The 71698-nt window shown below is 45.4% G+C and overlaps 1 protein-coding gene and 1 long non-coding RNA gene across 5 annotated transcripts; one reads left to right on the forward strand and one right to left on the reverse strand.

Moving 5' to 3' along the window:
* Positions 1–3436: 3436 nt before the first annotated feature.
* On the reverse strand, positions 3437–30229 carry LOC122464329. The gene is made up of 3 exons (XR_006288271.1): positions 29884–30229; positions 28461–28510; positions 3437–3633 (listed from the first exon to the last, which is right to left on the reverse strand). It is a non-coding gene; the product is annotated as an uncharacterized LOC122464329 (long non-coding RNA).
* Positions 30230–30575: 346 nt separating this feature from the next.
* On the forward strand, positions 30576–38892 carry EOMES (eomesodermin). Of its 4 annotated transcripts, none has more exons than XM_037890397.2 (6): positions 30576–30600; positions 34742–34896; positions 35442–35563; positions 36008–36166; positions 36262–36323; positions 37041–38892. In XM_037890397.2, exons 2-6 carry the CDS (start codon positions 34746–34748, stop codon positions 37774–37776), a joined length of 1230 nt encoding a protein of 409 aa, XP_037746325.1. In that variant the 5' UTR covers positions 30576–30600; positions 34742–34745; the 3' UTR covers positions 37777–38892. The 4 variants fall into 4 exon arrangements, with proteins under 4 accessions (XP_037746325.1, XP_043396837.1, XP_037746323.1 ...); XM_043540902.1 differs by lacking the exon at positions 30576–30600 and adding an exon at positions 32554–32573; XM_037890395.2 differs by lacking the exon at positions 30576–30600 and adding an exon at positions 32619–33457.
* The last annotated feature ends 32806 nt before the right edge of the window (positions 38893–71698 follow it).

The following is a 71698-nucleotide window of genomic DNA, read 5'->3' on the forward strand; positions in this document are numbered from 1 at the left end:
ATCCGTCGCCCATATGCTGCACATCATCCTCCAACTTGACCTCCTCCTACACAACTTCATCCTCAGTGTTGAGTCCACTGTCCGACGCTTCCAGCCCCACTGAGGCTGCATTGGTGGAGGTGGGTTGCCTCCAAGGATGGTGTCCAGCTTCTTATACAAGTGGCAGGTCTTCAGCGCAGCACCAGAGCAACGGTTTGAGTCCCTTGCCTTCTGGTACACCTGCCTCAGCAACTTGATCTTCACATGGCACTGCTATGTGTCCCATTCATAGCCCTTATCCAACAAGCCACAAGAAATTTGCCATAGATATCGAAGTTCCTACAGCCGAGTCATTGGCTGAGGGAATTGGCTGATGAGATTGCAGAGCCATTGGCCATTTTCTTTGAAAACTCGTGGCAATTGGGGGAGGTCCCGGATGATTGGAAAAGGCAAATATTGTGGCCATCTTTTAAAAAGGGAAGAAGGAGAACCCGGGGAACTACAAACCAGTCAGCCTCACCTCAGTCCCTGGAAAAATCATGGAGCAGGTCCTCAAGGAAACCATTTTGAAGCACTCGGAGGAGAGGAAGGTGATCAGGAACAATCAACATGGATTCACCAAGGGCAAGTCATGCCTGACCAACCTGATTGCCTTCTATGATGAGATAACTGGCTCTATGGATATGGGGAAAGCAGAGGACATGATATATCTTGACTTTAGCAAAGCTTTTGATATGGTCTTCCACAGTATTCTTGCCAGCAAGTTAAAAAAGTATGGATTGGATGAATGGACTATAAGGTGGATAGAAAGCTGGCTAGATTGTCGGGCTCAACGGGTAGTGATCAACGGCTCGATGTCTAGTTGGCAGCTGGTATCAAGTGGAGTGCCCCAGGGATTGGTCCTGGGGCCGGTTTTGTTCAACATCTTTATTAATGATCTGGATGATGGGATGCATTGCACCCTCAGCAAGTTCACAGATGACCCTGGGGGACAGGTAGATACACTGGAGGGTAGGGATAGGGTCCAGAGTGATCTAGACAAATTGGAGGATTGGGGCAAAAGAAATCTGATGAGGTTTAACAAGGACAAGTGCAGAGTCCTGCACTTTGAAAGGAAGAATTCCATGCACCGCTACAGGCTGGGGACCAAATGGCTAAGCAGCAGTTCTGCAGAAAAGGACCTGGGGATTACAGTGGATGAGAAGCTGGATATGAGTCAGCAGTGTGCCCTTGTTGCCGAGAAGGCCAATGGCATTTTGGGCTGCATTAATAGGAGCATTGCCAGCAGATCGAGGGAAGTGATTTTTCCCCTTTATTCGGCACTGGTGAGACCACAGCTGGAGTATTGCGTCCAGTTTTGGGCCCCCCACTACAGAAAAGATGTGGACAAATTGGAGAGAGTCCAGCGGAGGGCAATAAAAATGATCAAGGAGCTGCGGCACATGACTTAGAGGAGAGGCTGAGGGAACTGAGCTTGTTTAGTCTGCAGAAGAGAAGAGTGAGGGGGGATTTGATAGCAGCATTCAACTACCTGAAGGGGGGTTCCAAAGAGGAAGGAGCTTGGCTGTTCTCAGTGGTATCAGATGAAAGAACAAGGAGCAATGGTTTCAAGTTGCAGAGGGGGAGGTCTAAGTTGGATATTAGGAAATAGTATTTCACTAGGAGGGTGGTGAAGCACTGGAATGGGTTACCTAAGGAGGTGATGGACTCTCCATCCTTAGAGTTTTTTAAGGCCTGGCTTGACAAGTGCATCTCGTCCTGGCTGGGATGATTTAGTTGGGGTTGGTCCTGCTTTGAGCAGGGGGTTGAACTAGATGACCTTCTGAGGTCTCTTCCAACCCTAATCTTTGATGATTCTGTGAAGCAGACCTGGGACTGCACAGCCTCCTCTCCCCACAGTGCCAGCATATCCAGCAAGTCAGGTGTGCTCCAAGCGGGAGAGTGTTTGCTGCGTGGAGCCACCATGTACAGTTGGAGAGATACGATGTGAGCTCTCCACACTGAGCAAACAGGAAGTGGAATTTCAAAAAATCTCGGGCCTTTAAATGGGGAGGAGTAGATGCCATGTACCTGGGTACAGGACAGTGGAGTTTAAACTGCTGACCAGAGCAGTCAGGATTGGGACACCTTCTGGAGGCCATTTACAGCGACATAACCAAGCGTAGTGTCTACACTGACACTTTGTCAGTATAACCTTGCTGCAAAAAAGCTCTACGTTCCTCGTCGAGGTGGTTTTATTTTGTTACCGAATCAGGGCAGAAGAAGCATTGCAGTTTTGTTGGCAGAAGAAGCATTGCAGTTTTGTCGATGACAGCTGACTTTCATGGAGAAAACTGTGTAGTGTAGACAAGGCCTTCGCAAGAGGCGTAGCGCTTAAGTGAATGTAGTTACATCGACGCAGCGTCAGTGTAGACTCTGCATTCGATGTAAGTAGACACTGCGTTCTTTACATCGACTGTTGCTGCCTTTCAGAGGCCATCCCACAATGCCCAATGCTGGCAGTTAAATTGGTGCAAGCGCCCCTGCTGAGGACAGACACCACTGACACAAGGAGCATAGTGTGGACATGTAAAACCAATTCAGTTACTGCGGTGGCTGTATGTCGAAGTAACTTAAGTCAGCTTCATTTTGTGGTGTAGACTTGCCCACAAAGTTTTCCTGCACCTCCCACTAGAATCACGAGATTACACTGTACTAACCACACAGGTGAAGCAGATTACTTTCCCCCCTTTCTTTTGCATGTGTGTGTGTGTGTGTGTGTGTGTGTGTGTGTGTACAAAGAGCATGAGCAAATATAATGGTGCGGTTTCACAGTGAGGCATGAGCGGCTGGTATCAGACTGGGGGAAGCTGAGCTTCCCCAAACAGCCCTGTGTGGCCCTGCCCATGCTCTGCCCCCAGGTCCCCTCCTGCTTCCTGCCACGTTCTGCTTCATCTCTTCTCCCGTGGCCGGGACTGGGGCTCCTGTGGGCCAGCCTGCGGCCAGGGACTCCAGTTAGCTGGATCTGGTGCTCATGCCACCCTCCCACCTGGTGCTCCAAGCCTGGGAGCCATGCCACCCATCCACCCGGCACTCTGGGGCTGAAGGGGGGGCTGTGCCGCCTGCCCACCCAGCACTCCTTGGCTGAGGGGGGCCACGCCTCCTGCCTGGGACTCCGGGGCTGTGGGAGGGGGACACGCCACCCACCCAGCAGCCTGGCACTCCAGGACTGGGGTGGGGGCCACCCACCCAGTGCTCTGGGCCTGGGGTGGGGGCCACACCGTCCACCCGCCCAGCACTCTGGGGTGGGAGGGGGGGCTGGTGACCACAGTGAGGAGGCTCTCACAGGGGTAGGGGGGTGGGAGGGGCGGAGCCTTGGACAGAAGGGATGGGACAGAATGGTTAGTCTCCCTGAGACCGCAGTTCACCCATCACCCATGTAGTGAGGCCTGAGACTTTATTGCAGCTTATGGCCAGATGACGTTTAAAAGAATAGTCGTAAATTAATACTGCAAGACTTGTTCAGTTTGGGGAACATGCATTCTTGTCTTGAGGGCTGTTGGGAGTTTTCTTTCAAGCTGTTCCAATTCGCTTCTGTGACTTGTCTTCAACCAAACAACATAAAATGAGCTGCATTCGATATTTCCAGGTGCTGGATGCTTCCTTCTACTTGTGCTGGCAGAAAAGAGCAAGAATGAAAAGGATTGGTGTTAGGAGCATGGAAAAGGGGGAACAGTAAACTCCATGGCCTGTTTGCGCCCACCCCCCGCTTTCCTGAGCCTGAAAAGCCTCTCCAAAGGCAAACCCAGGGTGAAGACTTTGGTGTGTTTGCAGATGTAGAAAGGAGACAAAGCTGGAGAACAGCTGCTGTCTGTGGCTGGCTTCCCTAGTGGATTTCTGACAGGAAATCTGTGTGGGAGTTAATGCAACTCGTAGAGCAGAATTTCCTCTACACTTTCTGTCCTGTTGCAGGGGGATGGGGAATGGAAACAGTGTGGAGAAAATCCAGTGGAGAAGGTAGGGTCAAGAGATCAAAGTGGCTCTACCTACTGACACCAAGGTTTTTGGACTTACAGCCATATGTTCTCTAACCACTGTGAGTATGTGTACACAATGATCAAAGGGAGCCTAGGCTACAACACAACCAGCTAGCATGATTGTAAACATATTAAATTGTGTCTACACTGGAGTTGGGGCGAGGGGGAGTTCCACTTGTGTTAAGCTAACTTTGCTGAAAAAAGTACTTTTTGGTTGTTGTGTAGAGAGGGCCAGCATGACAGTATCACCAAGCTACAACCAATACAGTTGTGTCCACATAGTATGGTTTTTCTACAACCGTCTGTCAGCTGTGTTTGTTTCTTCTCCTCTACCATCCTGCCTCATTGTGTTTGGGTCATTGCATTTGAGAAAACGTGGGCAGCTATCCCATACCACCTCACCAGAGAAGAGAGTGCCCAAGAACATGCATGCAAAGCTGTACCTGCAGCTTATGATGCAATGGACTCTGAGATGTCCTAACACACAGAGATCGGATAGGAGGAAGGACCGGCTGAACTGATTACAACAAAGGCATAGTTAGTTGGTCATAGATTCATAGATCATAATAGAGAAGGGACCACTGTGATCATCTTTTCTGACCTTCTGTGTAACTCAGGCCATGGGGTAATTTCTATACAAAAAATAGGGTTTCAGCCTGGTTACAGCTGCCTGCAAAGGTGACATATAGTTAGCTGCCACACTTACTAACAAAGTATTTACACACAACATGGCTGACACAAACTAAATTAAGGGTATGTTTACACTGCCCACGTTACAGTGTGGCCGCAGCAGTGCTGCGACATGGGCAGTGTAAACACGTTTTTTCGCTCAGGGAGAGGTCTCCTGGCGATAAAAAAAAAACACCCCAAACGAGCGGTGGTAGCTTTATTGCCGGGAGATCCATCAGCTTCAGCCAGGTCTGTAATTTTCTATAAGTCAAAGAATTGGTTGATGGCAGCAATTAACACCTGCCAGCATAACAACATCTCCCATCTCAGCTCTGCCCTTCCTACCAGTGGAGCTTAAAATGTTGAAACTCAAAATGACTTAGCTTCCAGAGAGAAAGAAAGGAAATAAAAAGGGCTTTTGAAAAATGGGTAGGCTAATGCCTGGTATATATTTAAAACTCAGGTTATGACTACACTACAAATTACTTCGGTATAACGTATGTCGCTTAGGGGTGTGAATACTATAAGTTATATCAATCTAAGCGCCGGTGTGGACAGCACTATGTTGGTGGGAGAGCTTCTCCTGATGACATAGCTACCGCCTCTCGCGGAGACAGGCATTAGTAAGCCACCAGGAGAGCTCTTTCCCATCGGCTTAGAGCATTTTCATCAGAAGCGCTCCAATGGTGCAGCTGCACCGCTTCAGCTGCTGTAGTGTAGACGAAGCCTTAGACCGACATAGCTACAGCACTCAGGAGTGGGAAAAACCCGCACTCCTGAGCAACATAGTTTAACCTCTAGTTTAGACACAGCGAGGTTGACAGAAGAATGTTCCCATTGACCTAGCTACTGTCACTCAGGGAGTGATATACCTACAGCAACAGAAAAACCCCTTCCGTCAATACAGGCTGTGACAAGTAGGGGTTAGCTATGGCACTGTAGCTATGCCGCTGTAGTCCCCGTATTATAGGTATTGCCTAAGACAGGAGCAGTCACAATGGAAAGGAGGGACACAGCGCCCTTAGCATGTGGTGGAGGGGCAGTTGGGGAGGGGGACCCAGGGACTTCATGATACCAGTTAGCAGAGGGCACAGAGAGCACATAAGATTTTACAGGGATCCCCTGGGATGGATGTGTGCATAATAATTCATTACAGGGTGGCATGTGAGGTCTCTACTGAGAGCCAGTAGCCCACTGGTCATCATATTCATTGTGACTTGTATGTACAGATCATAATATACATTTAAGGAGTTGAGTGTCTATACTGAAAATTATGCTCATAAGGCAGGTGACCAGGAGGTGACATATCTCAGACAGGTTCTTTTCACCCTGTGGGGGTCACAGACACTTATCTCCCTGTCTGGTCATTGTATATTGTGTGCCTCACAATGTATGCCTATTTGCACACTCAGACAGATGCTGATTAACAGATAGTGAAATCAGCAGGCAGGACAGAAAAGGTGGGGGAGTAGCACTGTATGTAAGGGAGCAGTATGAATGCTCAGAGCTCCGGTACAAAACTGCAGAAAAACCTTAGTGTCTATGGATTAACTTTAGAAGTGTGAGCAACAAGAGTGATGTCGTGGTGGGAGTCTGCTATAGACCACCGGACCAGGGGGATGAGGTGGATGAGGCTGTCTTCCGGCAACTCGCAGAAGCTACTAGATCGCATGCTCTGGTTCTCATGGGTGACTTTAATTTTCCTGATATCTGCTGGGAGAGCAATACAGCGGTGCATAGACAATCCAGGAAGTTTTTGGAAAGCATAGGGGACAATTTCCTGGTGCAAGTGCTAGAGGAGCCAACTAGGGGGGGAGCTTTTCTTGACCTGCTGCTCACAAACCAGGAAGAATTAGTGGGGGAAGCAAAAGTGGATGGGAATCTGGGGGGCAGTGACCATGAGTTGGTTGAGTTCAGGATCCTGACGCAGGGAAGAAAGGTAAGCAGCAGGATACGGACCCTGGTCTTCAGGAAAGCAGATTTCGACTCCCTCAGGGAACGGATGGGCAGGATCCCCTGGGGGACTAACATGAAGGGGAAAGGAGTCCAGGAGAGCTGGCTGTATTTCAGGGAATCCCTGTTGAGGTTACAGGGACAAACCATCCCGATGAGTCGAAAGAATAGTAAATATGGCAGGTGACCAGCTTGGCTTAACGGTGAAATCCTAGCGGATCTTAAACATAAAAAAGAAGCTTACAAGAAGTGGAAGGTTGGACATATGACCAGGGATGAGTATAAAAATATTGCTCGGGCATGTAGGAATGAAATCAGGAGGGCCAAATCGCACCTGGAGCTGCAGCTAGCAAGAGATGTCAAGAGTAACAAGAAGGGTTTCTTCAGGTATGTTGGCAACAAGAAGAAAGCCAAGGAAAGTGTGGGCCCCTTACTGAATGAGGGAGGCAACCTAGTGACAGAGGATGTGGAAAAAGCTAATGTACTCAATGCTTTTTTTGCCTCTGTCTTCACGAACAAGGTCAGCTCCCAGACTGCTGCGCTGGGCATCACAGCATGGGGAGTAGATGGCCAGCCCTCAGTGGAGAAAGAGGTGGTTAGGGACTATTAGAAAAGCTGGATGTGCACAAGTCCATGGGGCCGGACAAGTTGCATCCGAGAGTGCTAAAGGAATTGGCGGCTGTGACTGCAGAGCCATTGGCCATTATCTTTGAAAACTCGTGGAGAATGGGGGAAGTGCCGGATGACTGGAAAAAGGATAATGTGGAGCCAATCTTTAAAAAAGGGAAGAAGGAGGATCCTGGGAACTACAGGCCAGTCAGCCTCACCTCAGTCCCCGGAAAAATCATGGAGCAGGTCCTCAAAGAATCAATCCTGAAGCACTTACATGAGAGGAAAATGATCAGGAACAGTCAGCATGGATTCACCAAGGGAAGGTCATGCCTGACTAATCTAATCGCCTTCTATGATGAGATTACTGGTTCTGTGGATGAAGGGAAAGCAGTGGATGTATTGTTTCTTGACTTTAGCAAAGCTTTTGACACAGTCTCCCACAGTATTCTTGTCAGCAAGTTAAAGAAATATGGGCTGGATGAATGCACTATAAGATGGGTAGAAAGTTGGCTAGATTGTCGGGCTCAACGGGTAGTGATCAATGGCTCCATGTCTAGTTGGCAGCCGGTGTCAAGTGGAGTGCCCCAGGGGTCGGTCCTGGGGCCGGTTTTGTTCAATATCTTCATAAATGATCTGGAGGATGGTGTGGATTGCACCCTCAGCAAATTTGCGGATGATACTAAACTAGGAGGAGTGGTAGATACGCTGGAGGGCAGGGATAGGATACAGAGGGACCTAGACAAATTGGAGGATTGGGCCAAAAGAAATCTGATGAGGTTCAATAAGGATAAGTGCAGGATCCTGCACTTAGGACGGAAGAACCCAATGCACCGCTACAGACTAGGGACCGAATGGCTAGGCAGCAGTTCTGCGGAAAAGGACCTAGGGGTGACAGTGGACGAGAAGCTGGATATGAGTCAGCAGTGTGCCCTTGTTGCCAAGAAGGCCAATGGCATTTTGGGATGTATAAGTAGGGGCATAGAGAGCAGATTGAGGGACGTGATCGTTCCCCTCTATTCGACATTTGTGAGGCCTCATCTGGAGTACTGTGTCCAGTTTTGGGCCCCACACTACAAGAAGGATGTGGATAAATTGGAGAGAGTCCAGCGAAGGGCAACAAAAATGATTAGGGGTCTGGAACACATGACTTATGAGGAGAGGCTGAGGGAACTGGGATTGTTTAGTCTGCAGAAGAGAAGAATGAGGGGGCATTTGATAGCTACTTTCAACTACCTAAGAGGTGGTTCCAGAGAGGATGGTTCTAGCCTATTCTCAGTGGTAGAAGAGGACAAGACAAGGAGTAATGGTCTTAAGTTGCAGTGGGGGAGGTTTAGGTTGGATATTAGGAAAAACTTTTTCACCAAGAGGGTGGTGAAACACTGGAATGCGTTACCTAGGGAGATGGTGGAATCTCCTTCCTTAGAAGTTTTTAAGGTCAGGCTTGACAAAGCCCTGGCTGGGATGATTTAATTGGGGATTGGTCCTGCTTTGAGCAGGGGGTTGGACTAGATAACCTCCTGAGGTCCCTTCCAACCCTGATATTCTATGATTCTGTGATTCTAAATCTACAAGAAAGGAGTATACAGGAAAAAACAATCAGCGGGGGGGCATCCTGCTTATGAATACGGACAATGGATTGTTCTGAGATATCTGGGAGTGTAGACTGGGATCTTTCATCAAGGAGACAAGTTGACTGCATGATGCATATGGAAGATCACAGCCAAGCGTGGCTGTAAAACACGGGAAGAACTTTGGGTGAACACTGCTCTCTACGGCTATGTCTACACTGCACTTTCATCGGTAAAACTTTTGTTGGTTGGAGTATGAAAAAACACACCCCTGCCAGGCAAAAGTTTTACTGACGGAAAGCACCGGTGTGGACAGCACTTTGTTGGTGGGAGACGGTCTCCTGCCCACAAAAGCTATCACCCCTCATTGGGGGTGGTTTTATTTTGTCGGCAGGAGAGTTCTCTCCTGCTGACAAAGAGTGGCTACACTGCATACCTTAGAGTGGCAAGGCTGTAGTGGCACAGCTGTGCCACTGTAAGGTGCGCAGTGTAGACATAGCAAAAGACAAGAAAGTATCTAAGTAAGTCTAGGTTCTAGAATGTGTGCTATGATTTTATTTTATATGTAACCATTTGTTTCCAATACTTTGACTTGCTATCACTTGAATATCTATTCTTTGTTAAATAAATTTATATTTGATTTCTCTATAAAAATGTCTAATTGCTGTGGGTTAAGCGGAGCAGTGATCTGAGGTGGAACTGGACAGCTGGGGCATACTTTTTCTTTGGAAGCAACGGATCTGTGAATACTGTGAGTGTCCAGGGGACCGGGGCTGGACACTCTCTGGAGACCCTCAGAGCAAAGGGGTTGGAGTGTGCCAATCACTAACCTGCAGAGTTACAGCGGGGCCTGGTTTGGAGGTCAGAGAGAATGGAAAGATGCAGGGAACCCATGTGTGGGAAACATGCTTGGACTACGGAAGCAATAAAGTGTGTGACCCTCTATTTCTAGAATACGTGGGCCAAATTCCATTTTTGATGTGACTCCATTGGCGTTAGACCAGGGATTAATTTGACTCACTGTTATTGACCATATTACTGAGTTTATAAAAACTTGTTATAAAAGCCACCAAAATAAAACTTTAGTCATTGGTTTATTTTCCTGTGAATGATAGTAACAGTTCAGCCTGCAAAAGCTGATGTGATTGTCAACTATTTTTTTCAGCTGTCAGAGTTCAAATGCCCTTTGCATTTATGTTCTGTATAACATTGCTTTAACAGCTTTAATTCTCTAACATACTTTGTTTATTATTTAGGGTATGTATTTAATCTTCCTCTATCTTGATTTTTTAAGAATGATATTATATTAATGAGACAGTCTCCAAGATTGTTGGCACAAACTTTCTTTTATCTTTTCATATCTGATGTGTATTTGCAAAACCTATATAGTTATATTTCGCAAAAGAAAAGAACTATTAAAAACGTAAGTATTCTATGAAATGTTCACACTTCAGTGGCTGTAACTCTGTTCTCTCTTGCCTTTTGCTGTTTTTCACTTGTACCTTTGAGGGACTGTCTATATTAATTACACCAATTCACATTTTCCCTAATGAAAACAGGTCAATTCAGGTTTTCAGTATAGAGACCTGGCCCTGCCCAGAGGGTGGACTGAACCCATATGCAGCGAAATGGTTGATCATTATGGAGGCCACAGCAATTTCTGTAAAATTAGAACTCTCTTTAAAAATAAGAAATGTTTAGGTTTCATGTTTGCAAAGAAAGGCTTTAGAATATGGAACAAGTTTAAACTTATACTGTGCTCTCTGACTGAGCCTTTAATTAGTCAGACAACTGCATTAAGCTTGATTTGCCACAATGATTGCACAAGGCGCAAGGCAGTAGATAATCAGGCTCAGAGGCGCTCAGAGGCTCTCAGAGGTGAATTGCCTTACTGTTTACTCTGAAACCTAATGGTGGCAACTGGCAATCAAACTTTATTAACTTTTTACTGCTGATCATTTTAGCACAAATATCCAGCAACCCTGGACATTTGAATAGAGTTCAAATAGAGTACCATCACTTAATTTGTTCCTGTTCGAGCTCTGTTGACAGCACCATATACATTTACAACATTATGGGCCTGATTCTCAAGGGTGATAAGCAAGCAACTGCAAATCTCATTTTAGTCAGGCCCTGAGAAAACAGATATCACATCAAGCATGGCAGTGCTCAAAAAGCACCTGATTCTGCAGTCCTCATGAAGACAAACCGCTCTGTGTAATCCAGGGAGGTATTTATTTCTATGCATATCGCTGGGGTATATGAGCATCTTACACATTTTAAAAAATATATACAGAAGGGTCTCTGTGTATCTCTCGCTCCTTTCTCCTATGGGAAAGGATTTTATTGGCTTCAGTGAGAAATTGCATTAACGCGCACATAGATTTCTTGCATGCAAATCCAGAGGCTGAGAAAGAGACAGTGTGATGAATATGCTAAGCATAGAAAAAGTGGTTTATCCTTTGGAGTTACGTTAGAGTGTGTTTAAAAAAGAGGAAAAAAAGATCAAATACAAGTATTATACGGTTACAACATTTAAGCAACAAGAGATAGGAGAACAAAAATGGGAGGCAGCAGGGTTTTTAAATGCCACTGAAAATAACCCATTGTAGCTTGGTCTGTATTTTACAAGCGGTCACATAGTCCCTGGTTCGGAGGACGAGAGGTTTGATGGGAGGGTCGGGGTGAATTCAAAATAAAAATGTCGGAAAGGTCAGGAAATTGTCATCCTGGTGAGATCCAGTCAGCTGGAATATTGTCTCAAAGGAACTGATGAAAAACCAGCTAAGCCACTTGAACCAGGCTGAACAAAACGCTAGGGCATATGCTATAGCCAGGCTCTCAACATGGGGGTCACAAACAGCTGTCAAGAAGTGGCAGCAATTCCCATATTACTAACTTGGAAGTGTGTCTGAGCTTAATTCTGGCTAGATAGAAGGGAGAAGCTGTGCTTGGAAAAGGTTAAAAACGATTGTACTACAGTGACCAATCCTGCACTGGCTGGAGATGGACTAGAAGGCCTCTGCCAACTATAACTTCTATTCTATCCAGCCACACGGGACAAACCCATTTCTGCTAAAATGATCTGCAGTGAAAGAGATATCAACATGGATATTTAAATTATCCTTTCTTCAGGATTAACTCACCACTGAGATAAATTGTGAAGTTCACCTCTCCGAGCACTATTATTTCCAGGCTGATTGTCTATTTACAGAATAAGTACAGTAAAGACCTGATCCAGTGCCCATTGAAGTCAATGGAGATACTGCCATGGTCATTGGATCAAGCCCTTTAGGTTACATCTACACTGCAGCTGGGAGTGTGCCTCCCAGCCCAGGCAGACGGACTTGCACTAGCTTCGCTTGAGCTAGTGTTCCAACAATAGCAGTGTGGACATTGCAGCATGGGCGGCGGTTCAGGCTAGCTGACCAACTCCAAGCACATCTAACCCACTGAGTCCACACCTGGGCAGCTAGCCCAAGCTGCCTTCCATATCGCAATGACCATGCTGCTAGTCATAGCGCATTACCTCGAGCTAACCTAGTGCGAGTCTCGCTACCCAGGCTGGGAGGTGTGCTCCCAGCTGCAATATAGACATGCCCTGAAGGGCCTGAAGACTCGTTTTAACTGCAATAGACTTTGATTCGGGCCCTAATTGCACAGCACTGGTTCTTGTCTGGAAGGGTCTATTTGCAACTGGAGACCTTGTCTTCAGTAGGACCTAGGACATTTGTAACTACGTTTCCCACCATTGCTACTCCTAATAGGAGCATTCATAGAGACAGGGCCCACTGGCACTTGCATTTTAGGTAAACCCGCTTTGAGCAGGGCTAGATCACACAGTGCTTTAAAGCGCTTGTTGCTTCCTGGAGCACTGTCTACAACAGCGCACCCACTGTTGCTTCTTCCATTGGAGCTGATCCATTAATAGCAACAGTGGAAAATTTTAACCCAAATTCCCTAAATGTCACTGTAGCCACAAAACTTGTTTTCTAATCAATGCTTAAATTTTTACAGAAACTGAGGAGGCCACTAAGGAAGTGCAGGGACAGTGATTTGGACCATGCCAACTCACTGCAACCCCAGTCTGTATTGTTTTTCTTCCAGTTCCTTCCCTTCCTCCTCTAACACTTGCTTTTTTTCTTCTCCTAGCTTTTCAGTGATGCCACTGGAAAATGGAAATGAAGCTATTTTTAAAAGATCACACCAAGGAATGCAGCTTCTTTTTTAAGCATTCTTTGACATCAGTTGACTAACAGCTGGAGAGTAGCTCTTCAGGGCACAGATTGTGTTCTCTGTCAAGGGACACTCGTCTGCTTTCTCACATGAGTCCTGTCTATTTTGTAACTTTTTTTAAATTGTATTGTTAATTAAAAACACAATGAACTCAAATTAAACTAATAAAAAGAACTGTCCATCTCTCCCCTCACTGTATGGTTTTCAAAAAGAGATGAATTACGGACAGGCTATTTAATTAAAAAAAGACATTTCCTTTCTCTTTTCAGTTTAATCCCTAAACATTATTTACAGATATTTTTTTCTTTAGATTGTTTGTCTATGGATTGAATAATGAAATCAAGCAGTTCTTATTTAGGGCCCGATCTAAAGCACATTGAAATCAATGGGCTGTGGACTAGGCCCTTACAATAGGATTTTTGCCTGAGTAAGGGCTAAAAGATTTTGCCCATATTGTATTGAAGGAGATACAATATTTATGAATGAATATATTTTGTCCATGAACATACATACTTTTCTTGGCTCTCCCCTAACCCTTGTGCAATTGGGAGCTGAGATGTGGATATTCAGTGTGCTTACTAGCTCATCTTTAATGAAGAGGTGTTTCCTCTCGCTCAGCTGTCATTCGTGGCCACATCACAGATTCTTTCAGACAGAAAAATAATTGGCCATTTTCTTTGAGCTTAGAAGCAGGAAAGCCATAGGGAATTGTGCAGTGTGTACAAATCTGGGACGATTATTATAGTGGCACCCACGAGCATCTCCTCAGACGTAGGGATTCAACTTTCCATTAGCCTCCTGTATCTCCCAGGCCTTGTCACTCAGCTGTAAGCACTTGCATGATGTTTGGCATACATTTTCATGAAATTTAACATACAAGGTCCAAATCCTCAAAGGAAAAACATATCCCTTTCTGAGCTGTTAAACGATGGGACAGACATGCCAGTCTCTCCCACCCCTCAATCTTCTTTAACTGAATTATTTCGGGATATCTGTCCAGACTTTGAATTGGCTTCTTTTGCTGTTTCCTTTAAAGAAGGATTTTTAGACCTACTGGGCTGTTTTACTTAGGAGTGCCTGCACATTGTGCAACAGCCACCTTCATCAAATATCGCACAGGGCTATTCACGATGCAAAAATATTCAGCATGTGTAAAATGCACCCCTTGCTAGCTCCTAAACACCCAAGCACATGTGATGTAGCTATGTTGGCAGTCTCCATAGTATAGATATACCCAAGGATGGTAGCTCAAGCCAGCCTCTCAGGTACATACCCAGGGAGTCTGGGAGGGTTTGTGCTCAGACAGCTAACCCCAGCCGGCATCCTTGCTTCCCCCAGCTACACTGCTATTTTTAGTGCACTAGTTCCAGCAGAGCTAGCACCTATCTGTCCTCCCAGGCTGGGAAGCATGCTCCCAGCTGAAGTGTAGACATTCCAGCGTGACTGTGCAGCTGTATGACCGGTGCCCAAGTTGGAGATGTATTCTGTTCTGCTCCTCGGCCCCCTTCCCCTTTATCCTATCCTCAACTTTATGTGGTCTGGACTTAATATTTTGGAAGCCATACCCTTTACCGGTCCCTTTAGGGGAGCAGTCAATTAAAACTCCATCATATGAATTTAGTTAAATATTCTGGGCCGTTTTGATGGGTTTTACAAAGGGACAGTATGAGATGGATATTTTTAATAACCAAAAAAGTCTAGGTTAAGTTGACACATAAAGGAAAAACCTTGTCTTTTTTCGCTTCTTTAGAATGTAAAACAAAGTCTTGAAAGGTTGTTGCTGTCTCTCCCTCACTGTCTTTGTTTTTATATTAGATTAGAAATATCAGATCTTTCTCTACTCTGCTGTTGCTGGAGGACAGCTGGAAAACTAGTGAGATTATAATGTCTTAAGAGACTGAAACCTGAATAGGCGAGATGGGAAGGAACATTTAATCAGACTATTTACAACCATTTTTTGGTGGGTTTTGTTTTGTATCCTCTATATAATTCAGACTCCTTCAGGGGGACAGAGTTCCCACTCCAGTTATCTAGCCCTTTGAAGTTATCCAGTAACATAAAGGAAGACAAAACTTAATATTTCCAAGTTAGAAAACAAGCAGAAATAAACTTACTGTGTGGGGAGCAGAAGGACCCTTTCAGACATTCTTTCCATGTCATGGAGGAGTGAAAAATGGCACCAGCATAACAATTGTTCCTTTGTAGGTCACATTTAAAGCCACCACTTTCTTCATAATGTAGCTCACTTCATTGTACTAGGATATTGTACCCTATATACTGCATCTACATGGGGAAAAATCAGATGTGTATTTCTTCATTGGCGGTCGCAATAACAGAAACCATAGTATTGACAGGGCTCAGGTGTTTTATCACTGTGTTGCCTAATGTCTGAGGGCTTGTCTACTCTACCAGCTAGATCGATGGGCAACGATAGATCCAGCGGGGGTCAATTTATTGTGTCTAGTATAGAGGCGATAAATTGACTGCCAATTGCTCTAGCGTCGACTCCAGTACTCCACCTCAACGAGAAGCGCAAGGGGAATTGACGGGAGAGCATCTCCCATTGACACACTACAGCGAAGACACCAAGGTAAGTAGATCTAAGTACGTCGACTTCAGTTACGTTATTCACATAGCTGAAATTGTGTAACCTAGATAGATCTCCCCCACCCTTGTAGTTTAGACCAGCCCTGAGTCCTCTTGGCAGTAGAATTTCCTCCAGATGACTGCCGTGTCTGATTTTTGCCAGTATAAACACACCCGCCTTGTCTACACTAGGATGATTAGGACCCCTAATTCTCTACTAATGCATCCCCTCTGGTGGTAGCACAGTAGAGTAGACAAGGCTCTTGACAAATATTTTAAAACCTGAGAGCCAAAGTTGGATTCTTAAATCTTTGTCTGGGCACTTATGTAGAGCTGACTTGATTCTGAGCGCCCACAAATGCCAGTAAAGTAAATCGGAGCTGCAGGTTCTGTGCACATTTGGAAATCAGGCCTCTTATACTTAGGTGCCTACATCTGAATTTTGAAGCTTAACTTTATGTAACCAGGTGTTTTAAAAAATGGGCCCTTGTGTTTTTTCCCATACTAGCCTCTTTTGCCTGGATCTTGCAAATACTCACATGAGTAACTTTGGAGCTATTTATATACATAAAACTACTCTGGCGTGCAAGTGTCTAAGGAATTGGGTACTTAAAATGCATTTTTTAAATTAACAAATGAATGGCACCAGGAAAGTGCACTACCATGATCATATACAATACAGTAACTTCAAAGTCTCATGTTTAATCATCCCAACTGTCTGCAAGCAGTCATTTCAAATTGTATGACCATTTCAAGGTGCTTTTTTATAACAGTCTCCTCTGTGATCTTGCTAAAAGTTTTTATTTGTTTACTTTTTACATGGTTGAACTGTATAAATGTATAAAACAGGAGTGAAGTATACAGAATCATTAATATAATCCTTACGTAATACAGCAATTGAATATAGTTATCTATTAATGGAGATTCTCTATGTCCTAGTAAGGAGGAGAGGATGGACGATGATAAAATGTGAGTAGACTCTGATGAGAAACAGTCAAATAAAAAAGAGTCCCGTTCAATATTATATAATGGCAGAGAGCTAAAAAGTGGCAATTTTTTAAGTGCTTATATCCAAATGCTAAATCTAAATAATAAGATGGGTGAACTAGAGTGCCTCGTATTAAATGAGAATATTGATACAACAGGCATCACAGAAACTTGGTGGAATGAGGATAGTCAATGGGACACAGTAATACCAGGATACAAGGTATATCGGAAGGACCAAACAGGTCGTGCTGGGGGGGAGTGGCACTATATGTGAAAGAAAGCACAGATTCAAATGAAGTAAAATCTTAAATGAACCAAAGTGTACCATAGAATCTCTATGGATAGTAATCCCATGTTCGAACAATAAGAATATAGCAATAGGGATATATTTCTGACCACCTGACCAGGATGGTGATAGTGACTGTGAAATGTTCAGGGAGATGAGAGAGGCTATAAAAATAAAAAAATAATAATGAGGGATTTCAACTATCCCCAGATTGACTGGGTACATGTCACCTCAGGACAGGATGCAGAGATAAAGTTTCTTGACGCCTTAAATGACTGCTTCGTGGAGAAGCTAGTCCTGGCACCCACAAGAGGAGAGCCGATTCTTGATTTAGTCCTAAGTGGAGCACAGAATCTGGTCCAAGAGGTGAATATAGCTGGGCCGCTTGGTAATTGTGACCATAATATAATTAAATTTAACATCCCTGTGATGAGGAAAACACCACAGCAGCCCAACACAGTAGCATTTAATTTCAGAAAGGGGGACAACACAAAAAAGAAGAAGCTAGTGAAACACAAATTAAAAGGTACAGTGCCAAAAGTGAAAACCCTGCAAGCTGCATGGAAACTTTTTAAAGATACCATAATAGAGGCTCAACTTAAATGTATACCCCAAATTAAAAAAACATAGTAAGAGAACCAAAAAAGTGGCGCCATGGATAAACAACAAAGTAAAAGATGCAGTGAAAGGAAAAAGGCATCCTTTACAAAGTGGAAGTTAAATCCTACTGAGGAAAATAGAAAGGAGCATAAACTCTGGCAAGTGAAGTGTAAAAACATAATTAGGAAGGCCAAAAAATAATTTGAAGAACAACTAGCCAAAGACTCAAAAAGTAATAGCAAACATTTTTTTCAGTACATCAGAAGCAGGAAGCCTGGTAAACAACCAGTGGGGCCACTGGCCGATCAAGATGCTGAAGGAGTCCTCAAGGACGATAAGGCCATTGCGGTGAAACAAAATGAATTCTTTGCATCGGTCTTCACAGCTGAGGATGTGAGGGAAATTCCCAAACCTGAGCCATTCTTTTTACGTGACAAATCCAAGGAACTGTCCCAGATTGAGGTGTCAGTAGAGGTTTTGGAACAAATTGATAAAATAAAGAGTAATAAGTCACCAGGACCAGATGGTATTCATCCAAGAGTTCTGAAGGAACTCAAATGGGAAATTGCAGAACTATTATCTTTGGTTTGTAACCTATAATTTAAATCAGCTTCTGTACCAAATGACTGTAGGATAGCTAATATGATGCCAACTTTTAAAAAGGGCTCCAGAGGTGATCCTGGCAATTACACGCCAGTAAGCCTAACTTTAGTACAGAGCAATCTGGTTGAAACTATAGTAAAGAACAGAATTGTCAGACACATAGATGAACATAATTTGCTGGGTAAGAATCAACATGGTTTTTGTAAAGAGAAATCATGCCTCACAATCTACTAGAATTCTTTGAGGGGGTCAACAAGCATGTGGACAAGGGGGATCCAGTGGAAAGAGTGTACTTAAGATTTTCAGAAAGCCTTTGACAAGATCACTCACCAAAGGCTCTTAAGCAAAGTAAGCTGTCATGGAATAAGCAGAATGATCCTCTCATAGTTGAAACACAGGAAACAATGGGTAGGAATAAGTGGTCAGTTTTCAGAATGGGGAGAGGTAAATAGTGGTATCCCCCCAGGGTCTGTATTGGAACCAGTTCTATTCAACATATTCATAAATGATCTGGAAAAAGGGCTAAACAGTGAGGTGGCAAAAGGTACAGTTGATATAAAACTACTCAGAATAGTTAAGTCCAAAGCAAAGAGCTACACAGGGGTCTCACAAAACTGGGTGACTGGGCAACAAAATGGCAGATGAAATTCTATGTTGATAAGTGCAAAGTAATGCACATTGGAAAACATAATCGCAACTATATATGTAAAATGATGGCATCTAATTTAGCTGTTTCCACTCAAGAAAGAGATCTTGGCTCAGTATCTGAAAACATCCACTCAGTGTGCAGCAGCAGTCAAAAAAGTGAACAGAATTTTGGGCATCATTAAGAAAGGGACAGATAATAAGCAGAAACTATCATATTGCCACTATATAAATCCATGGTACAACCACATCTTCAATACTGTGTGTAGATGTGGTCGTCCAATCTCACAAAAGATATATTGGAATTGGAAAAGGTCCAGAAAAGGGCAACAAAATGCTTAGGGTATGGAAAGGTTTCCATATGAGGATGGATTAATAAGACTGGGACTTTTCAGCTTGGAAAAGAGACGACTAAGGGGGGTCATGATAGAGGTCTATGAAATCATGGCTGGTGTGAAGAAAGTAAATAAGAAAGTGTTATTTACTCCTTCTCATAACACAAGAACTGGGGGCCTCTTCAAATGAAATGAATAGACAGCAGGTTTAAAATAAACAAAAGGAAGTATTTCTTCACACAATGCACCTTTGTCAACCTGTGGAACTCTTTGCCAGAGGATGTTGTGAAGGCCAAGACTATAACAAAAAGAAGAAGCTAGTGAAACACAATTTAAAAGGACAAAAATTCAAAAAAGAACCAGATAAATTCATGGAGAATAGGTCCATCAGTGGACCAGGGTGGGAAGGGATGATGTCCCTAGTCTCTGTTTGCCAGAAGCTCGGAATGAACGTCAGGGGATAGATCACTTGATTATTATGTTATGTTCGTTCCCCCAGGGGCACTGGCATTGGCCACTGTTAGAAGACAGGATACTGGGCTAGATGGACTTTTGGTCTGACCCAGTATGGCCATTCTTATGTACAAATTCTGATGGAGGCTAATCATTGAGGGCCTGATCCAAAGTCCACTGAAGTTTATGGAAAGTTTTTCTGAACACACTAGCATTGACTTTTCATCAGGTCAACAGGAATCTTTCCAGGAATGGTTTTATGCTTTTAGCTAGTATCAATAAACATTGTAAATAGATTTTAAAGGTTCATTTGTTTGGCTTTGTAATTTTCTTCCGCATGATCTCTTTCAGTAGCTAATAAGCATTTTTGTGAATTTGCATAATATCTCATTTAAAAGACAGAGAACAAATGTGCTGATCAGCTGCTATGAACTACAAATTCCTGATCTGTGCCCATTTAGTCTGCACACTGGAAATAGTCTGCGTGCATCTACTGGATTGTAAACAATGGGGAAACCTACAGAAGAAGAACCACCTGGCTCCCCAATGTGTCATACAGATCAGAAAGTTCCATCCTTCAATGTGAAACCCACTCAGATCTTTGAAATTTAGCAAAGAGCTCCCTATTATCAGCTGATTTACAAGAAATGCACTTGCCTGAGGCTAACAGGAACGCCTCACTCAGCTCCCCCTCCTCCTTAACACTGATCACAATACAGCACCCGAGTAAAGTGATGGTCCCTAATTCATGTCATCCCTGAGAAATAAATATGTGTCTGTGAGTAAATCTTGCAGATCATGAACTAGCTTCCGATATTTAACTATTTAAATTGTTTTCGGTGTTATACAGCTCAATCCTTACAAGCATATTGTTTCTCACGGTTACACACTGCCCGGGAATAAGACGCTTTAAAGAGGCTCCCTGCGTGATGCGAAACGGGCAGCAGATTATTGTCAGTCTTCCAGAGGGGATGTTATATAGTCTTCCAGAGGGAATATATAACATTATGCACGCACAGGGAGACAAAGTGTATGTCTGAGTACGTCTTGAACGATATATAAAATGTTCTTCCCTCAATTCTCTCTCTATGCCCGCTACAAACATGCCTGGAGAGAGCGCTCTCTAAAGGTGCGAGCACTAGGCACCCTGTAATAAGACGCTCTGTAGAGAAACGTGTCCAGTCAAGAGCTCCATAATAATATATATGCTGTGAGCCGCACGCCCAGTGGACTACAGCTGCGGACACCTAGGCCGGTAGGTGCGCAGGGCTGTGGGGCGGAAGGGGACGCACACGCCCCGTGTCTATGGCCAGTGTGGGGGGAGGTGGCGGCTGTGGGCGCAGCCCTGCGCTCCGCGCTCTCTTGTGAGACACCTACTCGAGTCCGTGGGCAGCAGGACAGGATCGGGCCCTTACCGCGGAGACTTGGACACGTGCGTGGCTCAAACGAAGGCAGCCCAGGGGCTTGTCAACGCCTCGGCCGCTTGGGCTGGGGGGCGGCCGCGGCGCACGCCGCGAGCGAGGCTCCAGCAGGGCCGGGGCTTGACGCTCCCGGGGGCGCGCTGGGTGTCTGCGCTCAGCCGGGGGAGAAGGGAGGAGGCCCCGGGCCGCGCTGGACAGGCGGAGCCCGGGGCGCTCCCGAGCCGTGGGCTGCGCGGGGAGAGTGAGGCAGCCGGGGCGATGGCACGGTCCTGAGCCGCTCCCCACAGGCCGCGCTGGGTGGCTCCAGCCCCAGGCCAGCTGCGGGCCCCTGGGCCGGACGCCCCTGCCCAGCCCATTGGAGCCGCTGGGCCTGTGCGGGGGCGGGCTCCTTCCCCTCCCTCCCACCTCCTGGCCGGCTCCCCAGCTCACCTTGTGGGCCTGCCCCAGGTCCCCACCCCTTGCCTTCACAAATCCGCACACACACCCCTGGAACCCCCACCTGGGGTATTCTGTCTGCTACCCAAGATCCATAAACCTGGAAATCCTGGGCGCCCCATCATCTCAGGCATTGGCATCCTGACAGCAGGATTGTCTGGCTATGTAGACTCCCTCCTCAGGCCACTCCCAGCTATCTTCGAGACACCACTGACTTCCTGAGGAAACTACAATGCATCCGTGATCTTCCTGAAAACACCTTCCTGGCCACTATGGATGTAGAAGCCCTCTACACCAACATTCCACACAAAGATGGACTACAAGCCGTCAGGAACAGTATCCCCGATAATGTCACGGCAAACCTGGTGGCTGAACTTTGTGACTTTGTCCTCACCCATCACTATTTCACATTTGGGGACAATGTATACCTTCAAATCAGTGGCACTGCTATGGGTACCCGCATGGCCCCACAGTATGACAACATTTTTATGGCTGACTTAGAACAACGCTTCCTCAGCTCTTGTCCTCTAATGCCCCTACTCTACTTGCGCTACATTGATGACATCTTCATCATCTGGACCCATGGAAAAGAAGCCCTTGAGGAATTCCACCTTGATTTCAAAAATTTCCATCCCACCATCAACCTCAGCCTGGACCAGTCCACACAAGAGATCCACTTCCTGGACACTACGGTGCTAATAAGCAATGGTCACATAAACACCACCCTATACCGGAAACCTACTGACCGCTATTTCTATCTACATGCCTCCAGCTTTCACCCAGACCACACCACACGATCCATTGTCTACAGCCAAGCTCTACGGTACAACCACATTTGCTCCAACCCCTCAGACGGAGACAAACACCTACAAGATCTCTATCAAGCATTCTTACAACTCCAATACCCACCTGCTGAAGTGAAGAAACAGATTGACAGAGCCAGAAGAGTACCCAGAAGTCACCTACTACAGGACAGGCCCAGCAAAGAAAATAACAGAACGCCACTAGCCATCACCTTCAGCCCCCAACTAAAACCTCTCCAACGCATCATCAAGGATCTACAACCTATCCTGAAGGATGACCCATCACTCTCACAGATCTTGGGAGACAGGCCAGTCCTTGCTTACAGACAGCCCCCCAACCTGAAGCAAATACTCACCAGCACCCACACACCACACAACAGAACCACTAACCCAGGAACCTATCCTTGCAACAAAGCCCGTTGCCAACTGTGCCCACATATCTATTCAGGGGACACCATCATAGGGCCTAATCACATCAGCCACAGTATCAGAGGCTCGTTCACCTGCACGTCTACCAATGTGATATATGCCATCATGTGCCAGCAATGCCCCTCTGCCATGTACATTGGTCAAAGTGGACAGTCTCTACATAAAAGAATAAATGGACACAAATCAGATGTCAAGAATTATAACATTCAAAAACCAGTTGGAGAACACTTCAGTCTCTCTGGTCACTTGATTACAGACCTAAAAGTGGCAATACTTCAACAAAAAAACTTTAAAAAAAGACTCCAAGGAGAAACTGCTGAATTGGAATAAATTGGCAAACTTGATACAATTAACTTAGGCTTGAATAGAGACTGGGAGTGGATGGGTCATTACACAAAGTAAAACTATTTACCCATGTTTATCCCCCCCCCCCCCCCCCCCCACTGTTCCTCAGACGTTCTTGTCAACTGCTGGAAATGGCCCACCTTGATTATCACTACAAAATGTGTCCCCCCCCCCCGCCCCCCCGCCCGCGCTCTTCGGCTGGTAATAGCTCACCTTGAGTGATCACTTTCTTTACAGTGTGTATGGTAACACCCATTGTTTCATGTTATCTTTGTATATTAATCTCCCCAATGTATTTTCCACTGAATGAAGTGAGCTGTAGCTCACGAATGCTTATGCTCAAATAAATTTGTTAGTCTCTAAGGTGCCACAAATACTCCTTTTCTTATTGCTGCTAAGGGATTCCACAGGCCACCAGCCTCTCCAGCTAGCTAGGTGCTTTGAGGGTATCAGACCATAAGAACGGCCAGCCTGGGTCAGACCAAAGGTCCATCCAGCCTAGTATCCTGTCTACTGACAGTGGTCATTGCCAGGTGCCCCAGAGGGAATGAACAGAACAGGTAATCATCAAGTGATCCATCCCCTGTCGCCCATTCCCAGCTTCTGGCAAAGAGAGACTAGGGACATCATTCCTGTGCATCCTGGCTAATAGCCACTGATGGCTCTATCCTCCAGGAATTTATCTGGTTCTTTTTTGAACCCTGTTATAGTCTTGGCCTTCACAACATCCTCTGGCAAAGAGTTCCACAGGTTGACTGTGCGTTGTGTGTAAAAAATACCTCCCTTTGTTTTAAACCTGCTGCCTATTCATTTCATTTGGTGACCCCTAGTTCTTGTGTTATGAGAAAGAGTAAATAACACTTTCTTATTTTCTTTCTCCACACCCGTCATGATTTTATAGACCTTTGTCATATGCTCCCTTAGTCATCTCTTTTCCAAGCTGAAAAGTCCCAGTTTTATTAATTCTTATTAATCTATCATCGTATGGAAACCATTCCATACCCTAAGAATTTTGTTGCCTTTTTCTGAACCTTTTCCAGTTCCAATATATCTTTTCTGAGATGGGACGACCACATCTGCACACTATTCAAGATGTGGATGTACAATGGATTTATATAGCGGCATATCATATTTTCTGTCTTATTATCTATCCCTTTCTTAATGATTCCCAACATTCTGTTCACTTTTTTGACTGCCGCTGCACATTGAGTGGATGTTTTCAGAAAACTATCGACAATGACTCCAAGATCTCTTTCTTGAGTGATAACAACTATTTTAGACCCCATCATTTTATATGTATAATTGGGATTATCTTTTCCAATGTGCATTACTTTGCATTTATCAACATTGAATTTCATTTGCCATTTTGTTGCCCAGTCACCCAGTTTTGAGAGATCCTTTTGTAGCTCTTTGCAGTCTGCCTGAGGCTTAACTATCTTGAGTAGTTCTGTATCATCTCCAATTTTGCCACCTCACTGTTTGCCCCCTTTTTGAGAGCATTTATGAATATGTTGAATAGAACTGGTCCCAGTAGAGACCCCTGTGGGAAACCACTATTTACCTCTCTTCATTCTGAAAACTAACCATTTGTTCCTAACCTTTGTTTCCTATATTTTAAGCAGTTACTGATCCCTGAGCAGACCTTCCCTCTTATCCTATGACAGCTTACTTTGCTTAAGAGCCTTTGGTGAGGGACTTTGTCAAAGACTTTCTGAAAATCTAAGTACAGTCTATCCACTGGATCCCCCTTGGTCACATGCTTGTTGACCCCCTCAAAGAGTTCTAGTAAATTGATGAGGCATGATTTCCCTTTACAAAAACCATGTTGACTCTTCCCCAACAAATAGCGTTCAACTATGTGTCTGACAATTCTGTTCTTTACTATAGTTTCAACCAGTTCACCAGGTACTGAAGTCAGTGAATTGATCCCCACTTACAGCTGTAAGCATCATTTTGATTGTCCCCCCAATAATCTGTAATCAGCTGAGGTGCCTGCGGAGCCTAAGACAGAACAAACCATTAAAGATGAAATCCTGACCCCACTGAAGTCAGTGGTAAACTCCCATTGATTTTAATGAAGCTGGGATTTCACCCTAAGCAGGGTCGTCCCTACCCATACGCAAAGTACGCAGCTGCGTAGGTCACCAGGAAATTTGGGGCACCACATTTACTGGTGCCCTGCATAGCTGCGTGCTGCTCCAGCCCCTGCCCCACCTCTTCCCAATAGCCCCTGCCCCTGCTCTGCCCCAGCTCTGCCCCCATTCCATCCCTTCCCCAAAGCCCCTGCCCTGCTCTGCCCTGCCCCTTCCCACCCCTGCTCCCCTGAGGACTCCAGCAAGACAAGGCCTGCAGTCACCGGCGGCGGGAAGTGCAGCGACCCGGCCCCAGCCGTGCCGCTGGTGAGTGCTGGGGGGGTGGTTCCCCCCTGCTACCCAAGCCAGCCCCCGCCCCGAGGAGGCCTGCCCCCCCCGCACATGGGGGGGCTGCGTCGGGGCCCAGAATAGCTAGGGATGGCCCTGACCGTAAGTGTTTTCTCTGTGCATTTTCCACCAGCCTTTTTCTTCCTTCACACTGCCCACCTTCATGATCATCTAATGTAGACCTGCCACTGGTCTTACAATCAGGGGGGCTTCCACCTTTCTCCACGCAGGTCTAGACCAAATGGTGAAAATGCTGGCACCTTGTCTACCTTAGCCCATTGCTACCGCTGGGGGCAGTAATGTAGGAAGTGCAAAAGGAAGGGCTGATGTGAACAAGGACCAAGATGCAGTGAGGCTGACCCATCTCTATTATTTGCAAGTGCTCCTGTAGTATGTACCTAGCTTTGGTTCTAATTTCTCCATATTTTTGTAGTTGACTTACTCTTTATTGCTGCAGTTAAGTAATATCTGGGTACTCACTAAACTTTCTTGTGTGATGGTTGTCATCAGTGGTACTGGGTGAACAGTTACAGCTTCTGATATTACCATATCCCACTGTTAATTATTTTTTTCAACCCACAGAGTTAATTGTTTTCCCACTGTAAGCCTCAGCTTGAGTCCACCTGGAGCAAAAATATCAAAAATGCAATATTTCTCTACTAACATGTTGTCAGCAGGAAATATCTGATAGCTCTGACATGAACTCCAGTTATGCAAGCAGCTCAGCATGGGTTTTATCAGGGCCATCACGATGAAAGTTTACTTTTTAAAGTGCTAGGGGAAAAAACAAAACATTTACAGAAGTTAAACTGACAACTGCAGTAAGCAGATGGAATAAAGTCAATGATAGAAAGACAGAACAGCAGAGCTATTTCTGTTATCACAATCCAAGCATATTACAGTGAGCTTGTCAAAATTGTCTTGAAATCAAACAGAGTACTTCAAAGTGTATTCTTCTAATGGCACTGTATTCGCAACAGGGATTTGTTTTAGCTATCAGTGATTTTGATAGAACAATATTTCCTTTTATAGTGAGACTGAGAATTTCAAAAAATCTATGTAGTAGGTAAGTTTGCCTTAAAAAAGGTTCTCCGAGTTGTCTAGGCTCTCTTAATTACAGGTTATTGGAGGAAAAAAGCAAGTATTTGACGGAGTACTATTTTGGGAGCTCACAATAGGTGTATAATATAAAATATGAGATGTTATATTATTTGTGGTTGAGGTTTGTTCTGTGGTTATTCAATCCTTACTCTAGTCTTTCTGCACCCTTCCTTTCAACTTATAATATTCCTTTTGGAGAAAAGAGAGCCACCAAACTGCTAATTCAACTTAGTTCTGTTGTTATCCCTGTCCCAATCCTCTCTGAACCTCCCCTGTTGCTTGTTGAAACTATACTGGCGTCCAACTTGCAAAACCTTATGTCTTCTGCCAGTGCAATGCTTCTTGTCTGTTTTTATAGCCCAAGGTGTGCTAATTAAATTTGCCTTGCCTGTACAGATGGAACCAAACTACAGCTTTATCTACATTAACCAAAGTATCCGTTGCTGACAATACAGTAGATTCAGCTGGACCTAGTTTTCTCTCTAGCTAACCCCCACTTATGCCGAGCCTGGTTTAGCCTTCTCCATTGCTTACACCCCGAACTTCCCAGAGTGGGATGTGGGATCAGACTCTGATTAGCAAAGATCATCAAAGAAATCCATAGTTTCTAGTTGCTGTCTTCCATATAACCTTGTAGGTGCGGGGAGAAGGAAAAGTGAATGGTTGCAATTATTTTAAAGTTGTTGAGAAGATTATTTTATTTTCAGACACTGAGCACTACTCTACAATAGATTCCAGCTCTTGATTCCTTAATTTTTGCCTGTTTGTTCTTTTCATTTGAGTTATTCCTGGTAGTGACTGATTTTTCCCATCTGTTGCTGAATTTTCAGGTAAGCGTCTTTCTTTTTAGTGTATGGTTTAGTTTAATGTTTATGCCCTGCCTTCCCCCATTTAAAATGTTCATGTTCTAACCTCTGATTTAAAGGACTAAATGGCCTATTCATCCCATTCACATTTTCCATAGCTCTGGGTCCAATTTTATCTTTCAGTAATTATTATAAAAAGGTAAATCTGATGATAGCCTAGTGAATGTTAAAGACAAAAGAACTTCAGTTTGTAGGAGTATTGTTTGCTTCTCTTTAAAAATAAGTATACCCTAGTTCTGATGAAGTCCAGCTTCACCTTTTAGCCCTAAAGGAATGCAGATTTTAAACGGCTACATATGGCAACTTTTAAAAAATATACATTTCAAATGCTCATTGAATATATCATTGTTTAATCTGACAGATTGGCCGTCTTGATTACCATATAACACCACTTTGTACTTCTTTCTCTCGGGGGATCTCAAAGCACTTTACCAACACCCAGGGGAAGTAGGTGAATAGTATCATCCCCATTTGACAGATGAGAAAATGAAAGCAGAGAGAGGTATGCAGCCAACTTTCAAAAGTAGCCATTCAATTTCAGTGCCCAACCTGGAACAGCTGGGCCTGATTTTCAGAGGTATTGAGAGCCTACAGCTTCCTCAACTGCCGCACAGGCAAGCTATAGGTGCTCATTAATTTTGAAAATGAGGACCAAGCTGTCTGAAGCAGGGCATATGTAAATGGAAGCATCCAAAATCAGTAGCCACTTTTGAAAATCTTGGGCTTAATCACTTAGAAAATGTCACACAGAAAGTTTAAATATAGGAAAAAAATAGGACCTAGAACTCCTGACCTGAAGTCCCCATGCATGAACCACAAGAGCATCCCTACCTCCTTTGTTTGACCAGGTTATTTTTATTTGTATGTAGTAAAAAGGACAAACTAGGTGAATAGAGCACCTATGACTTCCCATTTCAAATATGTAGTATATACAAAAGCCTCCCAGCCTTTGAGATGGCATCTGTGCCAACCAGGCAGCAGGAGTTTAAAAGGGAGAGGCCAAGATACATTTAAACAAAAATAAATCCAAAGATAATTAGTCAAAGCGACAGATAATTTGCATGTATGTGGCTATTCATATTTATCTAGGGTCCAAGAGAAGCCATGATTACCTGTAAATCTTGAGATGTTTCAGCAGGTCTTCAGAAAATGAACGAAGTGTCTGACCAAAATAGAAAGTGATTGGATAACATTCTGTTAGTATGGATGAAAGTAAAAGTTTTCTTAAACTATTGATCTGGATCCATTGGGACGTGCCTGAGAGAATCATGGAAGCTAGATATGGAAAAGACCTACTGGATCATAAGGTCTTTTCTTTAGGAGACCCGGTTCAGCAAAGCACTTAAGTATGTGCTAAAGGGCTTTGCTGAACTGGGAGCCGTATTTTGATATACAGATCTCATATGAAAGAGGTAACAGTTATTCCACTTAATCTTATCCAGAAGCAACAAGTGTAATGTACATTAATGATACCTTACTATATATAAAACCGCATAAACAGGGTCTCCTTGAATAAATATTGCTTTTGATTCAGTGAGATTCATATATTTGAATTAAGTCGAACAATTCATCATACTATGAAACCCTCTGAAACCTCAGATTTCCTCCCCCCTCCCAACATTTATTTTATGGTTTGGGGATCGTTTTAGTAGTTGTACTTATTTGACACTCTTCTTTTTCTTTCTGGAAAGTCTGCACATACCGTTATTTTATCTGAAGAGTTCAGTGATCCAGTTACAATCCCATATGCGTTATCCAATACGCGACTAAAACATGGCTCAGGCTTGCAGTGTAGCTAGGACTGAACTGCTACAGTCCTAAATCCATCATTCAAGAACATGGTTCATTCCACTACCCAATAGAAGGCTTAACTTTGCTTTTACTATCTCTGAGAATTACTGTCTTGTAACTGGATTCCCCTGTAATATAGATTTTTTTTACAGTCTAGTTCGAATTAGAAAGTCTAGAAACAAATTGTTTTGTGTTAGTAAAGAGTTACAGAATAGATAACTCTTAATGTAGAGTGGGGAAAATTATTTTTCAACCATAGGGACTGTCTGTCGATTTCCCGTGCAAAGAACAAACAAGTGTAAAAATATGTGTGTGTGCTCAAACCATCATACGGCCAGATTTCATCCGTGTGTTTTGGGGGGAGGGAAATAAAATGTTAGTACATCCTTTATGCAGAGTCAAATCCTGCAGCTCTTACTCTGTCCAAAATCACATAGATTGCAATGGAAATTTTGCTTGAGTAAGCACAGAATTTGACCCATGATGAATAAGCAAGTTCCTAGCTCTCTGCTTCTTATTTCCCCAAAAGCCATATACTGTCCATAGGTGTATATACAACCTCCTCGGACTGCTGTGGGACTTCCATGTCAGGATCGAGGCCAGCATATGTTTCTCTAAAGGTGATCTGACATCTTAAAAGAATACTGAAAATGTAAAGAATCTGATTAAAATCTTAAATCATTAGCAGAATCCATGTGTAATCTTCATTACAAATATATCTGAAAATAAACCGAAAAGCTTCACCTGTCACGGGTTTGTGTCTTCTCTACAGAAAAATCCCTAAGGGGATATGGAGTTGGAGTTGTTCCTGATTAGCTGATCCTGATAACTCCACGTGTGGTGTGGACAGGCTATATTCTGGAATAACAGTGCCTTGTTCTTGCTTTTAGTTTAACTCGCTTGGAAAGTTAATCAGCTACAATTATTCGGGAACAACTCCATGTGTAGACAAGCCCTTTCAGGATCCTATTGAAACTAATTGGAGGCTCCGGATGAAATCAGTGGGAACTGCAACTAGTTCGTAAAGCAGTACAAGGAGCTAAGCCTGTCCAGGTGGGATGTTCTCCGATTCTGTAGGCGAACTAAGGTCTGGTAGATAGGTACGGGAGGACCCACTCTGCGACGCTTTGGATGACAATGTGTACTTGTTATATAGTCTTTTAATGATTTAGCATTTTAAATACTTTTTAGAATTAAACTCAGTTCACCTAGAGCATGTGAAATGGAAATGTCTGTGCAGCGCTTAGATAGTGGGGCTTATAGGCGCTGTATAAAAACCTTTGCTAGCCAGACGTTTTTCAGTCTCTGGCGGGTGCGCGGCGCGTTCCACACGCGGGAGGAATCTTGATCACAGTACCGCCCCCCTTTCACGAGCCGGGGTCACTTCGCTATTGAATAGGAAATGGGGTGAGGGCTGCAGATCGCTTTGCCGTCCATTACTAGGGAAGCTCCGGCTGAATGGTTTGTATCTGCGCCGCTCTTCTCCCCCCAGAACAAAACCATCCCCTTGCCGAGAGAAATAGCCGCGGTCACAGCGCTCAGGACCTCAGCGCAGGCAGGTCTCCGCTGAACGCCCGGGCTCCTGACTCGGCAACTGGTTTGTCTTTTTCGTTCGCACCGCAAAAAGTGAGGCAAAACTTTACAAGAGCGGGACTGGACGATAACAGTGATAACTGCAGGCTGTGAGCCGACCTGTCCTGCAGCACCAGCGGCCGCTTTACCATCTCCCAGTGCGTTTTGTTGCGCTGCAGTTTAAATTTAGTGCTTAAGTATTTGCGAGCGTTTCGCTTCTTTCTTCCGCTTCTGATCATTAAGTGCACATCAGCTGCCCTTTAAACTGATCATCTAGCCTCTTTGCCTACCGTCCTTTAACCAAACCTTTGGCTAATATTTACAAACAAGCCCGGCACCAAATAGCATCGGAATTCCTGTAACTGTAAAAGTTCTGTAAAGCTTGACAAATGTATTCTGATCCACGGGGATGCGCGGGTTTGGTTAATTCTGAGCGCCTTATCTTGGCTTCATGTGACCTTGTCAACTTGTTATGTTAAAAAAAAAAAATCAAAATCCCGAAGGAGTTGCTCAAGGCAGTCAGACCAAGCGTGGCTGGAGTTTGGACTATTATGTATTAGTAACTGTTAATTCATAGTGAATATGCTTCGTTCGCTTTTTTTCAGCAACGAAATATTGGGTTTTTTTTAATAATTTGCTTTAAAAATTGGATGTTAGGAATATTCATTCTGTTGAAGTCATGGCAGATTTAGGCACCTGCACGAAAAGAGGTCGAAGGGGCTACCAACCTCTCTCCATTTCAGTCATGAGCCCATGCTCTGACTTTTAAAAATCAGAAATCAATCTAATTCTTCTTACATTCTAGCTCTTCGTCTGTCGGGGTTAAAACAAAACCACCCGCTGTACCAGTGATGGGGAGACGTATAAAATTCTCCGTCTGGAATTGTTAAAACAAGGAATCTATCAGACAATTAAAATACAATTCCGTTTTGCAGCACCGGATTATTGAAGCAAATAAATTTTATTTATTTTTGGGCGGGGAAGGGTAGAATTGAAATAGCAAAACAGCCCTTACAGTTGCTTGAAAGAGAAGCCCCTGATAAGGTGTAAAGAGCTCTGGGTCATCCTGATGCAAATGATGCTCTGATCTTTGGTATAAAGGCGTTTCTACCCTAGCTGGCATGGCTGTAGAAAGGCTGAATTGTTTCAGGGGCGAGACTGCTGTTGAGAGCCTTTAATCTCGCCCATCAAATTTAAATGAAATGTGGATCTCGTTTCTTGGCTGGCAATGATAATCGCAGATGTCTCGCTTGCTAAATTGTTAAACACCGTCTACGAAGGCACTGGGGAGCAAAATCCGTGGATCTTTAAGGCTATATAACTACATGGATTTCAGGTTGCATCACTGACATTTTGTCCAGATCTTCTCTCTTTCCCCTCTGAAAGTTGCTTTCTTCCCATTAAAGTCTTCCACATGCAGAATCCTTTTCTTTATACCCAAGCACCTATTATCTAAGAGGCCTGCATCATCTTTATTAAGAGATCGTCATTTTGCTAACGCCTGGCGGCGGGGTAAAATCCAAAGTAGATCACCCTAGCCACCAAGAAATCCAGTTCAAGTTCCTGCTTCCTCTCTCCCTTTACCAAAGCAGGACACGAACCGATTTTGATCTCCCATCAGGAGCCAGTTAAAGGGGGGATGGGGGGGCGGGAATGGAGTCACAGGTGACTTGTTCCAATTAGTAGCTGTCTAATTAAATTACTGTCACAGAAACCAGCCAATGGGCCAGCCAGGATGACGGGGGCTGCCACGAACTAGACCTCCCCAAGCCCCTCCCCGGCGGCCCGAGGAGCCCAGCGTGCCTATATAAATAGTCTCCGTTTAATTCAGCAGCAGAGGTGGCTTGTTTTCAGTGGGGAAGGTAGGAGTGAGGGGGGGGGGGGGCGCAGCGAGGGGGTGGGGAAGTTGCAGGGGAACTTTCCGGGCGGGGGGCCCGTGCGGCTCGGCACTTTCCCTCCCTGGGAGGAGCCGCGCTCCAGAGCAGCCCCAGGCTCCCTCCCGACGGGCGCTGGAGAGGATGCAGCTAGGGGAGCAGCTGCTGGCCAGCGCCGCGAGCCTGGCCGGGCCCCCCTTCTACCCGCCGGAGAGCGGCGGCGCGCGCGGCGGCCACCGCAGCCAGCCCGGCTCGGGCTCCCCGCAGCGCCTGGACTTGGACAAGGGGCCGAAGAAGTGCGGCAGCGCCGGGCCGGGCATGCTGAGCGAGGCGGAGGCCGGCGAGCCCTTCCCCGGCGCGGGCTCCAAGCCGGGCGCCCCGGACGGCCGCAAGGCGGCCCCTTGCGGGGAGGCCGAGCTGCCCCCGGCCGCCGCCGCCCGCTACCCGCTGGACAGCCTGAGCGCCGAGCGCTACTACCTGCAGTCCCCCGGGCCGCAGGGGGCCGAGCTGGGCGGGCCCTGCTCGCTCTTCCCCTACCCGGCGGCGCAGCACGGCTCCGTCTACCAGTCGCCCGGCGGGGCGCGCTACCCCTACGGCTCCGTGCTGTCCCCGGGGGGCTTCTCGGCCGCCGTGTGCTCCCCGGGCGGCCGGGCGCAGTTCGGGGGCGGCGGCGGCGGCTACCAGTACGGCCAAGGGGCGGCGGGGCCCCTGTACAGCCCCTACCCGGCGGCGGGCTCCTGCGGCGGGCTGGGCGCCTTAGCCGTGCCCGGCTCGGGGCCGGGGCTCCGGGCGCAGGTCTTCCTCTGCAACCGCCCGCTCTGGCTCAAGTTCCACCGGCACCAGACCGAGATGATCATCACCAAGCAGGGCAGGTACGGAGCGGCCCGGGCCGGGTGTGCGGGGATCCCCAAGCCCCACACCGGCTATAACCCCCCCGCGCGCCCACGCCACCGATTCCTTCTGGGCCCGCGGTGCCAGCCCTGGGCGTCACGGGGGCTGCGGGTTCGCCGCCCGCTAAAGCGGCTTATGCGGGGGGCTCGCCTGGGGGGCATCGGGCTCTTCCCGTTTCGTTTTACACGTCCCGTTTCTCGAGGGCGATCTGGAGCCCCGAGCTGCCTCTTGCTGCCCCTGAGCCGCGGGGGGGTTAATTTGTTGCCACGTTAAAAATCAAACCAAACCGACGCTCCTTTTTTTTGCCAGTGAAACTCGACGGGAGCCGGAGAAGAGGCCATTTAAACGGCGCCTCCCCGCCCGGAGCCCGCTCTGCCCCCGGGCTTGGGCTCTCCGCCCACGCGGAGGATTTGCGCTAATTCGGGGTTGCCCTGGGCTTGGGCGAGTGTCGCGGGCAGCGAAGCCCAGCAAGCGCCGCGGTTTTGGTGCCGGGCCGGTTTTCTTTTCTAAGCCGCCGACCTGGAGGGCCGGCCCCCGGAGCCCGTCCCCGTGCGGGGCAAACCCCCCGGGGCTTCGGGAAGGGTTTGGCGGAGGTGGCTGGCGGCGGAGCAGAACTCGCGGCTCCCGGGGAAGCGAATCAGATGGGGGGGGGCGTCAGTAAGTGTAATTGTGTGTGTTTGGCGGGGGGGTCCCGTTAGGGTTTCCGAAGAGGCCAGTCTCTTAGCAGGAAAACTCCCTGTCCGCGGGGCAGTGGCGGGGACTGGGTGGGAGGCGGATGGTTCCTTGCTGGGGGGGAAGGAGCCAGAAATGTGGCTCTTGCTGGGGTTTTCTTCGCGCCGGGTCCTGCGAGTAGCTCGCCTGTTGTCGGTGGGAGACTGCGGGGAAGGGAGCAGGGAGAGCGGGCAGCGCCGTGGGGGCTGAAATCTAGCCGCCTGGATAACGAATCCCAAGTGGAAGTGGCCGGGCCGTGGCGGGGCTGGTCCCCCCTCCCTCCCAAAGCCGGGGCCGATTTGGACCCCAAGAGCCGCTGAGAGACCCCTGGCTGTGACCCGCCGAAGGCAGCCGGCTGGGGCAATCCAGTCTCTGCCTCAGTTTCCCCCCGCAGACTGCTTGGGCTCCCCGCGTCCCGGTGCCTGGCAGAGCGCCCCGAGCCGCGCCCCGGCGGGCAGACCCGGAGCCGGTCCCTGAGCTCTGGCTCGGAGCCCTTCCTCGGCGTCCCCGGGCGCGCCGCTGACTTGCGCGGTCTCCGCTTTTTTCCCTCGCAGGCGGATGTTTCCCTTCCTGAGCTTCAACATCACCGGCCTCAGCCCCACGGCCCATTACAACGTGTTCGTGGAGGTGGTGCTGGCCGATCCCAACCACTGGCGCTTCCAGGGGGGCAAGTGGGTGACGTGCGGGAAAGCGGACAACAACATGCAAGGTACCTTGCGGCCCGGCCCCTCCAGCCAGGCTCTGGGAAACCGGCTCCCGATCGGCCCCGGCCCTTCCCCTTCCCAAGCCAGCCCGGCCACGGGGCGTGCTCCCCCCCGCTAGCTCTTCCCTGTGGCCGGTGAGCAATGGCCAGGCTCGGAGGCGCGTCCCATGGGCCATTTGCAGGGCAAACCCCAAATGCTCAACCCCCTTTCAAGGGTGGTGAAGGGTTTTAACGCGCGCGAGAAACCCCTGGGCTGGAAGATGGCGCTGCCGTGGCCTCCCTGCCCCTCTGCAGGCGGGGCCATGTGCTGCCCCAAGCCCAGCTGGGCACTAAATGAAATTTCACAGCATTTAATATACAAAGGTGTAGGCTTGTCCTTCCGGGAATCCAGCAGCACCCAGGGACTAGCTTGCAGTGCATCTGCCTCCCCTCCCTTTGTCCCATGGCTGGTGCCAAAGATGATCCCTGTCACTCCAATATCTGCTTCCTGAATTGTGTGTACAGGACTGCTCTTCTATTCCTTACATTTGCCTCTCTCCTCTCTCTCCTAGGCAACAAAGTGTATGTTCACCCTGAGTCCCCAAACACTGGGGCTCACTGGATGAGGCAGGAGATCTCTTTTGGAAAACTCAAACTGACCAATAACAAAGGTGCTAACAATAATAATACTCAGGTAAATAACTGATAAATAGCCTCTAAATCAAGAAAGTAGCATCAGATAGTGATTGGGTTTTCAGGGCTTCATGAACCTATCTTGCAGATCTATACTAGCCTCAGAAAATCGAAAATCATTTGAATCTGTTTAAGTTCAACGGTCTTAACAGATATGGGATGAAAAACTTCCCCCTTCTTCTGTTTAGTCAGTGCATAATGTAGTCTATATGTACTCTGTCGTTCTCCCAGAGCAGTGAATTTTGTACCACTGTACTCCTAAAGCTATTAACCACAGTCTGGTTAAATTGAGGATCACACCTTGCAAACTCCTTGTGAGAGTCTCAAGGCTAAATGATCAGCTTCCAAACATCTGATTTTTCTCCCCTATGGTTAGCACTTTAGTTTTAGGTGCCTTTTATCTGAACAATATCCTAGACTATACTTTATGCATTGTTTCTTCTAGATGATAGTACTTCAGTCTCTACACAAGTACCAACCTCGACTTCATATTGTGGAAGTGACTGAAGATGGGGTTGAAGATCTGAATGACTCTTCAAAGACTCAGACGTTTATTTTCCCGGAAACCCAGTTCATAGCAGTTACTGCATATCAAAACACTGATGTAAGTCATGAGGGGGTTTAAACTTGGGGAAAACTATGGTGGAAGGTGCTTGAGTTAAATTTCTAAATTGCATCAATTCCATCTTCCCCCCCTAGATCACTCAGCTTAAAATTGACCATAATCCTTTTGCAAAAGGCTTCAGGGACAACTATGATTCGTAAGTATAATTTTTATTCCTACCTCAGTCTAATCTGCCTCCATTTAGGAGGCATAGTTCTGGCCTGTTTGTAGAAAGATTTCCATTTTTTAAAACAACTTAGAACCATTGCTTTTATTTTTGGGGATAAGCTATATCCACAACTTCAATAGATGGTGCAGCTCTTTCCTAGCTTTAATTAGATCTTTAAATGCCTTTTGTATGTGTGCCATGTCTGTCTTCTGGAGGGTGACTGTAAATTTTGTCTAAAAGGAGCTGACCAAACCCTACACAGAGTAGATAGGACCTCTTAGTTTTAAAGTCTCACCCAAAAGACCCAGAGTAGTGTGTGGTATTCATTTAATCTATCTTGGCACAAGGGAGAGGTTCGTTGTTTACTTTAGTCTAAAAATATCTTTTTTAAAAAAATCTATAGATACCTCTTGAAAAGGTGCTGGTCACATTTTTGGTATGTTAAGAATTATGCTTTGAAAAACCAACTTCTTTCACAAATCTTATGTGTATGCTATATTAAAAGGAGCTGTACTTAGAATTTAAGGCTTGGAAGTGTCTCCTGAGTTGAGGTCCAAGGTGAAACTGGACTTTGATCTTGCAGAATGTATCAAGTGTCATAAATCCCAGATTTTTATCCTTGGCACATAGTTCAGTCCTGTCTGTTTTTTAATAGTACATGGAATTGTAAAGACCAACACTTAGCATTTCTCTTTTATATTGTAGCATGTACACAGCTTCAGAAAATGACAGATTAACTCCATCTCCCACGGATTCTCCTAGATCCCACCAGATTGTCCCAGGAGCCCGGTACAGCATGCAACCATTCTTCCAGGAACAGTTTGTCAACAACTTGCCACCAGCCAGATTTTACAATGGTGAGAGAACTGTACCTCAGACAAATGGCCTGCTCTCTCCTCAGCAGAATGAAGAGGTGGCCAATCCTCCCCAGAGATGGTTTGTTACTCCTGTGCAGCAGCCTGGTACCAACAAACTGGACATGAACTCCTATGAAACAGAATATTCTCCTAGCACCTTGCTCCCCTATGGCATTAAATCCCTTCCCTTGCAGACATCCCATGCTTTGGGATATTATCCTGATCCAACATTCCCTTCCATGGCAGGGTGGGGAAGCAGAGGTTCTTATCAGAGAAAAATGGCAACTGGGTTACCTTGGACCTCCCGAACAAGTCCCCCAGGTTTCTCCGAAGACCATCTTCCCAAGGAGAAGGTGAAAGAAGAAATCAGCTCATCCTGGATAGAGACCCCACCTTCCATAAAATCTCTAGATTCAAATGATTCTGGCGTCTACACTAGTGCTTGTAAGAGAAGACGACTCTCTCCTAGCACTTCCAGCAATGAAAATTCTCCAACAATGAAATGTGAAGACATGCATGCTGAGGACTATAGCAAAGACACTTCAAAAGGCATGGGCTACTATGCTTTCTATACTACTACTTAGAGCATTATTTCATCCCGATTTGGCTAAATTTTCAGGGTGGCTTTGGGTTTTGTTTTTCTTTCATTTTGTTTTTTCTACATAAAAGTTGCCAAAAAGGCTCTTACCTTCCACCTTGAATTGTTTTTGTGCAATTCTATAGAAGGTGCCAAAGCTTTTTGACTACTGGAGGTAACTGGGTGGGGAAGGAACTGTATTATAATTTGATCTTAACTTTTGGAAGGAACAGTAAGGGGGTTGTTAGCAAGATCCTGTTTTTTACAATGTGGGTTATTTATTGGAGACACTAAAATGTACAGTTTGGCTGGCTCAGTGGCCTAGGGGTAAGTGCTATGCATTACCAAACAGGAGAGATGGGGTTTTTTTATCCTAAACTCTTTGCGTCTAGGTCTCTGAGAAGTGTCTGGAACTGCTACACTGTGCTTCAGATAGAGTAGGCCTCATCAACACACTCAGCTGCCCAATCAGAAGCATCTAACTCAGTGCAGTTAGGGCTGCTTGGACAGAAGATAATACAAGAAGGGAGGATTACTTTTAAAAAAATTTTATGAATGGAAAGTTTTGACTTGAACACCCTGCTGCCCAGGCCCGGGGTTTGATGATCAAATCTGGCTTTCTTTAACTTGGGTGGGATAAAATGACTTAATTCTGGAGTGGGGGGGGAGGTTATGAGAAGTGAACTTTACAGAGGTGGCCAAAAAAAGACAGTGTACAGCTGTATTTGTCTAGGTACACTGTAGAGTACTGTGGAATACATTGTATAAATAGTCTACATATAGACGTCTGGTTGGGATCATATGAAGTTGGTGCTTTGGCATTCTAAAAGCATTTTTGATTATTCCAGCAAATTTAGCCTCTTGGAGCATTTAAAAAATGCATTGCTGAAAGTATATCAAAAGGTATCTATATTGACTTGTAGGTAAAGTGGTTTTTTCAGCTGCCCTGTATTAACTTGAAAGTGATGTAATTTATCCACTCTTCTCTCGACTAGTTTCAGATGTTTCAAAATAATGCAAACCCTAAAGCGCTGGCACACAAATTTCTGAAAACGTTTCTCTTGGATTTTTTTCTATGTACATAGTAGTAATTTTTAAATAAATGTGATGTGTGCTGGGGCAAGACTGGGTCTTTTTTCGCTTTTTTTTTTTTCTTTTTTTCTTCTCTCCCCCCCCCAAGCTACTGTGGATGGAGGACTCTTGTTGAAAAATGCAGTGTAGAGTTGTTCCTCCTAGCAGCTAGGGCGGACCCTCGCGCGGGATGCTTTTTTGGGGGAGATCTAAGTCTCCTAAGGGTATGGGGTCAGTCATGGTATTTTTATCAAAAGTCTTAATACGTGGGAGGTGGTAATTTTGTGTGGCCTGCCCCCTGAAGAACTTGCGGGCGGGGAACCTCCAAGGGGGACGTTCTGTCTCTTCCAGCCCAGGCAGTGGCAGTCGGAGAAGTCGAAGAAGGTGAACAAATAGCTGGATACTGCAAAGCCTACGGTTAATGCAGATGTGTCAAGTGTGTTTTGTTTTGTTTTGTTTTTTTTGCGGGGGGAGGGGTAGTTATTGTTCTTACAACTTAGCAGGGGCTGATTCTGTAGAGGCCCGATCCCCCTCCCACTCAGGGGGCGGGGGAATTTTAGCTTTTCCCTGACAATGCTGAGACGTGGGCTGGCGGCTCAAATCTTCTCCCAGGGCCCGTAGTGCTCGTTCTCGGCACACCTCGCCCAGGTGGCAGCCTGCGAAGCTTAACTGCAATCAAGGAGCCCTTCGCGGGGGAGAGACGATTCTGCTGTCGTCTCTGAAATGAACAGCTGCAGGTAGGAGCCCACCCCTTCTCCACGTGAATGAAGGGGGGAGGCGATCCCCTTTGCAGCGCAGTGCTCTGTCACATTTCCCCCCTACCCCGCTGAGCCTGTGCTCCTTGGGCTAAAAGTGCCCCTACACCTCCAGGGCCATCCCCACTGTCTCTGTGAGCGAGGTGCAAACCAGCACGCTCAGCTGCAGGCCGGGGCTGAGCAGCGCCCCCCCCTTTGCGGTTGTACCTGCTCCCTGCAAAGTTACACGCACTCAGCCGCCCGGGGTCCCTCGGGGTGGGGCTGGCCCACTAGCCCAAGCCCTGTGCGTGCTGCCTTCAAAGCCCTCTCTTCCGATAAAATGTCATGCCCTACCCACAGCGGGGGGCGGCTGAGGGGGCGGAGAGGCATTAGCTCAGGCCAGGTCCCAACTGCGGGGAGACTTGTGAATTTCACTTATCACCTTCTGTGAGCTTCTCAACGAAGAGGCGCTTTAGCAGCGAGGCTGGGTGCGAGGTGAGGCAGGAGTTCCCCTGCTCAGATCGGCCCTGTACACCAACGTGGTGACTGCAGGGGGGTATTCTCTAGCAGGGGGTGGCAGGAGGTTTGGGGAGATGGTATCGAGCAGCAGCCAAGTTTCTAGCGCCCTTTGAGACCGCTTTTCAACTGTTTCTTTTGAGGGAACAGCCTGAAGCCTCCTTCCCTGATGTCGTTAGTAGAAAATCCTCTTTTCTGCAATAATTCGTAGGGAGGGAAGCCCAAAGAACAAGACAATCTAGCCCAGACTCCAAAGGCAGCACGTTTTGCATGAGATAAACTTTGCAAAGGGACGGTCCCTTTCCTTAGGAAATGCAGTTAGTAATAGGATTAAACTGTTAGCAATGCCCCCGTGCAAACAAAATAAAACAAACCTTCAGAAATGGGAACCTCCCCGACTGAATTAACGCAATCAAAGGATCATTTGCATCAAGTCTTTTACATGGACCGTGCAAACGTTAGCATGTAAAAAGCGTTAACGCTTCTCGTAAAGCTTCTGAAACGGGGCCAACAGCTGTCATCAAACCTCGAGCCTGCGTTTCTTTCAGGCTAGAAAATAGGATCAAAAAGCACTGGAGAGAGAGATTCGTTGGTTTGGAGGTTTGAGGGCGAGTCTACGCGTTACCATTAATGGTTCCACTCCAAAGCAAGCCGCGGTGCTCAGGTCTCTGTCCATCGTTCTCCCGAGCTGTCTTAAAGGAAGTTTCACCTTCGACCGGCATGAGCCTAGGGTGATCCGATCGCGCGGGAGGGTTAGAGATGCCTGACGCTGTAACAGATCTGGAAGAAATGATCCGGAAGGAGTGGTGGTGATCTGATTTTTTTTTTTTTTCAATGAGGTGCGTTATAAACACCATAAACCCGTGCCCGTATTTCTGCCTCTGTTTATTGACTGGCTCTGCAACGAAATCGCTTCCATACTCTGCCTTCTCACAGTTGCAAAATGCCAAAGCTACCGACTTTAGGAGCCCGCTTCTACTGTAGTGTGGTTAAAATCTGTATATTTTTGCACTGCACAGTAAAAAGAACTTGTGAAAAGTCCTCACACTGTTTAATAGAAACATAAGTGCCTGGCTGGCCCCAATTAACACCTTGTGATTATAAGGCATTCCTAAAATGGGGTGTCAGACACCAAATTGTGAATAAATGCATCTAATTAATCTTCATAGGCTGACACGGATAAACAAGTCTATATTTAAATAAAGATCAAGGGGCTAGATGCTGCTTATTTGTTTACATTAGCAGTAGATAAAGTTAGCTACCCCAGCGTTTGCTTCGTAATGTGATTTACAAAGACAAACACAATAAATGGGTAAAGGAATTCAGTCCTCTACAGCTACACTGCCGATTATTTAACATGGGTTCCCTATTTAAAAAAAAATCTAACGATTATTTTTCCTTTCATGTAACTATCAAAACCGCCCCAGGGAGGCCGTGGCATAGGGCTGCTGCGATCCATGCCGAATTAGTCCAAGATAGCTATGCTGAATCCGGAATCCAAGCTTTGATTTACAAAGAGCTCTTTTTTTCCTCCTCGCTGTCATTCCAGGGTTTGGGAAGCCATGGCATTAATACACCTTCAGCCAGTCCCTAATACGTTTTAATCTACTAAGGTAGGGGGAGAGGGGATTTAAAAACCCTTCTTAAGCGAATAGAGAATTAATGAAAGGCTCGCCCGCCGTGAGATCGCCGAATGGGAATTCGGATTAAACAGACTTTAGTGCCTCAGTGTTTGAATTCGTTTGCTGGTATTTCCTTTCGCTTCGTATAGGCTGCTGAGTTAAGAAGGAGGTGATTCGGTCTGTTGCCAATTATTGGGACATTTCCCTTTCCCACCCAAGCGATGGCGAGCGATTGTTTCTTTAACGCGGCCATTCGTCAAAGAACAAGCTGCCCCCGGAGGAAGAGAGTAACCAGTTTGTGTGGCCTTTTGAAACCACCTTCTAATCCTGCTGTAGGGCCACATCAATATTTAACTTTGTACCCCCTCCTCTCCCGCCACCTCTCAGAGGAGGGGTCTGGGGAGGGTCGCTGGCTGCCGTCAGCCCTAGGGGCATCACTTTTGAAAGACATCACAGCGTCCCCGTCGGCTGGCTCGCCAGCGCTGGGAGGGGAGGAGTGCAGCGATCCCAGCTGGGCGACCAGCCCGCTGGGTGTGGGCTCGGTCCTATGCAGCCCAGAGACGCCGAGGAGGGGCGTGCTTCTTTTTGTTACTCTATTGCTTCCCTTTTCTGCTCGCAGCCGGCGGGGTTCTGGCTCGGGATGACTTTTGGCAACAAAAGGAAACGATTTATTTTGGGGCGCTGAATTTACGCTTTGTCGCTAGTATTTTTTGTCAGCTACTGTCCTGTAATGAATGAAGCCTTCCTCTGCTTGACACGCTTTCCTCCTCCTCAATCTGAATAGGACAAAGATAAAGCTACCGCACGTGTGAACAGGATGCATTCTTTTCAGATTAAAAGCAGCACATATGATCCTTACTATATATTTCTTTGCAAATGAGATAATACGTGCTCCTCTGAAAAGATCTAGATTTTAAAACGCTGTAGAAAGGATCTATAACAAAGAACGTTAATGCTAAAGGTTAGCAAGTTTTAAATATTGAATCAGAGGTGTATCAAATCCAATCTGCAGGTGTACCAAAGGGTTTTACTTTCACTCTTAATTTCTCCATTTCTTTTATTCCACAAGCGAAGCAAATACGAATTATACCAACTCCGCTTGAGCTAGGGTTTTGTTTTTGTCACTCGATTGTGTTGTGAGTTTTCTGCCCCCGAAGGGGTGCACACGTGTGTTGTGTGTCAAGCGAGCCTTGCTCCTGCTGTAATGAACTTCCTGTGCAAATGTTGCCTTGTTGCAACGGGGTATCCTTGTTTATTTCGATGCCACACCGGCGTAAATAAAGGCAGGATTGCGTCCCGACCCCCAAAATACCCCTTAAAAATGGAGCAAACCCAGCCCAGGCAACTGGCAGAATGGGGAAGCTCATATTCTACTTGTCATAGATTTGGTTCGATAATAATACACAAGCCCCGAGGCATCATGTTTTGTTTGTTTGTTTGTTTGTTTGTTTTACCCTCTTGCCGCTTGACCCATTTCCTTCCCTTACAGAAGCAAGTCAAAGAGTTACAAATTTTCTGCTAGGTTCAGCGCTGATACACTTCTTTCTCTCTCTCTCTCTCTCGAGCTTTAAATTTCCTTGATAATTAGCAAGGACGTGACCCTTAGAAAGGCCAACACTTTGTGGGCTGCTTCTGCAGCATCTCTCCCTCCGAGCTCAAGGCAGCTTTCCGAGGCACTGGTAGTTTACCTTAACTTTTGTCTGCATCGCCTGGCTCTGCCAGGCAGCCCCCCGGGCATCCCAGCCGCTGCCTGAGGCTCCCCTCCAAAGACTCCTCAGCTGGGAAGCGCTTGGTTCCCTTGTGTCTTTAGGGAAGTTGGGAATAGCCCGGAGATCTCTGCTGCCTGGGCTGGGGGGGGGGGGGGTAATTGTCCTGGGGGAGGAGGGGGCTGCGGCGACTGTCCTGGGGCAGGAGGGGGCTCCCCCTCTCCCTAATATTCCTGCCCGGGCTGCAATCTAGTTTAGCTGAACTGCTCCCTTCCCTAACGGAGCGCCCCTGGCTCAGGAGGCAGAAGGCAACTCTCCGGCCTCCCCACGAAGCAGCAGCCCCGGGGGCCCAGCCTGGCCCTGCCCTAGGGAGGAGGCGCCGCCGGCCCTACAGCTCCCTGAGCCACCGGTCCGGCCACTCCCGCCGGGCTGCGGTGAGGACCGTGCTCCACCTAGCGGCGGGCTGCCGCCTGCCTGGTGCAAGCCGGACCTGCGCGCCGCTCCCAGCCGCCTGACCCCGCCCCCGCGGGCTGGAAGCCGGCCCGCGCTGGGGCCCACTGCCCCGCCCTGCAGCCGGGGTGGTTCACCTCCGCGGGGAATTCAGCCCTGCCAAGTCCTCCTCGCCCTGCTGCGCGGCCTGGCGGGTCCTTCGCGAGGGACAAGGTGGGTGAGGCAGTAGAGCCGGGGCTCTGTTCGAGGAGAGAGAGCCAAGCTTTGAGTTTACACACGGCTCCTCTTTTCCAGGGTGGGTTTCTTTTGAGGCGTTTTATTCCCCTCCTACCCCGTTTTCAACATTCCCTTTCCAGGCGGAGATTTATTTCTACCTGCAGCCTCCTTTCCCCTCACAAAATAGCCACAGTACTTGATGGCTAATATAAATACTCCTCTCCCCTTTCCTGGAAGGATTTTTAGTGCCTGCTGGAGATCACAAAAATATAATCCAGAGGAGAATGACATTAGACTGAAAGTGTGGAGTGCAAAATATGATTTGAATAAAGTGATCGGGTGGTATCTAATATTTCCTTTGGGGAGTACTAGACTCTGAGCTGTCACAACAGATTGTGTAAATAAACTAGACTGAGGGCTGTGATCCTAATCATATTGATGAAACATTCATCTGAAAGATGGAGTGCAACCAGAAGAGACTCACCAGGAATACAATTAAATCCTAATCTGGGGAGGGGAACTCCTCTAAAGACACCACCTGGCTCTCTCCCCCCTCTCCCTTCCTTTATCCCCCCCCCCCCAAAAAAAAAAAAAAAAAGAGAAGAAAACTAGAAGGAGCAGTGTTTGCCTCCCTCTCATCGAAGGAAATGGAGCCTGGGTGATTTGCCCACCTGAAACTAATGGATGATCCCACTGGGTGATGTGGAGGGAGGGGAATAAAATCGATGGACCTGATCCTGCAAATATTACTTACACTCATGCCTAACTTTACTCATGTGAATAACCCTGCTGACTTAAATGGGACTCCTCACATGTGTAAAAGTATGTGCCCAAGTGTTCACAGGATTGGGTCCTATAGGATTCTGAACTGGCAGTCAATTTAACCCTAACCATGTGAACAAGAGTCACCATTAAATGCCCTTTAGGTTCTGTCAGCAATAGGAAAATGATTTGTTGCTTGTAACAGTTATCAGCAATGGGTTTGCTCTGTTCTGTGTAGGTTCTTACACTGTACTTGTCACCATAATATCTAACTACCTTCTAGTGGTGCATTACCCATGTTAAATGCCATCCCTTAGTTCCCCTCTATCTTTTCCCAGCCCACTTCAAATGGTATTGCAAATGGGTTAGCTACTACTGTAGATGGGGCAACCCATTTTCAACGTAGTTACAGGAAGTGCGATCCATATCTGATAGAACATGGCCTCTCTTATGCTTTCGCAAATGGTGCTGAAAACAGTTTTGACCTAGTTAATAGTGTCTTTCTCATCACCAGTTGAGAAGGGAGGGGGCATGAATCAGCGTTCACTTCGCACTCCCTCTCAGTACCCGGCCCAAGCCGGGGAAGCTAATGATCCAACCAGTGGACCAAATTCTGTGATTAATCCTGGTCATGTGCCATCTGAGGCACGTTGCACATATTCTAAGAAGACGACCAGTTGAGGGGGCCAGGTGGGACCCATTTTTTATTATTGTTAATAGAGGTCTTTTCCTCATGCAAATAAAGCTTTATGCCACAAAATATATATATGATATTAGCGTCTGATCTAAAATGGCAAAGATTTACAGCACAGTTCCTCTCTGAAAAGCAATCCTGTTTCAAATGACTTCAGGCAAATGGCACCAGGATTTTTCAGTGACCACATCACATGTGCTCAGTTTACAAGTATGGCCTTTATTTTCAGAAGTAACTTGCTTCTGGGTGCCTCAGGTTTTGGGGTCCCAATGTGAGACATTTTGAGGTAGTCTGATTGTCAGAGGCTGGATGCTCAGCATTTTCTGCAATCAGCCGTCTTTAAGGTGTCTCGGCTGGGCGTCCAAAAACTGAAGTTCCCCAGATCATGTCACTTTTGAAAATACACGACCGCCCTTTCTAATTGCCAAACCAAACCTAGCCTGGGGTTTGACAGCCAAGTTGGATTGATTCCAGCTAGTGTATGCTCACCAGTAATAAAGATCATGAAGGATAAATTCTGCCCTCATTTCACCTCTTTACACTTTCAGTGGGATTGCACAGATGTCAATGAGGGAAGAACATGTCCCTGCTATTGGAAATTAGCTCATAATTCTGTTGATGTATGAGCAAGAATAAAAACCAATGAGTTGTCTGCCACAGATATATGGGCTTTGCAGAGCCCAATTTTGAAAAAAGTAAAACATTAATTTTTATCACAAATGTGGGCAGATCTTCAGAACAGAATGGTTGTGAAAGAAGGTGCCAATTTCCAGAAGAGAACTACACTTACGGCTCATCTATGCTATAATTATTATCATGTTGTCACAAGGTCAGGGGACCCACTTATAAGCTGGCTATTCCCTGACCTACTTACAGCATGGTTTGATTTTTCACTGTAGACAGGACTTCAATTGTTAAAGTCCACAAAACAGCTAACTTACTAAATTCTGTAGTAAAATGTCAGGTCCACTGATATGCTTGCAATTGCAAAGCAGACGTAAACCATAATCCTCAAATGTACTTAGGCTCCTAAATTCTATTGATTTCAATGGGAGTTAGGAACCTAAATACCTTTCAGGATCTGGGCCTTAGTCCTTCATGTCTCATCTATACTACTAAAATTAACAGGTTTCAGAGTAGCAGCCGTGTTAGTCTGTTTTCGCAAAAAGAAAAGGAGTACTTGTGGCACCTTAGAGACTAACCAATTTATTTGAGCATAAGCTTTTGTGAGCTACAGCTCACCTCATCGGATGCATAAAGTTGAAAATACAGTGAGGAGATTTATATACACACAGACCATGAAAAAATGGGTGTTTATCATACACATTGTAAGGAGAGTGATCACTTAAGATGAGCTATTACCAGCAGGAGAGTGGGGTGGGGGGAGAGAAAACCTTTTGAAGTGATAATCAAGGTGGGCCATTTCCAGCACATATCTATTCAGGGGACACCATCATAGGGCCTAATCACATCAGCCACACTATCAGAGCCTCTTTCACCTGCATATCTACCAATGTGATATATGCCATCATGTGCCAGCAATGCCCCTCTGCCATGTACATTGGTCAAACTGGACAGTCTCTACGTAAAAGAATAAATGGACACAAATCAGATGTCAAGAATTATAACATTCATAAACCAGTCGGAGAACACTTCAATCTCTCTGGTCACTCGATTTCTGACCTAAAAGTGACTATTCTTCAACAAAAAATTTCAAAAACAGACTCCAACAAGAGACTGCTGAATTGGAATTAATTTGCAAATTGGATACAATTAACTTCGGCTTGAATAGAGACTGGGAATGGTTGAGTCATTATACAAAGTAAAACTATTTCCCCTTGTTTATTCCTCCCCCACTGTTCCTGAGACATTCTTGTTAACTCCTCAAAATGAGCTGGAAATGGCCCACCTTGATTATCACTTCAAAAGGTTTTTCTCTCCCCCCTACCCCACTCTCCTGCTGGTAATAGCTCATCTTAAGTGATCACTCTCCTTACATTGTGTATGATAAACACCCATTTTTTCATGGTCTGTGTGTATATAAATCTCCTCACTGTATTTTCCACTTTATGCATCCGATGAAGTGAGCTGTAGCTCACGAAAGCTTATGCTCAAATAAATTGGTTAGTCTCTAAGGTGCCACAAGTACTCCTTTTCTTTTTACTAAAATTAACCATGTTGTGGGATCTGTATAAAGTGAAGCTGTCTCACAGTATCAAATCATGTTTGAATGCTATCTATATGCATGCTTTAACAGTGTGTGTGTGTATGGGGGGGGGAACGACACATGGAAACTGGAAGCCTCAACATTGTTGTTTTTTAATAGTGTAGATAGGAATTAAAAGTTGATTACTCACAGAAGGGGAAAAGAAGGTTTGTTTTGTTTGAGTTTCCATGAGTGTCCAACACCCTTTGGTTATAATTTGATGTGTTTGCAAAACTAAAGGGGATCACAAAAAAGAGTACTTGTGGCACCTTAGAGACTAACAAATTTATTTGAGCATAAGCTTTCATGAGCCACAAGTCCTCCTTTTCTTTTTGCAGATATAGTCTAACACAGCTGCTACTCTGAAACCTGACAAAAAAGAGTAAGGATCTGTTCAATCAAGCAGCAGTGCTCTGAGCCATCGGCTACTCCCGCAAGCATCTAGACATATCTAGGTGAAGTAAACTAAATACATATTCTCAGTCACAATAATTTATTCTTCTGACAAACCTCTCCTATCCCCAGTAAGGATTTAAGAAGTTGAAGAGAACATTCCTACTCTGACAAACAGCATAGCCAAAGAGAGCTTTGCAATGGAGGCTAATAACTTCCGAACATGGGTAGATTGTATAATATTGACTCACAGGCACATCCAAAATCTCCTTACAGGAATATTTTATGCTTTATCTGGCTGCAAACACAGCAGTCAAAGCTTCTCCTGGCTAACCTAAGGAGCCTCTGGTGGAACAATTGTACACAAAGCAGCTTACTTTGCCGGTAGCTTTCTGTTTTATGCCTTGAAGATTATTGTTCAACAAAAGATTTCTTGCCCTTAACTTTCCAGCTTCTTGATCTTGCAACGAGTCCAAATTCTGCTCTGATGTCACTGCATCGTTAGCATTTTGACTTAATGGCAGGATCATATGAGAGAAAAAATAGGGCAAAATCCTGTTTAACTAGAATGTCCTTGATACAAAAATGGCTAGGAAGGTCATGGAAAACCTGTGACAGTTGAATGGATCCATTTTCAAGTACAGCAGGAACTATTTTAAAATTTTCTCCAGTTCCTCTATATTCAACAGAGAGATCTGAGCCACAAAGCTCACATCCAAATCTGAACTTTTCTATTAATCTATTTTACCTCATACAACTGTGTATTTCTAGTGCACTAGTAAAAATCCTCACCTGGCAGGAGTGGAAGGATAGTCCGGTAGTTAGGACAGAAGTTTGGCACTTGGTCCAATTCCTTGTTCTACCAACTTCTTATGTGGCTTGGGCAAGTCACCTGGACCAACATCCATGAAGGTATTTAGGCTCCTAGTGTCCATTTAAATTAATGGAAGGAGCCTAATTACCTTGGTGGGTCTGGGCTTTAATCTCTCTATACTCTGTACAATGGGAGGCTATTGCTTCCCTTGCACTCATATACGGGGGCAATGGAGGTATCTTCGTAGATATGCTATTAATTCAAGAAACTGTTAGCTCAAGTGCTTGGCTGATCTCAGCTTGCATATTACCACATGAGGAGAGAGGCATTTTCTAGGGTATTAAAAAATGTGCATTATGTATGGATCTCCCAGTTTCTACTGTTACAACAAGTTAATCAGTAGGGTCATTTAAGAGAGTTTGTGCAATAGCCTGAATCTGACTAGCTCAAAAACAGTTTGGTTCCAGTATGGTGTTCAGCTACTGTTTTTGATATCCCCCTTGAGTAGATGATTGTAAGAATACTTAGGGAATTATGATTCCTCAGAATGGGACTTAAATATTCAGAACTCCAGCGTGTAGGGTCTTTGAGCCCAGAGAATATCATGGGTACTCGGCAACAGACATTTCCTCAGTCTACAGAGTGGGATTCCTGTTAATGAAGGGTGTCCCACTTAGTGTTAGAAACAGCACGGTTTTGTAGGGGTTGCTTTCCCATTCCTACACAACAGGCCGTACTCGGAGAAAGATTACTCTTGGGGTGTTTCACTAGAGAATACCGCAGCTTTTTAAAAAAACATTCTATGGTGGTTTATTGAACTGGAGGATGACAGTGGCTAGAAAATGTTTCTGAAATTTTTTTTTAAGTGATCAATGAAGTTGCATTACCAGAGATGACACCTGCATGGGGCCAGGGAAGATTTGATTTAAATCACTAGTCAGGAAGAGTCGATTTAATCATAGATTGCTACATAAAAGTGCATTCTGGTTGGTTGTTATAACCTTAATACATATTCTTCACAACTCAGAGATAGATGTAGGTTTCATTTTTAGAAGGTACACACTGTACATTTTTAAAGTGATTTATTTTGAAAACTTTACAAATTAGTTTTACAGCTATATCATAAAATGAATTATTGTTTGGTTATTTCATTTACCAAAGGTAATTGAAGCAGATATTTTTGAAGTCATTGGGTGGTGAACTATCTCCAATTCAACAGGTTAATCATTAATATTTGGAGGATTTTCTTGCCATGCTGTATTAGGAGGAGAACATCACCAGACAGACATTTAAATTGTTTTATTTAACTAAAACAACAACGCTACGTATTCTGGACTTTTTTCTTCAACATCAAACATATAATATTTTAACAAAACAAGTATATGAATTTTTGAATTTAGTTAAACATTCAAGTTTTTTAAAATCAGGTTTGTTTTTGTTAAAATTGTTTTTAACTAAAATAGTTAAATGAAATATTAAAAAAAAAATTAAATAGACTATGTCAGCCAGGTCAACATGAGAAACTTAAATATTGACTTCTGCAGCTAATTCAGCCGTCTTTCTTCATTTTCCTGTTTGTTCATAATCTAGAAAAGAAAAACAAGCTTTGCTGCTTTTTCAGGTCCCAAACAATTTTTCAATTTGGAATGAATTAGTCCAAAGGAAGAAAATATTCTTTCTACACTGGCAGAAGAAGCTACTGCTGTTAAAAGTGAGATCATCACTTCAACAGTCTCTGAATCCAAGTGCTTAAGTGACTTCCACCAGTTCACTGGTATGACTTTCTTTAAAACATCATCAGCAAACATATGTTTCTTGAATGGTTCTTATTCCCAAACTGGGTCTCTTTTACGGCCTGCTGCCATTATAGGTTTTCCCTTCTAATGAGAGAATGGTGTGGTATATCTCAAATCAAGGAAGGCTACACTCAGAAAGACCTCAAGACTTCTGGAATATGCTGCCCAAACAGTTTCACTTTTGTTTCTACTGCATGTCCCTCCCTTCTCACATTTATGTCCAGACTTCTTCTCCTTGTCCAGATCTATTCCGCCCCCAACAATCTTCTATTCATTTAACTTTTTGAAACTTTATTCTTTTAGAGAGAGGTAAGGGATTGACTCTGTACACAAATCTGCAGAGGGACAATAGGGTTGAGGTCTGTTATTTATCTCTATATATTATTTATTTAAAAACATTTTTGCTGTTAACAAGCATGTTATCTCTGGAGACACAAATCCACAGTTTGAGAACTGCAAAACTAAGCATCTTTGATGGTATCTTCTAGACTGAGCCCCATTGGGTAGATCGAAAGATTAACCTAAATAATATATACAGAAGCCCCTGGAACTGGTAAGATTGGGTCCCTAATCCATGAACTACTGGAACTCATTTACAAAACTTTTCTTAAACATTACATGAATATATTGTCTCATACTATAGAATTAGAATTTATAATCCCTATTCCATGATGAGATATCTTTGAGCTATAATGTATCTTAATTAAAAACTATCTTTAGATAAAATGCTTTTTTATCAAAAATCAAAAATCCAATTTAAATAAACAAAAAAATCAGATTTTTTTTATATCATTTATTTTCATCCACCCTGCATGGATTCCAAAGAGTGTGGGTAGGGGGCAGGGTGAGTGTCCTCGGGTACCTCCTTCACCGTACTAGTGCATCACCTCTCATTCATAAACACACCTCGGCTGTTTTCCTTCCATCACATGTACCTTTTATTCCTCTGCTCTTTTACACACACAACAGAACCCAGGCATCTTGTAGCAGAAACTTTCCACGCATCCTCCCTCCACAGCACAGCTCACTTGTGACTAAGTTTCCCCTTCCTTCCTGCTCCTTCTACTTCTTTCCTCCCAATTGCGTCATTAGTCCAGTGGTTACCACCCAGGTGTGCATAATCCCCCAACAGAACGTCGTCAGTTGCTCACAGCTGAACCTGCAACCCTCTTCAGGCTGCAGCAATGCACTGATCAGGGTGCTGCTGCTAGCACTGTGTAGCTGTGGGTCACAGAGGCAGCTGAGCCCCCTTCTGCATAGGAGGAGGGGGAGCAGTGCAAGGAGGGTCTCTTGCACGTATGAATCTCAGGGGGGCATTTGGGCGATAGCAGAGACTAAAATGGGCACTTGGCCTTCCCCCACCCTGTTCACCTCAATGAGTTTTGAACTGCATCGCCCTCCAGCCCCTTCTCCTCAATGAGGCATTAATATTGTTATGCTGAGAGCTGCTAATGGCTGGTCATTAGGGGTCATTGATGTATAGAAACAGTTAAAGATGGCATGTTACAACCGCACCCAGAGAGACTGAGTGAGACTCATTTTCTTTAGTATGAGAGACAAGGTGGGTGGGTGAGCAGAACAGTGTGGACAAATTTACTTTCTTTTGTCTAACCTTGAAAGCTTTCAGGCTTCTTTTTTTAGCACAGCTGTCCAAAGAGAGGAAGGTGGCCAGGGCAGTGCTAGGTGAGGCAGTCTCCTTGAGCTTGAGCAGTTACAGTATGTCTTCGCTTCAGACTTAACTTGGGCTCTTGCTCATGTTGCCCCTACCCTAACTTGTCTCCTGAGCACCCACAAAACCCTCTCACCCAAGTTTAGTAGTGCTTTCAACCCAGGTTGGCTGGCACAGCATGCGGTTAGAGACTGGGTTTTACTTGGGCTGGTAACCTTCCCCTTTGTAGTGAGGACACAGGCTGAGTCACTTGATTGCTGATTGTCCTCGAATGCCATTGCCTACCCACAATTCCCCCCATGTGTGCAGCTGGGAAAGAATGATAGTGGCTCAGCGTACAGCAGTAAAAAGAACTATGGGATATGCCCCCAGAAGTCCGAGTGACACAAATGGGGGAACACAGCACCGGTGAGAATGTGATGACTCAGGCATGGCTTTGCAGACTGGCTGCTCACTGTTGTCGTAGGGTAGCCCCAGTGTTGACCAATCACTCAAGTTAACTCTGTAGTGAAGACCTACCTAGAGGGGGTTTTCCTAGGTTAGCTGATCTCAACTTGCTTGTTACCACAGGAGGAGAGAGGCATTTTTTAAGGTATTAAAAATATGCACTATGTATGGATCTTCCTCTGAGACATATTGTGTGTGCTAAACAGTCAGATAAGTGCAGTGAAGGCACTTAAAACCACCCCTCCCTCCCCAAACCAAACAAACATTAGGTCAATCTGCACTACGAAATACGAAATACGCTTACTGACTAATTGATATGGTTGGACCTATTTATTTAGAAGGTATTAAATCATGAGCCACATACTATGATCCTTAGCTGAATAAAACTTCCATGGGCTTCAGTGGGAGTTTTGCTTAAGTAAAGTGATACTAAACTGGGAGGAGTGGTAGATACGCTGGAGGGGAGGGATAGGATACAGAAGGACCTAGACAAATTGGAGGTTTGGGCCAAAAGAAATCTGATGAGGTTCAATAAGGATAAGTGCAGGGTCCTGCACTTAGGATGGAAGAATCCAATGCACCGCTACAGACTAGGGACCGAATGGCTAGGCAGCAGTTCTGCGGAAAAGGACCTAGGGGTGACAGTGGACGAGAAGCTGGATATGAGTCAGCAGTGTGCCCTTGTTGCCAAGAAGGCCAATGGCATTTTGGGATGTATAAGTAGGGGCATAGCGAGCAGATCGAGGGACGTGATCGTTCCCCTCTATTCGACACTGGTGAGGCCTCATCTGGAGTACTGTGTCCAGTTTTGGGCCCCACACTACAAGAAGGATGTGGATAAATTGGAGAGAGTCCAGCGAAGGGCAACAAAAATGATTAGGGGTCTAGAGCACATGACTTATGAGGAGAGGCTGAGGGAGCTGGGATTGTTTAGTCTGCAGAAGAGAAGAATGAGGGGGGATTTGATAGCTGCTTTCAACTACCTGAAAGGGGGTTCCAAAGAGGATGGCTCTAGACTGTTCTCAATGGTAGCAGATGACAGAACGAGGAGTAATGGTCTCAAGTTGCAATGGGGGAGGTTTAGATTGGATATTAGGAAAAACTTTTTCACTAAGAGGGTGGTGAAACACTGGAATGCGTTACCTAGGGAGGTGGTAGAATCTCCTTCCTTAGAGGTTTTTAAGGTCAGGCTTGACAAAGCCCTGGCTGGGATGATTTAACTGGGACTTGGTCCTGCTTCGAGCAGGGGGTTGGACTAGATGACCTTCTGGGGTCCCTTCCAACCCTGATATTCTATGGTTCTATGATTCTATGAAAGCTCACTGACTACGGCCCTATGGTATTACCAGTTTTTTAAAATAAGCTTTTAATGGGGATAAAGCTATTGAACTCCTTTGTAAAGTGCTTTCAGACCTAACAATGAACAGTGCTATGTAAGAGCTAGGTGGTATTATTATTAATTATTATTGGCTTTTACTGAACTGTAGACTGCAAGGGGCTAGAAAACGTTTCTAAAATGGTTATTTTAAAAATTTTAGGTTGATGTTTTTAATGTTTCCCGTGGCAGCCCTCTTTCCATTGTCATTTGCAGGATCCAAGGTCTATAATATAGACAGAAAACATATATACTGTAGATCTATGAAGTCTGTCCTGCCTGTCTCGGGACTTCTATTTATGGAGAAAGCTAAACAGCTGTTATGTGACTTAGGGTTTTCAGATTTCACAGCAGTTAAGGTAAGCTGGTGAGAGATGGAGATCATAACATGCCATCTAAGCAATATGTTTAAAAAAAAAAAAAAGACTGATGAATGTACAGTTTGAGCAATAGCATGGATTTCTCTGTCATCTCTTGGAAGAATATAAACCCTAACTCGGCTTCAATAAAGATGAGATAGCCATGTGCAAATGCGCCATTCCTGACAGTACATTTGCCTTTATGTGTCAAGGTATCGCTGGTGCAAAGAAGGCAAAAGACACATGAACACAAATACCGCCAGTAGGTATGGATGGAAATTAGTCCGAAGTCTGAATCCATGCTCTTTGAATAACAAAAAGTCATCACTGCTGCAATACAATGCGAAGAAAAGTGCTTGGATGAGATGGGAGACCTGTTTTTAGAAAAGAAAAAAAATGTTATGCAGCAGTTGTATAGCCTGTAGAAATAATTGTAAGTTTACAAACAAGTTATTTTTCTTGCTGCAAAGAGGAGATGATCAGTACAGTCACAGGATGAGGATGTTGCCCTCACTAATGTTAAAAAGCAGTGTCATTTCTTTGTTCTTTGCTGGGTTCTGCACATTGTTGCGGCAGAATGTGACAAATACACAAGGCAAAAACTCTGAAACTATTTTTGTTCTTTGTGAAGAGAGGTCTGGAACCTGCAAGATCCACACACATCTCCAGCTCCTATAGAATGGCAGGGTTTCACTCAAACAGCACAATCTGCAGTGACTCGGTTGCTGACACTTAACAAGAAGTTTGTTCTTCCCAAGATGGAGAGAAAAGATTTTGACCACTGCAAACAACTTGACGCTGGGATCACTATGGGAGCAAGGAAAACGTGATTCACAGCTGTGTACTGAACTGCAGCCCATACATGGAGACGTTTCATTTAAGGATATCAGCAAGTCAAGCACCATCAGCAGTTTTGCCAGCTAGAGGCAAAATTCTACCTTCCAGTAGGCAGTGGTGTGCTGGGGAAAAGGGAGAAGATGAAAAGCCTGAGTGATGGGTCTGGAAGTAGTAGTCTTTGAAAGGCATAAAGCTTCCTATGGCACTGGGGGAGGTGGCCTGGAAGTGGTTCTTGCTCTGCTTTTGGAAAAGTATAGCCTAGTGGTTCTCAAACTATTGTACTGGTGACCCCTTTCACATAGCAAGCCTCTGAGTGCAACCCCCCCTTTAAAAATGAAAAACACTTGTTTATATATTTAACACCATTATAAATACTGGAGGCAAAGCGAGGTTCGGGCTGGAGGCTGACAGCTCGCAACCCCTCATGTAATAACCTCGTGATCCCCTGAGGGGTCCCGACCCCCAGTTTGAGAATTCCTGGTATAGCCAGTGGACCCTATTATACAGCTCTGTTAGGTCTCAATCCTGCAAGATGGTGAGCACCATGGCTCCTGTCCAACAAAGCATTTAAGCATGTGCCTCACTTTAGGAATGTGGATAGTCCCATAGAAGGCAATGGGGCTACTTTTGTGTTTATAGTTAAACACAGTTTAAGAGTGTTGCTAAATTAGGCCCAGAGTGCTGCTGAGCACCTTGCCGCATGGCGCCTGTAGTACCTGAATGGACGAGGGCCTGGTCTCTTTGCTCTCTATTTTCCTCCTCAATCACATACCCAGGGGACAGTGCAATGGAGCCTTAGATACCTGATGTTTAGGCACAAATGGTGTTAATTTATACAAAAGCTTTCATAATCCTCAGTCACTTGTTTATCAAGTTCACAATCAGCAAGTTTCTTTACTGTGCTGTGAAATTTGAAAGTCATCATCATTTGTAATAACCAAGGTGCACTAGCCATTTGTTATTTTTTAGCTACAGTGTGCAGTGTCTGTGTGAGGGGAAACACCACATGGCACTCTGGGGTTTGTTGTTTGTTATAAGCCATTGTCTGATATGCTTTTTGAAAATTAAGGGTTAATAAGCACACATAATTTTAAAGGCAGATCAATGTGCAGTAATGTTGGGAAACAAAAGTCTTTTTGTGCAATAATATTTAAACATGAAAGGGTACCATTATATTGAACGAAGTCACCCTTATTGAAAAATCCCATTAAGTTTAATAGGTTTCTCTAGAAATTTAACAGAATTCTGTAGCAATTGCTCTAAAATGCCATTCAATATAATTCATAGTGCATGATATCCTTTCTATAGAATTGAATTATATAGAGGAGAATAGCCCTGCTTCCTGAATTCTGTAGATTGCATTAAAATTCTTTGGAAATGTTTTCATTCTCTAGTAAATTATTCTGACTTTTCTAAAAGGGTAGGAAACATTTCAAATGGAAGAATTTTGACTAGTATCTTGTTCCCTTGCAAAATGTTCAGACTTCTAAATGCTTAACTTCGTTAGAGCATATTTAGCTTGTTGTTGTCTCATGGCTGTGCAAATAAGCAATATGCCTTATGGATTCAGTCCTGTTCTCACTAACAGCACAACTACCATTAATACCAAAGCTCCCAATGACTTGAGTGAGAGCAGGAACTGGGCCTCGTAGTTATATTTTTGTGCAGTGAAGAGAATGTGTTGTTCTCACTGCACTCTTTGATCAGTATTACAGCCCCTTGGAAGGGAAATTCTGTCCTGTTTAAGTTTAGTACGATCCCTGAAGTCCTCTGCTCTCCTCAGCTTTAAACCAAACTGTTTAGCCACTGAACTTTAAAGCCCTTTTATGCTTTTCCCAAAAGAGACAAATTTTATATTCTTAATGAACTGTTTGAGTTAGCAGTTCCTGGCTGCACATTTAGGGCCAGACTGTAGAGCTCTTACTCATATTGGTGAGCACTTAGGCCTTGTCTACACTGACAAGTTGCTGGGCAGTAAAGCAGCTTCCTGCGGCTGTAACTCCCGAGGTGCACACACGGCCAAGCCACTTAGTGCGCAGAAACTGCGCAGTTGCAGCACTGTAAAAAAAACCACCCCAATGAGAGGCGTAGAGTTTTCTGCGCCAGGGCTGCAGCACTGCAGTGCCAGTGTAGATGCTGTGGTGACTGGCCTGCAAGTGTCCCACAATGCCTGTTCTCACCTCTTTGGCCATCGGTTTGAACTCTACTGCCCTGCCCTCAGGTGACCAACTGTCATCCCCACCCCATATATTCCTTTGCAAATTTGAAAGTCCCCCTCCTGTTTGCTCGGTGATGTGTGCAGTGGTCTCAGTGCATCTTTCCAGGTGGCCATGCCTGCTCCACGCTCCAGGCGATCCACCACTTCGAGCAATGCCGAGCTGCTGGACCTCATCGGCATTTGGGGAGAGGAGGCTGTGCAGTCCCAGCTGTGCTCCAGCCGCAGGAGTTATGATACCTACAGACAGATTTCACTATGCATGATAGAAAGGGGCCATGACGGGGGGACACTGCAATGTAGGGTAAAAGTGAAGGAGCTGTGGAACCCCTGCCACAAGGTGCAGGAGGCAAATCGCCGCTCTGGTGCTGCGCCCACGAGCTGCCAGTTCTACAAGAGCTGGACGCGATATTTGGTGGTGACCCCACCTCCACTGCAAAGGCTCCTGTGGATACTTTGTTGGTTCGTGTGCCAGTCAAGAGTGGACTGAGCCAGGAGGAGGAAATCTTGGACGAAGAGGGGGGAGGGGGACCCAGAGGCAGAGGATGATTCGGAGGCCAGAGATGCATGCAGCCAGGAGCTCTTTTCTACCCCGCAGGAGCATAGCCAGTCACAGCAGTTGGATCTTGGCAAAGTGCAAACAGGAGAGGAGGCCCCGGTAAGTGGATCTGATTTGGGGAATCGCTGAAGCGAGTTGTTGGGGGCAGGAGGGTTGCAGGAAGCAGGCTTGTCTCCCACCGCATGCCTCGTCTGAGCGGCTGAACAGGCTGTTGATTGACTCCCTCACTTCACGGGACTCTCCCTCAGAGACCTCCAGGAAACTCTTGTGAAGATACTGGGCAATCCACTGCCACAGGTTTCTCGGCAGTGCTGCTTTGTTTCTTGCCCTATTAACGATAACTTTCCTGCGCCACTGTGCTGTGTCAGGGGGACAGACGGACAGGACCAATGCTGCACACAGGTGAGCCGCATAGGGACCAGGGTGGAAGCCGAAGTCTTGGAGAAGACCCTTTCTTGATTCCCTGCTCACCCTCAGTAGTGAGATATCTTCCATAATGAACACATCCTGTGAAAAATGTGGGGACAGGAATGATTATCAGGCTCCCACTACAGTGCTGGCTCTCCCCAAGAGCCACGTGTCCAGTGTACAGTAGGGACCGGGAAGAGTGATTTACCCTGCCTGTGTGGCTACTCACCATTTTGGGGGTCTTGTGGCTCATGTGTGCTTGCCTGGGGTCAGACAGTTAGTGACAGGTGTGAGAGTACTGGCTGGGTTTTAAAGCACTAAATCAGTGTTGTCTGTGTTGCAAACAATACTGCTTCTGTAAAATGTTGCATTTAAACTTCACAGATATGACCTTTGGTGCCCAGCTTCCCTCTTTGTTATTGGCGGCAGAACGGCGGTGCAGAATTAGAAAGCAGCCAAGAAGAACTAAAGAGGACTTTCTCTGTGAGGTTGTGATGCACTCCGCTGCTGCTGACAGGAATTGAAGGAGTGGCAGGACAGTGAGAAGAGGGTCCGAAAGGAGAACGTGGCACACCAGAAAGAAGCCACGGAGCGGCTTTTAAACATTATGGAGCGCCAAGTGGACATGCTCCAGGTGATATAGGTCTTTAAACCGAGCAGCTCCGTGCCCACCCTAGCTTGCAGCTGCTGTTGCAAAACTCTTTCCCATGCGCCTTCCACACACCGCCAACACAGTGTTATCAACCTCTTGGCTCCACTCTCTACCTGCAGCATTCCACTCCTCCCTCCTCACAGTCCAGCACTGTGGGCTCCCAATACTCACTGCACTCAACATCCAACCCTCTGTAGTTTGGCCCTGCTGAAGTACAGCATCCACTGCACTGCACTCCAAAAGGAGAAGGTTGGGTATGATCCCTCGATATACACAAATCAGTAGATGTCCCGGGACCCCTCCTCTTGAGACCTTCTCTTCCCCCATCCCCATCCCTGCTGATGATTTTTTTCATTTGACTCTCTCCTCTGGTTGTTGTCTTTTAATAAAAGAATTGTGTTGGTTTGAAAGCAATCTTTATTCTATGAAGTGAAAGCAAAAAGAGACTGCAAAGCAACATACAAGTATGTTAAGCCCCCTTCTTGCATCATGTTCACCAATCACCGCCTAGCATTACAAGCACTGCAGTCCCGAGCACAGCAACGAATATTAGTGGCTTTCAGCTTGAAATTGATGCCTTAAGGCATCCCTGATCCTTATGGCCCCGCGCTGTGCCCCTCTGATAGTCCTGGTCTCTGGCTGTTCAAACTCAGCCTCCAGGCGCTGACCCTCTGCGGTCCAGCCCTAAGTGAAGCTTTTGCCCTTCCCTTCACAAAAATTATGGAGCGTACAGCATATGGCTATACGCATAGGAATATTGTCATTGGCCAGGTCCAGCTTCCCATACAGGCATCGCCAGCAGGCTTTTAAACCGCCAGATGCACACTCAACAGTCATTCTGCACTTGCTCAGCCTGTTGTTGAACCACTCCTTGCTGCTGTCAAGTTGCCCTGTGTATGGCAACTACGGTGATCTTCTGGTCCGGGGAGAAAGTTCCTGCTTGCAGCTTCTTGAACAGGCCAGTGTTTCGAAAGATGTGTGCATCATGCACCTCTCCGGACCAGCCTGCGTTAATGTCTGTGAAATGCCCACGGTGATTCACAAGCACCTGGAGAACCATTGTAAAATACCCCTTGCGATTAATGTACTTAGTGGCTAGGTGGTCTGGTGCCAGAATTGGAATGTGCGTGCCATCTATTGTCTCGCCGCAGTTAGGGAAGCCCATTTGTGCAAAGCCATCCACAATGTCATGCATGTTGCCCAGAGTCACGGTCTTTTGGAGCAGGATGCGATTAATGGCCCTGCACACTTGCATCAACACAAGTCCAACTGCAGAAGACATTATATACACAGAGACCATGAAACAATACCTCCTCCCACCCCACTCTCCTGCTGGTAATAGCTTATCTATTGTTTCATGGTCTCTGTGTATATAATGTCTTCTGCAGTTTCCACAGTATGCATCTGATGAAGTGAGCTGTAGCTCACGAAAGCTCATGCTCAAATAAATTGGTTAGTCTCTAAGGTGCCACAAGTACTCCTTTTCTTTTTGCGAATACAGACTAACACGGCTGCTACTCTGAAACAAGTCCAACTGTTGATTTTCCCACTCCAAACTGGTTAGTGACTGATCGCCACAGGGCAATCACCACGTGCTTCTCCAGGGGCGGGGCAGCTCTCATTCTCGTGTCCTTGTGCCGCAGGGCTGGGGCGAGCTCATCACACAGTCCCATGAATGTGCCTTTCCTCATCTGAAAGTTCTGTAGCCACTGCTTATCATCCCAGACGTGCATCGTGATGTGATCCCACCACTCAGTGCTTGTTTCCTGAGCCCAAAAGCGGCGTTCCACTGTGGTCAGCAGCACCTCTGTGAATGCCACAAGCAATCTTGTGTCGTAGCTACTACGCATGGCAAGATCAATGTCAAACTGCTCTTGCCTTTGTAGTTTAAGGAATAACTCCACTGCCACTTGTGACGTGTTGGTCAGAGCGAGCAGCATACTGGTCAGCAGTTCAGGATCCATTCCTGCAGCCCGAAGAGGCAGGGCACACAGTACACAAGCTGTTGAAAGATGGTGCCAAATGTGGATGGAAGTACAGGGATTGCTGGGATGCGAAGCAATGCATCACGGGGCACTGGAACAGGACCCAGGATGCCCCGCAACCCCCTCCGCCTCCCACAGGTTTTAGCGGCAAAAGAGAAAGAGGTGCTCTGTGGGATAGCTGCCCAGAGTGCACCTCTCCGAATAGCGCTGCAAGTGCCACAAGTGTGAACACGCTCTTGCGCAGGCAGCTATCAGTGTGAACACACCACAGCGGTTTTCCTTCTGCGCTCTCTGAGTGGCGCTGTAACTGCCGGCTCTTAACTTTGTCAATGTAGATGTGCCCTTACTCACATGGCTAGTCCTATGTTAAGTGCTCCCCAGGGCAAATGAAGGTTTCCCCATCTAGTGCTTAGATACTATGCTTTAGTTCTGTCAGGGAGCATCAATTCTCAGCTTCAGTGTTGCAACCTATGGTGGTTTGCAAATCTGTTTTCTGGGGTGGCGGCACTTTCTCTACCAGCTTTGGCTGCAAACATAATACTTAGAATATAAATTGTTGAAGTAATAGAGGTTATGGAATATCTAGCACATTACTAATTACACACAATTAAAGGGAATTTATGAAATGACTGACACAGTGTACTATCTTATGTATGAAAATCCTAGCTAGGGGATTGAAGGAGTCTGCGTTAGGTTATCATAGGAGAAAACTTGGGTGTTTTGTGGTCATGGGCTAAAGAACTCCTGCTGTCAAAGCAGAAAATCAAAGGGGCTTTACAAATATACAGAAAGCCAGGGTTCATGTTGACAAGATATGAGAGTGACAAGGGCCAGATGTTGTAACCTTTGGACATGCAAGTGGTTTCATTGAGTAGTACTAATTCATGCGTCTTATTGAAGTCAATAGGAGCAGAAGATGCTGAATTTGGCCGTAGGTTAGTGACCTAAAAATCTAGCCTTTTAAAATGGATGTGAAATGAGAGGCTCAGGCTAATGCCACGCTGGCACTGACAGTATTTTTGCCCAGTTTTCTTACGGTGCTAATACGAAAATAATCAGTTTAGAGGTGGATAAAATTAGAATTTGCTCCCTTAGATATAGTCTGAGGTACTGCCCAAGTCCTCTAACAGCTAGAGCTTTTTATGTGTTTATATTCAATAGCAGCCCCCCAAAAGATACATTTCTGTTGCCTGGGGTTAACAACTCCTGAGATTTCTGAACTCAAGCTAGTACATTAACACCTTAGATTTAGGTAGTGCATGGCTACAAGCAAGTGTCTTTGGATGATGGAAGCAAATCAGACACTGCTTTTGTACATCACAAGGGATTATTCCATTTTACTGCTATGCCCTTTGGCTTTACAAATGCACCTGTAATGTTCCTGAGGGTAATGAAAAAAATGTCTTGGTAAAATTAATTTACCATAGTTGTTTTACCTCTGTCGATGACAAAATATTAGAACTGACTACATACAAGAAGTATTGCCAGACCCACGTGCATTGTTTGCTACAGTTCAGAGTACGGAATCATTTCATTATTTAATGCCAGCAGTGCTTTGATCAATGTAGCTTTATATTAATAAAAGAAAAAACATTTTTTTTCCCCAGTAAATTTGCTATGATAGCTGATGTGATGGGGTGAACTGCCCACCACAAGCCCTGAACTGGTTAATGTGGGTAAGAGCAGTATTTTTCAAACTTTGGGTCGTGACCCACTACTGATTCGAGGCATGTGAGGTGCTGGGTCGCGGCGGCTCTGGTCAGCACTATCGACCAGGACTTAAAAAGTGTAGTCTAGTGCCTACCTTTTCCGACACTGTGCTGCGCCCCGGAAGCAGCCAGCAGCGGGTCCGGCTCCTAGGCGGAGGGGTCACGGGGATCCGTGCACTGCCCCCACCCCAAACACTGGCTCTGCACTCCCATTGGCCAGCAACTGGCCAATGGGAACTAGGGGTGTGTGTGTGCCTGAGGGCGAGAATTGCGTGGAGCTGTTTGTGCGCCTCCGCCTAGGAGCCAGGGTATTATCTACCCTGGGGGTGGGGGTGCTATTAGTGCAGCTTTGTCAGTGTAACTGCCCCACCAGTGTAAGCCCTTGTGCAGACACACTGTACAACTGTAAGCTGTGACTTGCACCTGTGCAGCTTGGAACTGGGGTAAACTGCTCTGGTCACTCTTTGCAGCAGAGCAGCACATCTGCACTCGGGGTACCAATGCAGCTATATCATGATGGCTACTCTGTCAGCTACTAGTCTGTGTGGACAAGGCCTCGCACTAAATTGTTCTGCAGAGTTTGCTTCTGTAGTGAGTAGCTTGCTGGGCTCTAATGCAAACTGCAGTGATAGCTGTCGCTATACTGCCACCTTGTGCAAAAGAGAGCGGAATAAAGATGGCTGACTCAGAAGTGTTGTAAGTAGTGCTGAGGCCTGGTCACAACTTAAAAATTAGATAGTCCTAGCTACATTGCTCAGGGCTGTGAAAAATTTTGAGCACTGTGCGATGTAGTTTGGTCAACCTACCCCGCCAATGGATTTCGTCTGCTGACCTAGCTACTGCCTCTTGTGGGGGTGGAGTAACTAGAACAGTGAAAAAACCTCTTCCATTAGTGTCGGGAGGGAGCGTCTACACTGTGGTGCTGTCATGGCACAGCTGCAGCGCCATAGCTGTGCCATCATAGCAGGCTATAGTGTAGACCTGTCCTGAGAGTCAGAAATGAAACTAAGGGCAAAATCTTTGTTGCAGTGTTGTTGTTTGGAACTCGTTTTTAATCACCAGCAATGTTCCTGGTTTTCTGTAAGATGCAAATATAGAGACAGTTTTTGCTTTGGGGCTCTTTCAATCTAAAACTGGTCTGCTATTCAATATACTGCTAGTCATTCTGATATCAACTGGGGGAGTATTTCCGTTGTGATAGTATGCAGAGGCCCTAATACGGACTAGGGCCCCCTTGTGCTAGGTGCTGTACAACCCCTAGATATTGTTCCTGCTGTACTGGGGACCTTATGTCTTAGCAAGAAGGAAAGCTGGTCACCTCTGGGCAGGACTAAGAAAATGGTTTTGCCCTAAGAATCTTGTCAACTACACTTCATCTACCTCAGAAACTACAGAAGCTGAATGAATACATCTTGCTGAAAGAGAGGAAAATTCCAAAGAAGAGAGGGATCAAAATTAAGTGAGCAGGATAGACCCAGGAGGTTTTTTGACATGTTACCTTTAGAAAATGGCAAAGTGGATACATCTGCTGTGATCATCCTGTTTGAAGATTATTGCAAGGCAAGAAAAACACCATGCTTGAGCAACATGTGTTTAAGAGTGACAAACAAAAATCAGGAAATATTTTCCTACTGTGTAACTGACTTTTCATCACACATCAGAAATTATATCAGTCTTTCAGAGAATATAATTTGTGATTAAAATCGTTGAGGGGTTGTAAAAGATGACCAAGGGAGATGACAATTATATTAGTAGAATTTATAGTCCCAAAATATGTGAAACTGTGGAGAGTATCAAACATCAAAAGTAAAATCAAGACAGTAATTGTACAGTAAACTCTTAACAAGAGATCAAATAGCATCAAGTGAATAAATCACACTGTGTTAGAAGCATGTAAGGCCTGATTTTCAGAGGTGTATTCCTAATACAGCCCGTGGGAAGTTCTCTCTGCAAAATCAGGTCTATTCTAACCTAATATAAAAAATGTTGAAAGTTCAGTTTTAATGTGATTTGGTTTGTATTCCATGCAGGAGAGACTGGGAAGGTACAAAGTGAGGGCAGAGAGAAAAGAATCAAATGAAAATGCGAGGAGAGAGCTGGCAGAGTGGAATACAAATACCGAGACAAACTGGGGTAGGGAGGAGCAGAGAGGGAAGAACGAGGAATTCTAACTAGAGCAGTGGCTCTCAACTTTTCCAGACTACTGTATCCCTTTCAGGAGTCTGATTTGTCTTGTGCACCCCAAGTGTCACCTCACTTAAAAACTACTTGCTTACAAAATCAGACATAACAATACAAATGTCACAGCACACTATTACTGAAAAATTGCTGACTTTCTCATTTTTACATGTAATTATAAAATCAACTGGAATATTATTATTATACTTACATTTCAGTGTATACCATATAGAGCGGTATAAACAAGTCATTGTATGAAATTTTAGTTTGTATTGACTTCATTAGTGCTTTTTATGCAGCCTGTTGTAAAACTAGGCAAATATTAAGATGAGTTGATGTACCCCTTGGAAAACCTCTGCATACCCCTGGTTGGGAACCACTGAAGAATTTGGCCATTATATAGCTGCTCAACTACTCCCATCTTCAGTTCCTCTTGCTTGTCCCATTCATTCTCCCATCTGTTGTGCAGTTGGACACATGGATTGTATCTGTAAATACCACCACCTGCCCTTATGCTAGGGCAATAAGAGACTGAAATGGATTTCTGACGATACTCACTGTCCTCTCGCATATTGAGACAGACAGTTCACTTAGAATAGTGCCCTTCATCTGAATGAAAGAGTGTGTCATAAACTTAGCTCATTCACTAGTTATGCCTCAATGAAGAAAGATGTAATACCCCCTGTGACAGTCAGTCCTGACAGATATAGAGAGTCGGGGAGGGCAGATATATCTGCCCTAGAATGGTGAAAAGCCTGTTCCCTGTGAGCTGAAAAGGGTTACCTCAGGTTAACTAGAGACAACTGAGGCCAGTTATAGGCTACCAGTGACCTTTTAAAAACCCCATCTTCTGGTGAGAGAGGGAGGGGAGACAAGCTTTGGAAGGCTGTTCTTCCTATGAAGCAACCATTGCTAGTAGACTGTTTGGGGAAGGACTGGCACCCAGAGGCCAGCATAACGAGGCAATGCCCCAGATTGGGGGCAGGGAAAGTTATTCTCCTTTTTGTGTTATGAGCTTGTTTTGTATGGCTAAAAGGTATCCTTGAGGCCAACCTTGTAAATATGGAGGAATAAAAAACCCAAGTGAGGAATAAAAAGTCTCCACTGTGGGACTGATTTGCTCCCACCACCACAGGAGGAACTGCTGTGCCTGACGAGGTGAAGGAGGTGCCCTGCCACGCTACCCGTGGGGGAAAGTGATTTAGACATATAAACCAAAGTAACTATTTATATTTTAAATTAGGTTAATTTTCCCTTTTCTCACATCTTTCACCTGAGGACCTTGCAATGCTTTACAAATATTACTTAACAAGTGAATGTGTAAAAAATGACATGATGGTATTTCATGCTTATTGTATCTCTTTTATTCCACAGTAGATGTGTTCACTTTACAAATACAGGCCTCAGTTAAAGTTAGTGGGATTCCTTGCAGGTGCAGGGATCTGCTTGCAGGACTCAGGCCATAAAGATATTTTTTTCCTTTAATTGCAAATGCTGCCTAGGATCTGAGATCCAAGCTGGTTTTCTTTCCTTTTTCTGCATCATCACCAGTACTAAAGATTCTGCAGGCAAAATTATGGCCTCTGTTTCCCCTGTGCAACTCCTATTTTCTGTCCAAGACTGGCTATTGGGAGTGGGGGGAGGAGGGAACAAGGAAAAAAACATTGTATGAAAATATGATATGGAATCAGTGCAAAAAAAACGTGGAACGCTTCAGTACTGTTTTCACAGGGTCACTTTTCAAAAGCGAGACCCCCTTTAAAACTGTCAAGATAGATCCAGTGCAAGGCCCTGATCTTCCCAAAACCTATACTTCTGCTTAACTTTGAGTACATGAGTAGTCCCACTGAACTGTTTGCAGGCTCAGAGCCCAAATTAGGGAATGGCTACACTGATAAAACCTGTGTCAGCTGACTCGGGCTTGTGGGGCTATAAAATTGCAGTGTAGATACTGGAGCCTGGTTTCTGGGATGTGGGGAGGGTCTCAGTGCCTGGACTTCAGCCCTAACCCAAATGTCTACACTGCAGTTTTATAGCCCTGCAGCTCAAGCCCCACAAGGCTGAGTCAGCTGGCAGGGGCCAGTCAGGGGTTTTATTTCTGTGTAGACACCCTGAAGGTCAGATGGGAATAGACAGCCCTGGTGAGGCGATCAGCAGTGGAAGAGAGAGTGAGAATTAAAGGAGAAGATAGTTCACTCGGCATGCAGGAAGAGAGGCTCTTCCAAATGTAGGCAGTAACATGAAAATAGGAATGAAATGAAGATTAGGAGGAGACTGAAGAGAGAGGCCTGACTGGAAAACAAATCCTTAGGAGTACATAGGAAAGTGAGAGCTGAAATGGAAGCAGAATCTATTTGGGCCTTGCAGATGAGGATGGGGAGATAGAATTTATGCTGAAAGAGAGAGTAAACCAAGAATGGGTCATAAGGACATGCTGGTAAAAGTGAATACCGCACCCCATTCACCATGCAAGGACATACGGGATGCAGTTTTTCTAGACATAAGCACAGTAACTTTCCTTATTTCAACTTCAAATGCAGTAATACAACCTGGTTTGATTTGATATCCTTTCCTAGTGAGCGTTTGAGGTCCTGGAGTGTTGCCTCCCCAAAAGCCGTCTCTGTGATAAGAATATTTTCTTTTTCAAATAAATGAAATAGGTTAAAGCGTTTCCAGTTTCAGAATGCTCTTACTCCAGTAGATGCCGATAAACTTGTAAATTAAGATTTCTCAAAGTGCTAATTATTCCTGAGTCATCTCTTATTTAGCAGGTTTTCAGATTGCTAATTTATGGTTACAATAATTTGAAAAATCTAGACTGTGTGTGTGTTGTGCAGGGGTGGGGGGAATAAAGAGAAGCCTCTGTGATTTTCCAGCTTCTAGATCCACTGACGTTTAAAGTCCCAGCTACACAGTAAAATTGTCATATTAGGGAATGTAACAGGTTAGCTGTCCCATTCAGTGAAACTGGGCTCAGAACTCCTGTTCCAGGCCAGCAGCTCCTGGTTGGGCCAATCAAGAGGGTGGGGCACCACCAGTGGAGACAGCTGAGGCCTGGTGGAAACCACTCTCAGAACTAAGCCAGCCAGGAGAAGGGTGGGAGAGAGTACTGCCAGAGAGAAGGTGGCTCCTTGGGAGAGGGCTGAAGGCAGGAGAGCAGCAAGGGGGGTTTGCTGGTTGGTGTCTCCAAGCCAGAGAGTTGCCTGCTGGCTCTAGGTCAGAGAGCTGGAACCAAGGGCCAGAAAGGGCTGAAGGAAGAAGGAGCAGTGGAGGGGGCTTACCTGCTGGTGTCTCCTTGCCAAAGAGCTGGGCCCCAGAGGACCCATGAAAGGGCTGGGGAGCGAGGGATGCTGTGCTGGCAAGGATGCTCCCAGCAGTGGGAATTCCTGCTGGGAAAAGCGAGTTGTACCCCAAAAGGAAGGCCTGGGGTGGCTTTCCTGGCAGAAGGCCAGAAGAGGACTGGCAGAGTTCGGGCATGGCAGAAGAAGCCAGAATGGGGTAAGTGTTATGTTAATGCCCAAGAGGATATGTGATTTTTAAGGACTACGTGCAGTGGGGTAATATGGACCATGTTTTGGGACTTTTGTTATGGGGTGCTGGCACAATGCTTATCCATAAGCTGTTGTTGGACTCGAGGACAAGATCCTCTGAAGTTATTGGGGATCCAAGAGGGAAACAGAGGTGAGGGGCCACTTGCAGGTCTGCACTGAGGCCACCGCAGGGTGCCCAAGAGGAGGCTCTCGGTTACAGGGCACCAGGTTACAGCATAGTAGTCTCCCGATATGGTTACAGCTGTCTTTTAGTCTCTGGGATCAAAGCACATTAAACCATGCTCAGTGGCTCAATTACAGTTATAGGCTATGAGTCTGCAACTGGCTGTATGCAGGCAGATCCCTGCCTCTGTGCAAGGCCCTCTGATTGCAGTGGGTTTCTGCGTGGGTGCAGGGGTCTGCCTGTGCAGAGACAGTTGCAGGACTGGGGCCTTAGTGCAGATGAGCCCTGAGCTCCTCTCTTTGCCCAGCTTTTCCTCACTCTCCCTGTCCCTACCAGTAAATACGATACTTGTATTGTGCACTAATAAAATATCACAACGATGGCAGATTTGCTTGGCAATTCTACGGTAATAAACTGGAGGATCCGATTTTAAGAATCGGCCATAAACTAACGTTAAGGTGGAGAGTGGGCTACTTCTGGACAAATCTGCTTTTCTTATGAGTATGTGGTATCTTGTTTCTCTAATGATGAGAACAGTATGGTCTCAGGCTTGCAAAAGTGCTGAGCACCTTCAGCTCCCATTGACTTCAGCAGAGTAGCAGACCCACGCCCTACAAAAGCAGCGATAGATTGTATGTATTTTATCTGATGAGCCTTTACATCTTTTCTTGTCAGGCAAATAACTTGTTTTTTAGACAATTGAGATGAAAACAATGATAGTCTTATATGAGGAGCAAGCAGATTTTATAGTGTAAGGTTACCATTTCTGGGGTATGGCCAAAATAAATATACAGATAACACTGAGGCTGAAAGGAGTACTTGTGGCACCTTAGAGACTAACCAATTTATTTGAGCATAAGCTTTCGTGAGCTACAGCTCACTTCATCGGATGCATCCAATGAAGTGAGCTATAGCTCACGAAAGCTTATGCTTAAATAGGTTAGTCACTGAGGCTGAGCAAATACAAAAGTGTTTCTTAAAAGTGATAAGTACAGGGGAATCAGCAGAAGTACAACTGAGTGGATGATTTCCATAAGAAGGGAGTTGTAGAGCAGCTGATTATTACTTACATGATTTAGAGAGAAGGGGAAAAACAACAGAGGAAGAGGAAAACTTCTGGAAGACCTGATACATGGGTATAATACCATGAAGATGAGATGGAGTAGCTAATTACGTTTTCACAATGAGTGCTGCAGCCTATTGACCAGACCTTCTAAACCAGTATTTATGGACTAGAAAGGCCTTCTAAACTCGTATTGCCAGAAGCTGGGAATGGGCGACGGGATGGATCACTGGATGATTACCTGTTCTGTTCATTCCCTCTGGGGCACCTGGCATTGGCCACTGTCAGAAGACAGGATATTGGGCTAGATGAGCCATTGGTCTGACCCAGTCTGGCCGTTCTTATGTCTTTGTGTGGTTGCTCTGTAGAAGTCTGAGGCCCTCTTGATTCTTTGAAGGTTAAATAAGATATTAGTAGGAGAGAGATGGAAATTGTTTTTAAAGTTATGGATGAGATTTATTACTATGTGGAAATGTGAATTCATTAAGTTAATGTTAAGAAGGATAAACATCTATATAATGCATAGGTTCTCAAACTGGGGGTTGTGACCCCTTGGGGTCATGAGGTTATTATGTGGGGGGTTGTGAGCAGTCAGCCTCCACCCCCAAGCCCCGCTTTGCCTCCAGCATATATAATAGTGTTAAATATAAAAAAGGGTGTTTAATTTTTAAGGGGGGTTGCACACATAGGCTTGCTGTGTGAAAGGAGTCGCCAATACAAAAGTTTGAGAACCACTAATATAACGTAAATGATTAAATCTTCTTTTCATGTATGTTAATGACAAAAATAACTTTAAAATCCCCTGTTTTAAAAACAAAACAAAACAAAAAACCTTAGCCTATATTTGGATTCTGGGGTCTATTTAATATTCCCTTTTATTTCCAGCAGAGGGCAGATTTGTGTCATAAACCTTCCATTTGTTCATTCTATCAGAATTGAATTCTGAAGTACATCAGTCTGTTCAACCATCATTAGAACATCAGTCTCTTCCGGAAGGGTGAGAAAACCTGGATTTGTGCTGGAAATGGCCCTACTTGATGATCACTTTAGATAAGCTGTTACCAGCAGGAGAGTGGGGTGGGAGGAAGTTTTGTTTCATGGTCTGTGTGTGTATATAATGTCTTCTGCAGTTTCCACGATATGCTATGCATCCGATGAAGTGAGCTGTAGCTCACGAAAGCTCATGCTCAAATAAACTGGTTAGTCTCTAAGGTGCCACAAGTACTCCTTTTCTTTTTACGAATACAGACTAACACGGCTGTTACTCTGAAACCTTTCCTTGCAAGGTACATTAGAGAGAATATCATACCCTAACAGTAAAACAAACAAACAAAATCCCAGTAGCAACTTCTCATCTTGTTAAAGGATTTGGTTAGTCTGCTGTGCACAGAGGAAATGCAAAGTCTTTCATCTGATTCCGAAAATCTCCACTGGATTGTTTCTCCTGGTGATTGTTTGCGTATTTACCCCATGCATTAGAATGGAATATTCAAAACATTTTCCACACTCATGTCAGCTGATGATGATCAAATGACACTGATCCTGTTGCAGAAACATAAAATAAGTAGCATTTTTAAAAAGTTATACTAGTGAAACCCAAACATAATTTACGGCCTGGAGGCTAAAAGTGGGGGAACCTCTGATATGGTTCTGTCATGCAAAATACTCTTTTAAAAAAAAAAAAAAAAAAGCTCAGGTTGTTGTGTTATGGTGACAAGCCCTGACACGGTGTGCTGCATGCCCGTGTTTGTATAAGTCATCTGAATGCTTAAATGCTCC

The sequence above is a fragment of the Chelonia mydas genome, chromosome 2 (assembly GCF_015237465.2).
Source record: "Chelonia mydas isolate rCheMyd1 chromosome 2, rCheMyd1.pri.v2, whole genome shotgun sequence".
Classification (NCBI taxonomy): Eukaryota; Metazoa; Chordata; order Testudines; family Cheloniidae; genus Chelonia; species Chelonia mydas.

Excerpts from the sequence above, each read along its gene's own strand:
- EOMES (XM_037890395.2), top strand. The coding sequence starts at position 32,730 with ATGCAGCTAGGGGAGCAGCTGCTGGCCAGCGCCGCGAGCCTGGCCGGG. Across the intron at positions 33,458-34,741 it reads ATCATCACCAAGCAGGGCAG|GCGGATGTTTCCCTTCCTGA; the intron begins GTACGGAGCGGC and ends TTTCCCTCGCAG. Across the intron at positions 36,167-36,261 it reads CTGCATATCAAAACACTGAT|ATCACTCAGCTTAAAATTGA; the intron begins GTAAGTCATGAG and ends TTCCCCCCCTAG.